The 72,089-nt window shown below is 42.7% G+C and overlaps 1 non-coding gene across 1 annotated transcript; it reads left to right on the plus strand.

Moving 5' to 3' along the window:
- The first annotated feature begins 29,139 nt into the window (after window positions 1–29,139).
- On the plus strand, window positions 29,140–29,248 carry LOC144711549 (small nucleolar RNA R71). The gene has a single exon (XR_013583601.1). It is a non-coding gene; the product is annotated as a small nucleolar RNA R71 (small nucleolar RNA).
- The last annotated feature ends 42,841 nt before the right edge of the window (window positions 29,249–72,089 follow it).

Below are 72,089 nucleotides of genomic sequence, written 5' to 3' on the forward strand. Positions count from 1 at the left end.
TTACAAACTAAAATGTTTTGGACAGATGACTCAACCGAATTCCAATCAGTCCCCTTTTATGCATCCAAAATTGTCATTTGTCATTCATCAAACAGCTGTAATCTTGGTCAAATCTTTCACCCCAAAGTTATCGCACACATAATAAGGGAAATAGACTCGGGGCCAATTTACTTCTCGATGGATCTCATCAACTAGACGGCTTTACGAATTGCGGTGAATCGTCAAGTCAATTGGACACGTATGCGCATTTACTACGGAGCATGATAGCTGCATCCTCTAGAAAATCTAGAGAACATTTTCATTTGCCATATCATATTGCCCAATACAGACACATTCTGTTAACAATTTGCAAAGAAACTTCATTTACGCGTCCTCTACTTAAGGTGGGAAACTTCATCTAGAGAACACTCATAAGTCGACATATACAGGACAAAAAACACAAACCACTATAGACATCAGCATCTTTCAATACTTGAGATACCCTAAAGTCAAAATATTCGAGTTTTTCAAGCAGCTGGAATCTGCATCAACCCCACCCATGTGCCTTAAATGTGAAATATCACTTCCACCCTTTAAGAGCACAGACTTTAAACTTGGAAGTGATCCACACATCAGTGTAAACAAGGCGACCTTCCCTCATTAAAACCTTTCTCCCTATATAAATTATTGTCCTTTCGTTTGCTTGAAGCCAACACAATGACGTTTGCTCAACTTTAATGGCCGTTAAGATTGGAGTCGTGGGCGTGTACTATTTTTTCTCTTCTTCTTCCCACCAAAAACATAACCTTTCTTCCTCTATAAGTTACCGGAAGGTATAAATGCAACTTGCACAGCTGTCATGCCCATGCAGAGGAGCACGTACAGATCTGTCATAAGCCGCACCGTGTAGCTCGAGCTGACCGGAAGAATCATAATTTTTGTTATCAGGTCTGATGTCGGGTTTTCCGCGGGCGGGTCCATTTCGCCTGTCCATTTGTTTTGCGTCGGTATCCATTTTTATTTCCTTTGCCTTTGTGGAGGCTCCCCTACATGTGCAAGGGCCTCCCCACCAATGGTGTTTAATGTTTGTGTTTTGATTTGTATTTTGGTTTATGCTTAGTGGGGGAGTTTCCTTTGGACACTCCACAAAGGTGGCCCATTCGGACACCTCCATTTATGCCCCTCCTTTTTCACTATGAAAAGAGAGGGGGGGGGGGGTGAACGTGGACAGTATTAATGAGACAAATATGAAGCTTGTTCAAGAGAAGATGCGAAGGTCCGACAACGACCAGTTGCATTTTGAAACAACCAAGAAACGATCAGTTGCTACAACGGAATCACAATATTCCGTTATGAAATGGTCTCATTTTGAGACTATAAATGACTCTATACTGCTCTTGTTTTAGTGAGGCCTTTTGTTACTCAAATATGTCTCCCAGGCGGCGGCTTCGTCCGTCGCCCTATCCATCCTCTTATCCCTGTCTATCTCTCTTGCTCTTTATTGTTTCAGCCTAAATGGCTTGGTGATGGAAGACTATGAGATGCCCCTTCTCTTCTTCTCTGGTTTATCTTATTGATTGCATATTGGCATGTCACATTTCACAACAGACAGATGTTGCTTTGTTGTTTTGAAAATTCTAGTTTGTGTTTTTTTTTCTTCAAGAAGTAGAGGACAATGTCAACATTGCATTAGGGTTGTCGTTCTTCTGTTTGGAAAAGGAAGACTGAAATATCTATGGGTTGTGAGTGGATTCTCATGAAAAAATACTGCTAGAGTACATGCTCGATCATCTGACATTCTTTGCCATGAGTCGGTTAATCCTGATTGCCTGCCACCGGAGAAGCAATTGAACGTACACACTTTTGCCGTGAGGGATCCACGTACGATGATCATTAGATGTCACATGGACGATGATTGCAACTAGTGAATTGACCTTCTCTCTAATCCAGGACTAATGACTCTAATTATGTCAAAAAATAATCAAGAATTTGCCAGTAATCAGAGCATCATTTGCATGCATTGATTCCATATGTACCATTATTTGCATGTATTATTTCCATATTTACTAACCCCACATGGTTCAGCGAATCATGTGGATTGGATCTCACCTTTTCATCTCAATGAGTTTAGATGTGGATAAAATACAATGAAGGCACTGGATTAATCAAGACTTGCAAAAGAAACTTACAAGAGAAGCCCTAAATAGACTCAAGAAGCTCAAGGGAGGAACCCATAAATAGTCCTTCAAAGAGCCATTTTGGGTTGTCCAGAATTGTTGTCTAAACAAGTTAGGGCTTGGAGAAGAGGAGTTCTACTGACCGTCCAAGGGCTGATGAGCATTGGAGCTGGGAGAGAAGCAAGCTGAGGCATAACCAGAGCAAGACGATCATAACCTTGCCGGAAGGGTTGTGACACCAGGTTGGTGTGATTGTTCTGGTTTCAGAAATTGTGTTCCTCTCCCTCCTAAGACACTCTAAGTTGGGTTGGAAAGCATCAATCAGTGCATTTCCAGTGCTTTCCACCTGAGATTGTTCTTCGTTTAAGGTTAATTTCAAGTTTGTTGTTCAAAAATCATTCTCTACCGTCTATTTCTTGTTTGATTTCACCGCCACCCAAGGATTCTTGCTCAACTGCAACTCCTATGCCAGCGTAGCCAAGGTTTGGCTCATCTAGGGCCGAGCACAACTAAGGCCACACCCAGCCAAGCTGAGCTCAGTCAAGGCTGAGCTTAGCCAAGGCCACGCCCAACCAAGGTCACGCCCAGCCAAGGCCGAGCGCTGCCAAGACCGCGCCCAGCCAGACCGGGCGCAGCCAAAGCTGCGCGCAGGCACTGCGGCGCGTAGCCCGCGCACAAGCAGGCCACGTGCAGGCATTGCTGCACGCAGCCCGCGCACAGGCAGGCCACGCGCTGGCATTGCTGCGCGCAGCCCGTGCACAGGCAGGCCGTGCGCAAGCAATCCGTGCGCAAGGAGAGCCGTGCGCAGCTCTTGCGCACGTCCCGCGCGTAGGGAAGGCCGCGCGCAGCTCCTGCGCACGTCTCGCTCGCAGATAGACACACGCAGCTAAAGGATTGCGCATGTCATTTGTCCCCTGCTCAAGATTTCAGGCAAAGAGCGTGCAATCGAACAGAGTATCGCTCCATAAGATAAGTTTTCTCAAGTAAGATTTTCCTAATCTAATCATCAGAAGAAAGGCAGTAATAAGAGTTAATTAAGATTTGCCTAAACTGAATTTTCTACTAAAGATCCTGCTAAATTGATTTTACTAAAGAACATTCTACAGAGTTTTATTGAAGATAATTTAATTGATTGTTAGAACAAGTTATAGAGATCTGATAACATAGATTGAATTGAAAAGACTCATTATTTCGTTACCTACTCCCTGTGGTTCGACGCCTTACTCGCTCTGTAGCTGTGAGGTTAATTTTTAATGTTGATTAGCTCTAACAATCACACGACTAACTAGTAAAATAATCAGTAAAAACCCCATAATTATAGCATATCCTCTCCAAGACTGCATCGCTTAGAAAAACAAGACAAAATGAAAGTTCACCGTAGATTGGTCGTTACTGATGTATCTCTTTGTGTGTGTGTGTTGTCAACTGTGGAGTTCTTTAGTGGGTTGCTCCATGTTGAAGCCCTAACACTGCCTTAGGAAAACTGCACTACCGGATGTGACTCTTTTGTAGATGGCAGATTTATACCTCTTAGTGACTTCATCGTCGCATTATCTCTTGAATTGCATCTATATTTTTTGTCTTCATTGCATGATATGACTGCCCCCCAATCCTTTGGCGTAACAAGAGCCGTTTGATCCCAGCGCCAGTCTTGCTACATCGCAACCATCAATTAAAAGCCTCTTTAGCACATCCCCCGCTTAGGATAGTACTCACGCGGGGCATAATGAATTCAATACTCAATATTTCTCAGATCAAATCAAGACACTAATATGCCCAATGTATCTTTCAAGATTCAATCCGCCATAAAGTGAAAGCGTGTATGGCTTAGGTTAGTCTAGAAGAACCTTCAAGAGTCCAGCCCATCCTCCTTAAATGTGAAGGTTCACTTCTACCAGCTCCCAAGATCCTAAAATAAGCAGACTTGGAATTTGGAAGTGATTCACGTGGCACTGTTATCACAATGACTCTCCCACAACACAACTCTCGTCCCTCAATAAGTTACATGCCCTTGAGATGGCAGAAGCAAAAGCAATGCTCTTTGCCTGGCTGTGAATACCTTAAAGCGCAGAGTCGTGGGCCTTGTACTTCTTTTGTCTCTTCTCCCTGACAACGCATTGTTGACACAAGTTTCAAGATTTTTCTCTCCCTTCTGACTTCCTGCCCTCCGTACTTTGCTGCCACCAGCATCAACCCGCCACCAGTGCGAGCTTCGTTGCCTCCATCTCCCCCACCCCCGCCATCTCTACCACTTTCATCTTTGATGCCGCCTGTGGTCAGTTAGAAAAGTAGGAGTCAGCATTAAGTAGTGAAGAAGCATTGCAGAGATTGGGTCAGTAGAACAAAGTCCGATAAACCCATTAACTGCCATGTCTCCATTATTGTACGGGGGATGCCGTGTCTCTAGTACCATATGGAGGAAAAAGAGAATCAGGGAGAATAATAATATTTATAATGGCAGGCCACTAGCTAGTACTTCATCATGACCGATGGTATGTGCCACACATACGACATTAAATGTTTCGGGGCGGTAGACAAAAGGGCATGGCTCTAGGTGAATTGGCGGTGGTTTACGTACACTATGGCGATGACCTGCATCAGGTTGTGGCTATAGATAAACTAGCTGAGGCTCATGTACAATATGGCAATGGCAGGCATCCGGACATGGCTCAAGGTGAGCTAGCGAATGCTCACGTATAGTATGGTGACGGCAGACATCAAGATGTGGCTCAAGATGAACTAGCAATGGTTCACATACAATATGCTGATGGCAGGCATCCGAACATGGCTCAAGGTGAACTACGGGTGGCTCAGGTACAGTATGGCCACAACAGGTATCTTTAGGTGGCTTGAGGTGAAATGGCAGTGGTTCACGTATAGTATGACAACAGCACGGATCGGGATGTGGCTTGAGGTAATAGTTAAATACTGTAAACTCCTGATGATTTTTTGATGATATTTGGGTTAGGCATGTTCAAATTTTTACGGGACAAACATAAGGATAAACTGCAATGGGTGTTAGTGAGCTTATAGTCACCCGTTTCTACTGCTTAAAGAAATTGTGCTACATATTTTAATTGAGAAAGTGCGATATATTCATGTGTGGAAATAATTTCAACTCCACTAAAGTATTTTGCAGTACCAAAGTATCGGATGGGAAAGACACTTTGGAGAATAAGAATTTTCCTTGTGATATCATAAGTGTTAAACCCAAGAACTAAAATATCATCAGCATAAACAAAAAGAAATAGTCCAGACTGCGATGTTTTCCTAAAGAAAAAGGAAGTATCATTTTTTGAACGCTGGAATCCTAATTTGGATTAAAAAACTGATAACTTTGGATGACGTATACGAGGTGCTCGTTTTAGACCATACATAGATTTTAAAGTAAACATACATGTTTTGGGACATGAGGATTCTCAAAACTGGGAGTTTGCCGTATATAAATAGTTGCATAGAGATCTCAATCAGAAAAGCATTGGAAGTATCTAACTATTTGATGTGCGAGTTATTTGAAATAGCCGCAAGTAGGAAAAGCTGATGGTTGTGATTTTAACAATGGGACCAAATGTATCTTGATAACCAACACTGGCTGATTGACTTATGCCTTGAGCAACAAGTCTTGCCTTACACCGTTCAAGAGAGCCATCCACATTGATTTTTTATTTAAATACCCATTTATAGCCCACAATATGGGCACTATGTGGTGAAATTGTCTGTAGTCAAGTTTTACTGTAATGAAGAGCAGAAACTTCGTCCTCCATGGCCTTTCTTGAGACTATGTTGTGTAAGGCCTATCAAAAATTGGTACGTTCAGAAGAAGATTCATTGTGTTGGTTACACACCTCAATATGGAGAGCATTGGTGGAATGAATAAGACCTGTTTGTTCACAGGTCACATTTGGCAAATTGAGCAAGTCATACATACAATGCATACACAATTGTGGAGTAGAGGACTTTGTATCTGTAGAAGCATATGGTTCTAGCGAATGTAACGTAGAAGTAGGTGAAACAGGAGTGGAAAGAAAACAAGGGCCATTGTCAGTAGAGGTGAATGGATTCGGTGACAAAGACATACAATTGGAAATGATTTCCTCATATATGTTGAAGTGATATGAAAAAGGAGATAATCAGGGGGAGCGGTACTTAGTAACCAATCAGAGGGGCGAGGCAAATGAAGGGAATGTGCTAACGGAAAAATAAATTCATCAAAAATTACATATGTAGAAATGTAGAGATGATAATTAGCTAGAGAAAGAGAGTGATGACCTTTGTGCAAGGTACTATATCCGAGAAATATTTGTACTATATGGCCAAAGATTAGGGAACTAGAGACAACCAAAAAGTCTAAGCAAATTATAATTTTGTATCTTGGAGCATAAAACCTCGAAAGGAAATATGTTAACAAGCACACGAGAAATGATACAGTGGATGAGATATGATGTAGTTCCAACAGCTTCATCTCAGAACATCATTGCCGTAGACGCTTGATGAAGCATTCTCAAAGTCGTTTCGACAATATGATGGTGTTTACGTTTGGCCATCCCATTTTGTTCCGGTGTATGTGGATATGAGACTTGATGGCTTATGCCACGTGTTTGAAGACGTTTGTGGAGAAATTTAAACTCACCTCCCAAATCATATTGGATTGTCTTAATCTTCGTGCAAATTAGTCATTCTACCAACTGCTGGATTTGAATAAAAGTAGGCAAAACATCACTTTTGGCCTTGAGTGTATATAGCCAGCTATACCTTCTAAACTCATCAATAAATCTAAAATAATAGGAAAACCAATATATGACTTAACAGGCGCTGGACCCCGTAAGTCAGAATGAACAGTTTGAAGTGATGTTACAGATGAACATCAGTAATAATTAAAAAAAAAATTGCATTTTAGCAAAAACCCTAGAATGAAAAAACAAAGGATTTTAGAGTTTGACAAAAGAGAAGACCAAAACGTGGCACTATTTGTTTTAGGGTGTGGAAGGCTGTATGTTCTAATCCAATATGCCACAAACTCTGAGTCTGTCATTCCTAAACAAAATATTTGCTTGTGCGGGTTCAATGAAGAATAGATTGTTGGGGGACACTATTGTGAGCAGTAGCTCCCCGTAGTGCGATCATTGACCATGCACACATTAATATGAACTTCTACAAACATGCTATTATCCCAAGTAGGTTTTAATATTGAAAGGAGATTCTAAGAAATTTTCAGAACATTTTCAACATTACGTAGACGAAGTATGTACCCTGGTTACGATATGAAATAGAGGAGGAACCAGAAGACGTAAAAAGCAAACCTAAAGAATCTCCTTCAAAGAGTTGCTCCGATTCTTTGTATGGGATAACTCCGTAAAGACTGTTGATGTAGAGGTAATGTGACGAGAGGCACCACTATCAAGGTATAATGTATCATTATAATAAGGATGAACAGGACTAATAGGTGAATGTCCTGGAGGCCGGATCAATAATCCTCCAAAAGTAGAAGCATAGGCCTGTAGAGGTGGACATCCTTGTATAGCAGCGAATGGGTTAAATGTAGGGGGCGAATTGTTGGTAGTAGACCTGCAGTCTAGGCCCTGATAGCCTCATTCGAGACAGAAATGACATCGTGGGATAAAACGTCCACCACGACCTTCCTTGCCTTGTCCATCTCCATTGTGTCCACTATAACGAGTGCTGCATTCTCACAGACAACTGGAGTGGTAAGCATTTTACTGAGCTTAATTTGGGAGAGAGGTTTAAACTTGATTCACCATTGAACCAGGCAATGTTTCCTTTGAAACATCACCACTTCCAAGGTTGTCAAGGGATACCTCAGACCGAAGCGCAGGTAATAAGTCAGCAAATGACAAATTTTTGTAGTAGGTTGTAGCACCCATACAAAATGAGCGGCACTTAGACCCAAGTCCATGAAGAGAGACGAATTCAAGCTCAGTAACATGTTCACCACCACTAAGAAGTTTAGTTAGAACCTGTCAAAACAAGCAGATATAGTCATGAAAGGATTGGTTCCCTGTCGTAAGGGAGTGAAACTCAGAGGTTAACTTCATTATGCCAGACTTAGAGGCAGAAAATAATTCCGTTGCAAAATTCTTCGAAGCCTCTCTCACTTACGCCATGGGAAGAAGCTCAGTAGTCTTGGAATAAATAATAGTAGATAATATATGTTGACCACTCAATTGTGTCATCTGTGTCACATCCTTTAGGCGGAGGTGGGTGAGTGAGAAGTTGACCCAAACTTTGTGCCTTAATAATAGAAACTATTTGAAGCTTCCAGATCAAATAGTTGCATTTGGTGAGCTTAAACATCATCATTAGAGGCATAGAAATAGTGGATGCTCATGTGGCTTCTTGGTTGCGGCCAGATGAGAGGTATACAGGTCTTGGCATACCATAAGTGGAGGGACTTCCCGCTCCATGTGGCTCTAATACCATGTTAGAAAAAGAGGAGTCAGCGGAGAGCAGTGAAGAAGGGTTAAAAGAGACTCGGTCAAGAGGGGGAAGTCCCATAAAGCCATTACCTAGCGTGTTTCCATCATTATGTAGTAGATAAAGAGAATCAGGGACAACCCTAATATTTATGATGGAGAATCATCCAGTCAACTACGTTCGGACTCGTCATCAGCCACGTCGCGGAGCTTGAGCCGATGAGAAGAATCTGGATTTTCACTACCAGGTTTGTGAAACTGCGTTTGGGTCATTTTATTTTGTGTTCATGTCTTCTTTTGGTATTATGGAGGCCCTTCCCCTCGTGCTGGCCCCCTCAGAGTGTTGTTTGGTTATGTCCTTTGACTGTAGGGAGCCCCCCTCTTGCACGGGTATGGGCCTCCCCCAGGTGTGCTTTTGTGCCGTTATGCATTTTTGTTTACACCCTTCTGGGGGGAAGCCATTGCTCGGCTTCTCCTCCTAAATGATCCTTTTGAGGGGAAGCCCATGCTTGGCTTCTCCCCCTAAAGGGACCTTTTGGGGTGAAGCCCATTAAGCTTCTCCCCCTAACGGAGCCCACTAGGGCACCCATAAGCCCCCCCCTTTTTTTTACTATAAAACAGAGGGGGAGGCTCGTGAAAGATAGTGGACTTTGTGTTTCTGAAAGAGTTGGTTTGCTGAAGAAAAAGGAACTACTTTGTTTTGTTCTCTCTAGGGTTTCCAGGTTTCCCTTCCTTTGGATGGGGGAAACGTTGTGTTCTCGTTTACCAAAGTCAGTTTTACACTCAGAATACTAAGACCTGCCGGCGCTTCCGCCCTTGCACCTCACGTCTACCTGTGATCGTTGACCTGCTGCGGCGGGTGTCGACCGTTACTCTGCAGAAACTCCAGCCTTGTTGATCGCGATTAGTGCGGCCGTTGGAGTCACCCCTCGGACCTCATATTGGTGGCGCCAGGTTGCCCTTCCCGAAACTGCATGACCAACAAGGCAAGTGCAATGTACTGGAATGCGCTCTGAGCCCTCCCGACACTCATCGAGTCCGGTTACACGACTGCGGCTTCCTTCGCTCGTGGCAGAAACCAGGTGCTGACACCTCCTTGGAAGCCTGCCAAGTCCTCTTTCATTTTTTTCTCAAGTGCCCTCAATATGTTGCTCGCGACAACGGGCAGCTTGCCCCACTCATGACCTCTGGTCATGGTCTCCGCCATCCATCACCTATCGTGGGCGTCAGTCCTTTCCTTCTACGGCCACTACCACTCAAAAACCAACGTTCGAAACATCGCCGGCGGCCAACGATCCGAGTACGTCAAATAAGTATATATCTAAAAGCTCTAGCCTTTATAGGCACGAGAGCTCCAAAAAAATGGCACTTGACTTAGACTTAAAATCACACAATAAACTCAAAAAGAACATAAATTGTCACTCTGCCGACTCACCTGCTGAAAGCGTGTTTTCTGGGTGGATTTGGGACTCTCGGCCCACACCAAGGTGCCAACTCGAGATGGTTTGCGGCACTTGCCGAGTCATGTGCCAAAGGCGCAACCTCTGGAGGACTCCAGTGCGTTCGATGTGCATCCGGCAAAGTCCACGTCACAAACAATTTTTCCGCCAGATCTTCTCTGACAAACACCTCGCCCAACGCTCTCCCACCTCCCATTGGTTCAAGCTCCCTCTTTCGCCCTACCGAAGGTGGTGGCGGCATTCCTCCGTACTTTGGTGGAGATGACGGCGGGGCTCTGCCACTTTCTGCTGGTGGTGGCACTCTGCGTCACGCTGCCTTGGATGGAGGAACACATCCTTCAATCTTATCCTTGTTACTCCCTCCATCCAACACTTCAGATACCCCTATCTTCTCACACACTTCTTGGAGTTTGATTCCTCCCTTCATAGCTGATTAGTTGTCCACTCTGGGCTTGCACCAAAAATTCATAAACTCCTCCATTCTAGCTATCCATAAGCGTTGACATGTCACTAAGGTAGGAGACACATGTTCAGCTTCACATGGAGATAGACCAAGTACCTTCTGCTTCGAAGAATAACCCATGATGGGTATTCCTCCAAGAAAAAGCATATCTCCTGAAATACTGTTCAATAGTCCTTTTTTAACACAAGCATTGTGTTTTACCACTTTGCTTACATAACACTTCTTTAGCTTGTTGACCCACCTTACACCAATGGTCAAACACATCTTAGGAGTCTTCACTAAACTCCAAGTATTGCATTTGACAATACTAGCACACTCGTTCTTCATTGCTTCACTCGATGCTTGAGATTTAGTGGCTTCCTCATCTGAAGAGGTATCTTCATTGCATAAAAGACATCCATCTCCCCCAATTCGATATATTGACTCCATCAATTTATGTTTCTTCACTTATTCTTCGAGATATTATCTTTGTTCACTTATTCCACGTGTATCAATTTCAGCATATTATTTACTTCAATACGCTCCTCCTCGATCAGGACATTCTTCTCTATCAAGGTTTTCACTCAAACCTGAAATAACAAGATTGTTAGTGGACACTCCATTGCTTGTTTAGAGTTCCTCAAACTCTAACGATAGCCCTTTTTCAAAGATCACACCACGGATCATGTAGTCTTTGTTAGTGCTAGGATCAAGACACCAATTGGCTCTAGTGCCTCCCCCACACCCTATAAAGATCATCTCCTTGCTTCTATCTTGAAGCTTGCTCACTTCCTCAGAGGTCTTCACATGCTCAACACATCCGACTTCTTTTCCAACTTCTTCTCCAAGAAGCCTTTTCTCCCTTATTCTTGTGGGTCTTGGCAAGCAATCTCCCTTCCTTTTCATAAATATTAAGAACCCCACTTTTCAAGTTGGTTTCACACCCACAACCATCATGTCTTCCAAGGCTTAAGATGTTAGTCTTCAACATTGTTATAAAAAGAACATCACACTCGCCATTCTTAAAATTTACAAGAAGGTCACCCTTCCCTTCCTTCCCTTCATACTTGATTGAGATCCATTTTCACACTTCACAAGCCCCTTCAAATCTTCATTTATCATCTGAAAGTAAGGTATCTTCCAACCCATGTGGCTGCTGTTACCGGTATCAATATACCATAAGTCCTCCTTAGTTGCTCCATTCACATCTTGCAGCAAAAAGTAAACACAATCATCGGCTTGCATTAATAACAATGAAGATTCTTCCTCTTCTTGTACCATATTGGCCTCCTCCCTATCTCTGGGCCTCCTTTTCTTTGAGAGCTTACACTTATCTGCAAAATGCCAACATTTTTGACAATTATAGGATTTCACCTTTGAAATATCAGAGGGCTTCCTTTCCTCCCTTTAATTGTCTTTTCCACTCTCATCTTGACTTTTCTTTGTCCTTTCGACATGAAGACGAATTATCTTGCCATTTCTTGGCTTTGAAACTTCGAGAAAGGAGAGCTAGCTCATCTCTTTTGTCTTGACGATCTTTGATCTTGTCCTCGTGGAGTTTGAGAGATCCCATTACTTCATTTAGTGACATGTTATCAATATCAGTAAATTGCTCTTTGTGCCTCTAGGAGCACTTGCATTCTCATTGCCCAATACGAGTAATTAGTTCGCGAAAGCATAGGAAAAATAGTAGCCAGTTTGACAAGGGATTCGACTGTAGTCACCACTCCACTTTTAAATGCTATGGTTCAAGCATCCTCTTGCACTTTAGAAGCTTTTCTCCTCCTTGGAATAATACTCTGGCCACTACTAGAACATTAGGCTCTTATACCACTTGTTTGGATAAGCACCCCCTCTTAGTAGAGAGAATGCTCAAGGAGTTACACAATAACACCACTACACACTCGCAAGGATCACACTATAAAGAGAAAGAAGATAAATACAAAATTTACTAATATCTCACTCAAAATGGGATACAAAACGCTCTAAAAGCTCTAGCCTTTATAGGCACGAGGGCTCCAAAAAAAGGGCACCTAACTAAGACTTAAAATCACACAATAAACTCAAAAAAAAACCTTAACCGTCACTCTGCTGACTCACCCGCCAAGAGCGTGCTTTGAGGGGGGATTTGAGGCCCTCGTCACACCCCTTGGTACCCACTCAGCATGGTCAACGGCACTTGGCAAATCATGTTCTGAAGGTGCAACCTCCGGAGGACTTCAGCGCACTTGTGCATGCATCCGGTGGAGTCGGCCTCACAGCCAATTTTTCCACCAGATCTTCTCCGGCCACCACCTCGCTGATAGAACCCTAATTTTGATCTTTATTTCATGTTATTAGCATGATTTATGCATTTAAAAGGCTTAAATTTGGGTTGTTATCATATATTTACACAAAAATAATGCTTCCAAGTAATTTCTGATTTTTCCCTAATTTTATATTAATTATATGAATTTTTATGGATTTATTGAAGCTCGAAATAATTATTTTTGGATGAAAATGGCACATTAAAAAGTTTATTTCGACATTTATCAACATGGGAATTAATCAGGGAATTTTCTAGAATTTTCTAGAATTTTCTAGAATTTTTTACGAATTTTTAGGAATTTTCTGGGATTTATTTCAAGAAGAAATGCATTTATTCTATGAAAAAAGGGCATATTTATAAGAGAAAAAAATGTATTTATGCAATTTCTAGACTTTTCGGGGCCTTTTTGCAACGTTTCGTTGCAAAAAGACCCTGGAAACAGCTCTCGGTCGCCACGGCAGGCGTAAAGATCCTATTTAAAATCATTCAGGGTTTTATTGCAATTTTTAATATATATTTTTAATGTTTTAGGAGAAATCGGAGGAGAGAGAGTGCGCCAGTATATACGCAATTACTTTTGGCGGCGACCAAAAGCAATTCCAGGCTTTTTAAGGACTTTTCTGCAAAAAGGAGGATTCAAAATGCGCCAGCCAATGAGAGAGCGACACGTCATTGCGTGTTTAAAAACGAAACTAATAAATAAATCAATTTTAAATCCAATGGATTAAATTGGTTTAAAATTGATTTATTAATAACTTTTGATCCTGAAGTCCGATTGAGATGATTTTTTTATGGATTTGTTCGTCTTGATCCCCTCTTTCTATCTGTATGGTTAGATCATTCAGATCTAGCCTAAATTTATAGATAAATATTAAGTACTAAACGGTGGTAAAATGGTGATTTTTACCCTATAACCTAAGTATAAAAGCTGAATTTCGAGAGGGGGAGCTCATTCTTGATGGTTCTCTATCACAGCTGCAAGACAGAGAGGAGTCCCACCCTGGATCAAGTTATCTGGTACTTTTTCCTTGATTGTATTTGAACTTTTATGCATTTTGAATGAATTAGGTTAAGTTGTTTGTTTCTTCATCTCTATTCTGATCTGAACTTCTAAATCGCTTGGCTTGAGCGGCATGTACAAGCCCTGATTAGGATTGAGAGGAGAAGTTGAGGGATTTACCTTGGCATTCAATTGCATTCCAAAAGAAAACTCTAAAAAATTAGTTTTAATTCTTAGGAGATTAAAATTTAGCAAATTCTCAAAACCAACCAATCTGACATCAAAACCCTCTTTCAACCTCTCTAAATGACTTCTTGGATCCTTTAATTAGGATCAAAGAAGGAAATTTAGAGCCCTTAATTCTTCTAGTCTTCTCATCTCTTCTATCCCCCTCTCTAAATTCTCACCTAATTAGGGTGACTTGATCCTCATTGAAGATCAAATTCACTCTAATTAGGATCTAAAACACCAAAAATTAAATCAAATTGAAATTCCTACTTGCCTCCCTTGGACGACACTCATACTTATCACTATACATATTAAGTAGAGTTTTATAAATTTTATTGCATAAGCCAAAAATTCACAACGACAAGGGCTAAAAAATTTGCGTAATTTTCACCCCTATTTTCGGCTTATCACTCGCCCAACACTCTTCCACCTGCCATTGGTTCAAGCTCCTTCCGGCACCCTGCTGAAGGTCGTGGCGGCATTCCTTCGTACTTCATCGGAGATGATGGCGGTGCTCCGCCACTTTCCGTTGGTGGTGGCAGTCCGCCTCGCGATGCCTTGGATGGAGGAGGAGCACATCCTTCATACCCATCACTCAGCGGTGCCTGCCATCACCACTATCAAACTGGCATAATGCCCACCGTGTCGCCGCATGCTTGAAGACATACCAGTCCCAGACTTGTCTGCTCTTACGCGATGGTCATAGCCCCTCGCGCCCTAAGGATCGGCCCCTAGTTCACATGTCCCCTCGTCTATCTTTACAGTATTATTATGCCTTTTAGTGTTAAACTGTTGACTGTTCCATCACCCGAGCGAATCTTATACATGTTATAAGACTAGCCATCATTTTCATGTCAGGACTTTTCTTTCATTAGTGTCGAATCAGAATCTTTTGCGGTGATGGACGCAGATGCTCACAAATGGTGTTCGTCCCGTTATCCGTCAGCCTTCAAACTGACCATGAGGGTCTTTGGGAGCCCGCCCCTGACACGACCCCTTGTGTCCTTTACCTGTCTAATCGACTCATATCAATCAGTTTTCCCTTGTATTCCCCGTTGAATTTAAATTCTGCATCATCTATTTGCGTTAGGGTCTTTAGGAGCCCGCCCGTGACACGACCCCTTGTGTCATTTACCTGTCTAATCAACTCATATCAATCAGTTTTCCCTTGTATTCCCCATTGAATTTAAATTCTGCATCATCTATTTGCGTTCACACTACATGCACTCACGCTGTTCCCATCTGGTGTGACACGAGCCGCTCGATTCCAGCATGCCATGTTACATCTGATACTTCATAATGAGCATTTATATGCTTCACATTTGTAACCTGATGTGTTGGACAATGGCAGATGTCAGGGCATGGCTCGAGGTAAACTGACGATGGCTCAAGTACAATATGTTGACGGAAAGCATTAGGACGTGGCTCGAGGTAAACTGGCAGCCGCTCAACATGGCAATGGTAGGCATTGGGACGTGGTTCAAGGTGAAGTGGCATCGGCTCACATAGTATGGCGAAGGCACCATTGAGGTGTGGCTCAAGGTGACTTAACGATTGCTCACGTATGGTATGGCGACGGAGGCATTGGGAGCTGGCTCGAGGTGAACTAGTGTTGCTTTAACACAATCTGCTCAATCTTCCCCTTCGGGCAGGATGTGTGCGGCCTAGTTCTGACCGGTCTCAAACGATGGCTATGACCGCCATTGAATGGGTGCTTTAACATGAATATAGGACTAACGGATCAGCAGACTAGGCCTGGCCTCAGTCTTGCAAACCAACGAGGCTTCCTTCGCCTACGCGTGACCGTGCCATGGAACCTAACTCTTCTTCTCACCTACTATCATAGAAGTGTGCCCTCCTAACGCGATTTACTGAGATGGGTTTCTTCACCACCGTTATTGTAGGTCCGCCATGTTCTCCGTCGTCACTATTTTTGCGTAATAACTGGGAACTATCCCCCCACGTATGGATATTGTTTGGTAAGTAAACACATCGATTTTTACCCAATGAATGACAATCATCATCTCACACCCAACGGACTTTGAAAGCATTGTTTGTAGAAAATGACTGGGCTTAGATAGGCCACTGTTCGTGTAAAATGTTTGAAGGTAAAATACCAGTAAAAAAAGTTAACGTCCCAAGTTCATGGACATATCTATGAGCATACTGACAGATATCTGTCCAGAATGTGTTCCGTAAAGTAAGACTACATGGGCTTGACAGAAACACATTGGTAAACTATGAGCCCAGATTTAGAATAGAGATAAAGATTGAGCAACACATAAATGTGACAAGGATACATTATTTATTTTTCTTATCAAACTTTATTTCACTAGTTTCATTCAATGTTCAAATCGTGGATAAAGGTCTGACAACAGGTTTCAAGGAGGCATTTAAACATTTTCGAATATACAAACAATCGCACGACTATAAATTTCACAAAACCTACCAAAGGTGGACTTATTATGTGACTGAAAAAACCTGCAACAATAGAGGAAGCAAAAAATATGAGTATTCCTCTTCTTTAAGCATTATCGAGTTCCATACACCTCGGAAGGTTATTTAGATATTCATCCTTAATCATTCTTTTTGGTGTTTATGACGAGTCACATCTCATCTATTTATTCCGCTTTTGGGAGTTTGTTTTAGCGCGGTCACTGTTATACCATTTTGAGTTATTATCCCTTTTTTGTTCAAGTTCCTCTTTCCATATATCTTCTGCTGCAACGATCATCTTCTTCTTGATAGATATATAACATCTGAATTGTTTTGTTGACAGTTCACTTATTTTCTTTAAAGACAAAGTCAGCCCTGTCACCCTTGTGAAAAAGAGGGCACACGTTAAATCTCATAATAAAATAATGCACAGTCCTTTAAAAATAATAATTAAGTCTGAACTGCTTTTAGTGTGTGTCATCATGGACTGAATAACTATATTGTGTCTTCAACAATGGACTGTCTCACCATGTACTAAACAACTATATTTCTATATGACCCCCTATGATCTGGACTCCAGGTTCATTTTGTGCCCCACTGGCCGTAAGATAGTGGGATGAGTACTAAATTGTTATTTTAAAAAAGGCCATGTCCACTTCATTATACAAATAGATATTAATAAGCTTCTAAAAGATATAATATGTATATTAACATAAAAGATTTAGTATCTTGGGCAATAGATAATAATATTTGTCTCAATTTATTATGTTAATTTTTTTTATATTCCTGCCCATTCATGTGAATGTTTTTATTTATGTAACATTTTATGCAGTTTGAATTTATGTTCACTACATATATATATAGAAAGTCATTGGAGTGGACCTACAATCAGGGAATGTGTCTCGCAGATGTCACAAAAATGATAGCTTAAAATCCTCAACAAAAATCTTGTGATTCACATTAATGAGAAATAAGAAGATTAAACATCAAGGTTCAAAACATGAGGCTTCCCAGTTATAGAATTAACCCGATGTAGTATTTCTATAGTCAAGAAATAAGATATATAAAAAAGAATCAGTTATCACACTTCTTATAAATGATCCAGCACCTATTAATTACTCGTTCCCAGTTTTTACAACAGTAAGATGTGGCAATAACTTTGATAATCATGTGTGGTGCCAACATGCAGCTTCTCTTGGTTTTATCACACATATTACTCAAAATTCTACACTAAATTGACTTTATTGGACTCTTATCGTGAATAAAATGTTGTTTTGTTAAGATGTAACAGGGCTTTGAAAAATGTGTACATTTATTTTATTTTATTATTCTTCAATTTCATCTTTGCTGTCATATATTCTGACGTTCAAAAGATAACTAAGATTTGGGTCTCGCTTGTGTCTTTCATCCACATTTCACGTGAGCCTAAACAGTCGTCAGAGTATTTACATCAGATTAGAACCACCATTGTGCTGAAAGCTAACCTATTTGATTATTTAATTACTATACTTTCAATCTAATTCAATTTTTCATTACCACACAATTAAACTTTAATTTTGGCACGTACCCTACCATGAGGATCGAACCTTCTTCAACTACACTTTACGTTGATTGGTTACAGGAAATTTAAAAATCTTATTTTATGAGACTAGAATCTCGTGACACATTGAATCCATATTTAGCTGTCCCATTTAACATTGTTTAAGAGTATAAATGTTAAATTGAGCAATAGTCTGACTTTAAGCATAATTATTTATATCACTAAGTCATATAACTTTAAGCATATTTGCCATGTTATTTTTATATTTATGAATAAAATGGACAAAAAATGTGGTTATGATTCTCACAATGTAGGCCTAAGCATATAAACTTAATTTCTTTCATGATAATCTATTAATTGCCTGGATTAGACTGTACCATGAAATAATACAATATCCTCTGATCTAATATCTTTCAAAATATTTTCACTTGTAAAAGAGCAAGTATATTAAAATTTACTATTGCCGTTTATGAATAACACGAATTGACTGCTCTGCTCTGATATTTATTAAATGAATTACTAATATATTATCAAAAAGTATTTGGATATTATTTAACATGTTACAAGAGTTATTATCACCGATTCCGTTAACTCAGATTTTATCATCTACATCCATTTTATATGTATTTATACATTGAATTCCATTGCCTCGTTTTTTTGTATTAATAAATGTAAATTTATGTCCAATTAATGATTTTTTATACGTTTTTACATAGTGGTGGATAAATTAAAAACATTAATGATTTATAACGTACTTATTTTTTCCGCAAAATATACCATTTATAACTCTATTCCTCTACTAGGTTATTCATGTGTCAAGTTATATTAATATAATTTAAAACATGTGACTTTATCTACCAATCAAAGGATTCCATTTTGATGTGTATGTCAATAAATACTTATTTGGTCAATGGTTATCTTTTAATTAGATCTTATGCATATAAAATTTCTGTGAAAAATATCATATTTTATCTCATAATGTGTCAAGAATAATGTATACAAGTGGCGTAAGATCCTTTGAATGAATAAAACTCATGAGGTGACTATATGCCTGTGCAAGTAAAAAAAATATTTAGGTGAGTATGGTATTGACATGTTAGTACGAGGAGGATTTTACTCAGAAAGATATTTTATTTAAAATTTTCCAATAAATTGTCATTCATTGTTAATTGTAAGTCAATTAAAAGTTCATGAGCTTTGGTTTCAAATGAAACTTATTTCCTTGTGGGTATGAAAATGCTTATTTGCTTTCACAAAAATATCATTTTTAATATCCACAATTAGAATATGAACATCAGGAATAGCTTCAGTAACTTTCTCCTTAAAAACTATTTATATAATGTTTCTTCGCAAAAATATTTACATAAAGCTGGTGTAGAGATGTGTTGTTTATAATAATCAGACATCATATTCATAGGTGAACCATCACCACCAATAAAAAAATATTTATTTTTCAAACAAACCCCATAAGTTTGACATTGCATGCCATTCCTTGAATATTATTATTGTCTATGATAATCAGACTCAGAACCTCTGTGAACATATTTCCCAAGATCATTAATATAATAATGCATAGAAAAACATAAAAATTTTCAATGAACTTTCTCTTCGTTATAATAATAACGTTATTGGCAAGAGTTCATTCTTCGTACTATATGATAAATGACGATTCCCTCTAAAAATGGATATAAAAAATTGCGTACCAGTAATTTAAAGCACTGCCACTTTTTAAAAATAGAGTATCTCAAAATAATTACATCCCTTGTACAAAATAGTCATAAAGCCTTGGGAAATATGATGGACAAGAGGGTTGAGACAACTTCATATACGTTAAGGGTCATTAATTAATGCTTACATAAATTACTCAACTGCATAAACTGAACTAAAAGGTATTGATTTTGCGGCGGGACCACAGCAGTGCGCACATGCTTGGCATCCAAGGGGTATAGCAGTTAGTGGGCACCATGGCCGTGGCATGTGTAGTGCGGCGACAGTGACACGAGAACACGTAGCATCCAGGTGGTAGAGTAGACACCGTGGGCAGCAAATGTGGCTCTGGGATCACAATGCGCCCTCAGGATGGCCACAGCGGCGCACAAATGCACAGTGTTCTGGCAGTAGGGTGGTTGGGAGTGGCAATTGTCATGGCATGCGTGCAGGGCGGTATCGGTGATAGTGGACGTGCGGTAGGCGTGCGGCATCTAAGCAGTCGTATACGGCACTTGCAGACTCAGATTGTGGTACTTGGCTGTGCTGCTCGTGGCACAAGGTGACTGGCTGGCAGTGCTCCTTTCCCTTCTCCTTCTTCTCCATTCTCTTCTTCTTCATCTTTGAGAGATCTACAGCTTGCGCGATAATTCAAAAAAAAAACAAACCAAATGTGTACCCTAATTTGGCGCCCATCATGCCCTTATGTAGGGATTATGATGGGCCCCTTACAAAGATTCCAATATCCCTTACAAAGTCCAATATGGGAGGAGCCCTTATCACATGGGGACTCCGTTTTCAAACAACACAAAATAAACATTACACCACTAAGGAAAGAAGACGATGTCACGAAATATGACAACACGCAAGCACGATATATGACAAACACACAAACATGATGAACACGGTAAACACGACAAACATAAAAAGAATGTGCCTAGAAAAATCAAAACACTTGAGTACGCGGGCATGCTTTACCCTGGGTATTTGAATCCAGGTATCTTTACTTTTGCCCTAGCATGCATGTCTGGTTGGACACGAACTGGTGGGTTTGTCAATGACAATGATGATGACTCTGAAGACGACTCTGATGGAGTGGGTCTGCTCGCTCCATCAATACTCATAGGGTTGGAAGAATTCTTCTCTGATGAGTTGGGGGTAGCAAACGTCTGTGACTCAAGCAGATCTGGCTGCATGCATTGTAAGTTGTAGCATGCGTCTGAGATCCACAAATTGCCTACACCTGTACGGTGATGCCAACAGTGCAAGAACTTCTGCGATACCTCATCCCCTGCATAGTTAACAACCTGTTGTAGTATATTCTGGACTTACTCATGCTAATCGGGTAAAAATGTCGGGGGGTGGTCACAAAAAACTCATTCATACTAAAAGGGTCTAAAAGGGACAGCTGAGAGGAGGGGAAAGGGCATAGTACAAAACCAGGTCCACCATGTTAAATGTGGATCTCATCCCCTACAAAGTAGGGATTTTGACAACGTAGGCATTATCCCCCACTCTTTAGAGGATCGAGAATGGTCCCGCGCTAGAATCATGTATGATGTAACACGACAATGGCCGGGATCGACGGCTCATATTACATCACAACTTTGCACGATACGTATTTAATAATGCCAATGGATGCGAGTTTAAGAATTCTCTATAGTGGCAAGGACGGTCCAACGGTGGAGTGACGGCGCAGCAAAATCCTAGTAAGGAGACAGATCAGGGTAGACTCCAAGTGACCCTTGAAACCTATACGATCAAGCACGACGGGAGGGGCATTTTACGACCCGGCGGAGTTCACCCCCAACGACAATAACTGGATCATCAATCGCAAAGGAATCCTATCTCTCGACGGTAGTGGCTAACCTAGCTAGACTTTATCGATGGGGAGCGGCAGAGGAATGCGATAGGGGATGACGATACTAAAGAGAGTAATAATATTGTAAATTGAAAAGGGGGGTGATCAGGAGTAGAACTGATAAGCTCAATTTTAGTGGTTTTTACTAGTTATTTATCAGTCTAATCATGTGAGGATTGAGCTTATGCAACACAATTTATAACCTCACTGCTTTAGGGCAAGTAAGGGTCGAACCTCAGAGAGCAAGGAAAACAGTGGCAGTTCTTTCCAGTTCAATCTGTATATTCAAATCTATATTTTCAAATATCAAACTCTCTTAGAAAATTCTTCAGTAAAAGCTACAGAGATTTCTTTACAGTATTGGTTCACTCAACTCTTCAGTTAGATTATCTTTAGTTAGGTTCCACAGAGTTATCTTGGTTAAAACTCAACTGCGCAGAACCGTCAGCAAAGAATTTCTTTGCTGACGGTTTGCTTATGCTCTATGAAGCAATAGAGCAAACACCCTGCGCGCGGACCGCTCCTTGCGCGCAGGGGTGCCACTCAATCGCCCTGGCAGCCTGGGCGGCCGATGGCCCTAGCTGCTAGCGGCGTGGGCTGCTAGCAGCGTGGGCTGTTGGCTGCCTTGGCTGCCAACAGCATGCGTTGCTGGCGGCTGAGCAGTTGGCAGTCGTGGCTGCCTGCAGCTCGCGCTGCTGGCAGCTCACGCTACTGGCATCCTTGGCTGCCCGCACCTCACGCTGCTGGCAGCTTTGGTTGCCGGCGGCTTGGGTCGCTAGCAGCTTCCGCTTCTGGCGGCCTTGGCTGCCTACAGCTTGGGCTGTTGGCAGTGCAAGCTGCTGGCTACCTCGACTACTGGCGACCCAGGCTGTTGCCCTGGTCGCTGGCTGTCTTGGCTGCTAACAGCCTAGGCCGCCCACCCCTTAGGTAGCTGCAACTGGCTTGCTGGCAACCTAGGCGGTTGCCTTGGTTGCTGGCTGCCTGGAAGCTGCCACCAGAGGTGGTTTCACCTGGACAATGGAGAACAACAGGGTTTCTTGGGAGAACAAAAGGGAGATGGATTTGAACAAACAGAAACTCGAAACCAAATCAAAAACGAAATAATCTCTTATGGAAATATTAGAAGATCACTGGTGTGAATCTTCCAACCCAACCTAGCTTGTCTGAAATGGAGAGAATTACACCGCTGAAACTGGAGAGATCGCTCCGACCTAGTGTCACGTCCTTGCGGCGAGGCGGAGGTCTTCAATCCCCAGCTAATCTTCAGTTCGTTCCTCCTCTCCAACTCCAAAGCTCATCAGCTCCTGGAGGGTCTGCAGAAATCCTTCCTCTCCAAGCCCTAGCTTCCTTGAGAGAAATTTTTGGGCCACCCAAAGTGAACTCTCAAGAGAGTATTTATAGGTTTCTCTTAACACATGCCCAGGGGCATTTTTGGAATTTTCTTCTTCTTTGAGATTTCGCCATCTCCTGTTGATCCTTGACGTCCTCCTTGGTTGTCTTAACCTATTTCTGAACTTACTAACCAAAAAATGTCAAATATAATCCACTTGATTCGAAGAATCAAGTGGGGTTAGTAATTTTATGAAATAATGCATATGCATGACAACTCACATGAATTAACTAGATATTCTTGATGCTTTAATGCTTAAAAGTCTAAATATTTGATGACTTATTGAGAGTTATCAAACACCCCCCAACTTAGATCATTACTAGTCCCTTAGTAATGAAATGCAAGTGAGAATAAATGATGATCTCTAGTTGACTTTCGACTTTTGATAACTTTGACTCATGCTCGTTTCAAGGAGTGTCTTCACCAATTGAACTTGACGAACTTAGGAGAAAACTTAGGATCTATTTCAGCCCTTCTACCTCAAGTAAGTGCACTTCTGATTTATGGAGTACATATAGTAAATACATAGTATATGGAGTAAGGTTGAGTCAACACCCCAAGTGCACTACTGAACGAGGCGTAGAGAGCGGTGCTAGTGCTAGCTCAATACTATGGCTATAGTAGCATCGGCCTAAACACATGGGAGACAGCTTTTCCACCTTTATTTTCACCAACATTTGCTGCTTGTTGGTCATGTTTGATGACAATCAACTTTGGTTGCTTACGATGCAAGCTTATGCTTGTTTTGCGCAGTGCAGCTTTCACTTTGCATTTCGGTGGCGCTTATCCACTACCCATGTGCCGTCCTTAGTAGACCGGCAGCTTATTCCCCCGAAGAAGTTTTGTATCCCTCTTGATTCAGGGATATTCACTCACGTCATAATAATATTGCCAATGAACCAACACTAACCCTACTCTCCACAAAGCTAAAAATTTTGTGCATGTAAGTGCTAACTCAACCTGAGGTGGATGGCCAGATGAGAAAAATATGGTGATAAGATATGCGAGTGTGAATAGTAGGATCATTGTGCACCTAGCTAGGCCTATTTCACCTAGGATTCCCTAATTGGCCAGTCTTTCACTTCTACACCTTTGAACAGAGCCTAATTATCATGCGTATCATTGTACAAGCATCTTCTAGGATCATCAAATATCCATGGTTTGGTGGATGCAAAACGAGAAAAAATTTCATGGATGATAGAGTAGGTATGCATGCGACTCTAATTCCCCCCCTCCCCCCATAAAAAAGACATGTTCCTACATGACAGGAAGTAAATAAGAGTAAGGGGAAATGGAGATCAAACCATGGATCGGAGAGCGGCTACCGGCATTCGAGTTGTCCATTTACGGTGTAGGTGAGCTTGGATAGGACTGGCTGCACATGAAGGCGCAAACAAAAATGAAGGAAACAAAAACAGAACCAAATAACAAACAGAGAGAGTAAGAAAGGAAACAAAAATATGAATCAGATCACGCTGCTATCATGCGGTGGTTTCTCTAAAGTGATATTCATGGGGCTTTGTAGATCTTCCCCTTCTAAATAAGGTTTGAGCCGTTGCCCATTAACAGTGAAATGCTTTTGAGATGTAGGATCTAAGATTGTGACCGCACCGTTCTCAAACACTTGTTGGACAATAAAGGGGCCATCCCATCTAGTTTTCAATTTCCCTGGGAAGAGTTTCAACCTAGAGTTGTAAAGCCATACTTTTTGGTTTTCTACAAAAACTCTTCTCCTTAATCTTTTATCATGAAACGTTTTCATTTTGCCCTTGTAAATTCTCAAATTTTCATAAGCCTCATTTCGTAATTCTTCTAATTCATTCAACTGAAAAAGTCTATGTTTGCCGGCTTTATCAAGTTCCAAATTGAGCTTTCTAATAGCCCAAAGGGCTTTGTGTTCTAGCTCAAGAGGTAGGTGGCATGCCTTCCCAAAAATAAGTCAAAATGGGGACATGCCTAGAGGGGTTTTGTAGGCTGTCCTATAGGCCCATAATGCCTCATCTAGCTTCCTAGACCAATCTTTACCCTCAGGACGCACTATTTTTCTCAAGATTTTCTTGACTTCTCTATTGCACAATTCGACTTGGCCATTGGTTTGAGGGTGATAGGGTGTAGTGACTTGATGATGGACACCAAACTTCTTAAGGAGGTTTCTAAAGTTGTAATTTGTAAAATAGGAACCTCCATCGCTAATGATGGCTCGTGGGCATCCATATCTATAGAAAATATTTTTCTCAATAAAATTGGTCACTACCTTACTGTCATTGGTTTTGGAGGGAATGGCTTCTACCCATTTGGAGACATAATCGACATCCATCAAGATATACTCATATCCATGAGAGTTAGGAAAAGGACCCATAAAATCAATTCTCCATAGATCGAAAATTTCTACTTCTAGGATGGGTTGTAAGGGCATTCTATCCTTCTTATTCATATTGATGGAGGCTTGGCATGCTAAACAGGTATTGTAAAATTTTTGGGCGTCTTGAAATAAGGTAGGCCAAAAGAAACCCGATTCAACAATTTTATGTGTTGTTACCTTCGCTGAGTAGTGTTCTCCTCCGGGCTTTGCATGACAGAATTCCAGAATGCTTCGTTGCTCGTTCTCTGGGATGCACCGCCTCGAGACTTGGTCTTGCCCTTGGTGAAACAGCTCTGGATCTTCCCAGAAATAAAATCTTGCATCTTTCAGCAGCTTCTTTCTCTCGTGGGATGTCCAACCTGTAGGAATTTTTCCTACAACAAGAAAATTGACAATATGCGCGTACCAAGGAACCAATGTTCCTTGTGCGGTTAGGACGTGTTCATCAGGAAATGCATCATTTATTAGTTCAGGTTGGGCGCCTATGATTTGGGAGAGGTGATCGGCTACTACATTCTCACACCCTCTCTTATCCTTGATTTCCAAATCAAACTCCTGTAATAAAAGCACCCATCTAATAAGCCTAGGTTTGGCCTCCTTCTTTGTTAACAAATATCTAATAGCTGCATGATCAGAAAAAACAGTAATCTTACTACCTAGTAAATAAGACCTAAACTTTTCTAATGCAAAAAATAATAGCTAACAGCTCCTTCTCGGTGGTGGTATAATTCAGTTGTGCGTCGACTAAGGTTCTGCTGGCGTAGTAGATGACCACGGGTTTCTTGTCAATTCGTTGATCTAACACTGCACCTACTGCAAAATCAGAAGCATCGCACATTAGTTCAAAAGGAAGGGTCCAATCGGGCCCTTGCAAGATAGGCGCATTTACTAAAGCTTCTTTCAATTTATCAAATGCATTTTTAGCTTCTAGTGTTAGTTCAAAATCATTGTTCTTAGACGATAAAAGATTTGTGAGAGGTTTAGAAATTTTAGCAAAGTCGAGAATAAAACGTCTATAGAAACCCGCATGGCCGAGGAAACCCCTAAGGGTTTTTAGGTTGGTTGGAGGTGGAAGGCCCTAGATGATTTCGATCTTGGCCATGTCCACTTCCAATCCACGGTTGCTTACCATGTGGCCCAGCACTACTCCCTCCTGCACCATGAAATGAGATTTTTCCCAACTTAGGACAAGGTTGGACTCAATGCACCTCTTTAATACTTTGGTGAGGCTTAGGAGGCAGTTTTCAAAGGTAGATCCAAATACAGAAAAATCGTCCATAAAGATTTCTAAAAACTCTCCCACCAAATCGAAGAAGAGTGCATTCATACATCGCTGAAATGTGGCGGGAGCATTACATAGCCCGAAGGGCATACGCCTAAAGGCGTATGTCCCTACAGGACTCGTGAAGGTCGTCTTCTCTTGGTCATCTGGATGAATATTCACTTGGTTGTATCCTGAATAACCATCTAGAAAACAGAAATATTGTTTCCCCGACAGTTTTTCTAGTATTTGATCCATGAAGGGTAGTGGATAATGATCTTTCTTGGTCGCTTTGTTTAATTTCCTATAGTGCACACCCTCCATCCCGTGGTTAATCTCTTCTGCACCTCCTCCCCTTTTTCATTCACTTCTACTGTCACTCCAGACTTCTTTGGAACCATGTGTACGGGACTCACCCACCTACTATCAGAGATAGCGTATATAATTCCTGCATTTAACCACTTTAAAATCTCTTTCTCAAGGACTTATCTCATGTAAGGGTTGAGCCTTCTTTCATGCTCTCTACAAGGTCTAGATTCCTCTTCCAAAAATATCCTATGTTCACATATTGAAGATGGAATTCCTCTAATATCATCAAACGTCCAACCTATGGCGTTCTTATGCTCTCTAAGTACCTTGAGCAAGTCTCCTTCCTGTTTAGGAGTTGGTGATGAAGAAATGATTACAGGTAGGGTTTTCTTCTCATCTAGATATGCATATTTGAGGGATGAGGGTAAAGGTTTTAGTTCTAGGCCTACCTCCACTGAAGGGGAGTCCATGATCTCTTCATCTAGCTCTCTACCCTCTACATGTGAGACATATTCCTTTATCACTTCCTCCTCTCCTTCATCTTCTGTACACAGTTTTAATTCTTCATTGCTTCCTAAGGGGCACTTCATCATTTTTGATATGTCAATTTGAACTCTCTCTTTCCCATTCTACAGTCCACTTCTCCCAATCCATAATTGTTTTCGCCGTGACTAAGAATGGTCTTCCTAAGATTATAGGAGCTAAGCTAATGTTCACCGATATCTTCACATCAGTCACTATAAAATCTACAGGTATTTCACAGTTCTCTACAGTGATCATGACATCAGTTAACCTTCCCTCAGGTTGCCTAACAGTTCTGTCAGCTAGGAGTAGGTCCATATGTATTTCCTCCAACTCTCCAAACCCACACTCCTCGTATAAGGCTGTTGGAATGATACTTATGCTTGCTCCCGTATATAATAAAACTTTAGAAAATGTGTTTCCTCCTATTTCACATGTAATGAAAGGGGCTCCGGGATCTCTCATTTTGATAGGGATGGCATTCAAAATGCTAGAGGCATTCTCAGAAATTTTAACTACTTCCCTAGGCTTCCTAGTGGTGCAAGCATCCTTAAGGTATTTCTTTAGGGAGGGTACACACCTAAGCATGTCTTCTACAGTAACAGTCATGGTGGCTCTTTTAAAATTCTCTAATAACCTATGTTCATAATCAAGGACAGGTCTTTTTCTATTCAAAGCTGAAGGGTAAGGAACATCTTGCCCACTTGTAGAAGGTAGAGGTTCTTCCGCGTAGGGAAGATCCTCTCCTTCTTCCTCTCTTGGCTCATTCCCCTTCCTAGAATTCTCTCAAGAATTCTAATAAGGGTCCTGAAGTTCCTTTCCATTTCTCAACTTTGAGATTGAAAGAACTTCAGGATCTTCTCCATTCATCTCATCATGAGTGGAGTGTTGCACATGATGTAAGTTGCATGGGTTAATTACAGGTTTCGTGGGAAATTTATAAGATGCGCAAGGGAGTTCTGTAATTATACCTTGGTGTTCAGAAGGTGCAGGCCTAAAGCTCTCCAACAGCTTCCTCATTTGTTCCTGGGATTCCAACATCTGCTTCATCTGAAATTCCATCATGACCTGCATCCGCATCTCCATCTCCACTCGCAACTTTTGGTTTTGCTTCTCTATCATATCTGAAATGACGGGGGTGAATGTAGAAAAATCAGGTTGGTTGTGAGAGGGAACCTGATACTACTGCTGGGGCCTGGACTGGAACTGCTGTCTTTGTTGGAGTGGAGGTTGAGCTGCCGGCTTACTCCCTTGGTGGAAGGTCTCTCCATTTTGAAAATTCGGCCTCTTTTCCCCTGCCCATGGTTGCTGCGGTTGGTTGAAGGCTTTCACCTCTTCTTCCATGGCTTGGCAGGCTCTGTCTTCATGTTCCCTGCTGAAATAGAGAGAGCAAATTTTGGCCTTAACGATGGGGGAGTTACCTAAGAAAAAATTCTTCAAGGTGGAGGTGAGCTCCTCCAATTTCTGGTTGGTTTCTCTTAAACCCGCTTGTAGCTCGCCCTCCTTAGCATTAACTTGCAGAACTCCTGCTCTCTTGGGCTGCAGGTTCCTCCCATTCTGACTTGCTCTAATCTCCTGCAGGTCAGTTTCTGCAACTCTCTCCAAAATATCAAACACTTCATCCTCATATGCGGTATAGAAAGTTCCCCCGGAGGCTAAGTTAACCTTATTTTTCATGAAATCTGATAAAGATTCATAGAAAATCTGGGCTAACTGACAATGTTCAATTCCATGATGAGGACATTTCCTCAGCAAGTCATTGAACCTCTCCCATGACTCACTAAAAGCCTCACCTTCATGGGGATGAAAGTTATGAATTTCTCTTCGGTAAAAATTAGTTTTGGAGAGAGGGTAAAATTTCTACAGAAATTTTCCTTGCATCTCTTCCCAAGAGTTGAACGTGATTACTAAATTGTGATACCATGAAAATGCTTTATCTTTTAAGGTAAGAGGAAAATACTTCATTTTCAAGATTTCCGTAGATAGTCCAGGAACGTTTTGAGAAGAACATCTAATATGAAAATCGTCGAGGAATTCTAAAGGATTCTGTGCAGGTAGTCCGTTAAATTCAGGCAAAGAGTTAATCAAAGCATTATCATATCTAAATAAAATAACTTCACCTGTGTTCAGGTTGACATCGGTTTGTCTCAGGCTACCCGACGGTGTCGACCTGTGCAGCATTGTCCTCCTTCTCTCACTCTGCTGATGTCTCTCTTCTGCCATTGTTTCCTGCTGAATTTCAGGTTCCGTCACTGTAGAATCTGGAGTTGCGTCGCGTGCAACGTTCTCTGTGGATCTTTCACCAGCTCTTGAACGTGTCACTACCTTAGAACTTCAGCAGAGAATTAGAAAGACAATAAGCTGAGGATTTCAAGCCTTGCAGCTTTAGGAGAAGGAGTTGAAGATAAGTGAAAACACAGAAAAGATAATTCTACTGTAATACCGTGCTCCCCGGCAACGGCGCCAGTTGATAAGCTCGATTTTAGTGGTTTTTACTAGTTATATATCAGTCTAATCGTGTGATAATTGAGCTTATGCAACACAATTTATAACCTCACTACTTTAGGGAAAGTAAGGGTCGAACCTCAGAGATTTCTTTAAAGTATTGGTTCACTCAAGTCTTTAGTTAGATTATCTTTAGTTAGGTTCCACAGAGTTATCTTGGTTAAAACTCAACTGAGCAGAACCGTCAGTAAAGAATTTCTTTGCTGACGGTTTGCATATGCTCTATGAAGCAATAGAGCAAACACCCTGCGCGCGGACCGCTCCTTGCGCGCAGGGGTGCCACTCAGTCGCCCTGGCAGCCTGGGTGGCCGATGGCCCTAGCTGCTAGCGACGTGGGCTGCGAGTAGCGTGGGCTGTTGGCTGCCTTGGCTGCCAACAGCATGCGTTGCTGGCGGCTGAGCAATTGGCAGCCGTGGCTACCTGCAGCTCGCGCTGCTGGCATCCTTGGCTGCCCGCAGCTCACGCTGCTGGCAGCTTTGGTTGCCGGCGGCTTGGGTCGCTAGCAGCTTCCACTTCTAGCGGCCTTGGCTGCCTACAGCTTGGGCTGCTGGCAGCGCAAGCTGCTGGCTACCTAGACTGCTGGCGACCCAGGCTGTTGCCCTGGTCGCTGGCTGTCTTGGCTGCTAACAGCCTAGGCCGCCCACCCCTTAGGTAGCTGCAACTGGGTTGCTGGCAACCTAGGCAGTTGCCTTGGTTGCTGGCTGCTTGGAAGCTGCCACCAGAGGTGGTTTCACCTGGACAATGGAGAACAACAGGGTTTCTTGGGAGAACGAAAGGGAGATGGATTTGAACACACAGAAACTCGAAACCAAATCAAAAACGAAACAATCTCTGCTGGAAATATTGGAAGATCACTGGTGTGAATCTTCCAACCCAACCTAGCTTGTCTGAAATGGAGAGAATTACACTGCTGAAACTGGAGAGATCGCTCCGACCTAGTGTCACGTCCTTGCGGCGAGGCGGAGGTCTTCAATCCCCAGCTAATCTTCAGCTCGTTCCTCCTCTCCAACTCCAAAGCTCATCAGCTCCTGGAGGGTCTGCAGAAATCCTTCCTCTCCAAGCCCTAGCTTCCTTGAGAGAAATTCTGGACCACCCAAAGGGAACTCTCAAGAGAGTATTTATAGGTTTCTCTTAACACATGCCCAGGGGCATTTTTGGAATTTTCTTCTTCTTTGAGATTTCGCCATCTCCTGTTGATCCTTGACGTCCTCCTTGGTTGTCTTAACCTGTTTCTGAACTTACTAACAAAAAAATGTCAAATATAATCCACTTGATTCGAAGAATCAAGTGGGGTTAGTAATTTTATGAAATAATGCATATGCATGACAACTCACATGAATTAACTAGATATTCTTGATCTTTTAATGCTTAAAAGTCTAAATATTTGATAACTTATTAAGTGTCATCAAGAACCTTGTTTACGGTCCGTCCACGGAACCAGCATCAGTAACTCCAAGATTCCCGCTTGGCATGAGGATGGTAATGCAAGCAATACAGATTGACGGCGCAGGCGGCAAGCGGTTGGCGCACAGTCGCACAACTGGTGAGCGACGTAGTCAGACCAAGACGCGCGGCGAGAGAACTCAAGCGTGCGCAGAACTCGACACACGTAAAAGTGGCTGTCGCACGGTATAGCGGCAGATCACGCGCAATAGCGCCCTCGGTGCACAGCGTTGATTACACGGGGTAGTGGCCTCGCGCGAAGAGTCCTCGTGCTGAGAGTCCTCGAGCAGAGAGAGCTCAGCAATGTTGACGTCCTCCCGAAGGGGACGCGTCTGCATGGCGTCGAGGTGAAGAGAACAGTCTGCTGAATCAGGCTAGATGGGCGGCGCCCACGTAGGAAATGGCGATTATCTCCCGGTAGCGCGCGATGTTGGGCGAGCCAGATGCGAGAGGGCCGTGAAGGGGGGGGGTCGTTCACGAGGCACTCAGCGAGTGCAAGACCCCAGCAATGGCGGGAAGTGATGCTCGCTGGTCGGGCCTGGCGAGACGGATGCTCAGGGTGGGTTCGTCAGGATTTCACACAACGTTGGCAGAGGCGACCCTCACCAACAGAAGACCAAAGCTCAGAACCAAGATCTCGCAAGTGGATGAGGGGGAGGGGGAAAGCTAAACGGCGATGGTTGTTCCCGGCAGAATCTTCCTCCAAATCTGAATAGACGATCGAAAGGGGAGCCAGAACCGCGCTGAGTGCAAACGGCTTCTCTAGAAGCTAACAAAGGAGGGCGATAGGTTTCTCTAGAAAAAAAAAAACAACAAAAACAAAACGAAGGGTTTCTTTGTCAAAGTTCTCTCTACCTGCCCTTGGGCATCCCTTCCCCTTATATAGGGGGGGGGGAAGGGTGCCAAGAGGCCAAGGACTAGAGAAGGGATCCGTCGCGTGACGTGGCCCTCCTCTTTACACAAAATTTCAACGAAAGAGAACAAAACGTAAAAGACAGAATCGGTCCAACACACGACCCGATCCGGTATTACAATTAAGCAAATGACAAAGAGAAAACTTACTTCGAGTACTTGAATTTGGGGTCGCGCACATCGGCACGAGTGGCTCAGAGAGGTCGAACGCGTCCCGTATCGGCGTTAGTGTCGTCGCGATTGTCCCCCATCAATGTAGCTTCGTAGCTGTTATGTGAGAATATCTCTCCAGTCAAAGTCTCACCATTACACAATTTCCAACAACAAACACTTAGGTCGGCAATGCAAGTCGGCTGCCTGATTGTACAATGCATTTTGACTTGTGATTCTATCATGAATAAGATGATGCAAAGAGGAAACGTGCTAGGCAAATTCAAGACCATCCTCTGAGACTCTAACATGATGGTCAATATGTGTTAAGTCAACAAGGAGCCTGGCCACATGCCATCTCAAAGGGATTCAATCTGCTGGTGTGGTTCACTAAAGAGCTATACGCGAACTCGCCACAGGAAATGAAGGGATCTCATGTCGTGATGTGCTCGCCTACCAGGACTTGTAGTAGGTTACCTGTGCTCTGATTGACTACCTCAGTCTGACTATCGCTCTTAGGGTGGTATGATGCCAAGAACTTAACCTTCGTTCCAAAGAGACTCCGTAATGTCTTCCAAAAGTAGTTAGTGAAACAGACATCTTGATCAAAAATGATCAAAGTCGGCAACCCGTGTAGGCGCACAATTTGTCGAAAGAAAAGTTCTGAGACATGGATGGCTTCAGATGTCTATGCACAAGGCATAAAGTGTGCCATCTCTGAAAACCCATCAACTAAAATATGATGGAGTCGTGTCATCACACAGTCTTGGATAACCCTCAGACAAAGTCCGTGCTAGAAGCGAGGTGTATAACCAATGCTCTTCTTGACTTGTTTGGCTAAGGCACATACGCGACATTAAACAACGTCACCAATCTCGCGCTTTAGATTTGGCTAGTAAAATTGATACTATGTGGAAGCTATAGTCTTGTCATGACCAAAATAGCTACTCATACGTACAGCGTGACATTCCCATGCGAGGACGTCACAGAGTGATAGGCATGGCTAAGGCACATACGCGGCATTAAACAACGTCACCAATCTCGCGCTTTAGATTTGGCTAGAAAAATTGATATTATGTGCCAGCTATGGTCTTGTCACGACCAAAATAGCTACTCATACCTACAGCGTGACATTCCCATGCGAGGACGTCACAGAGTGATAGGCATGGCACGCACATCTTGTTTTGGAAGAACAAGAAACCATTGGTGATGACGTAATCTCAAAACTTGTGAGCTGGTCGACGCTGGATCTCTACGCTTACTTACCCAAAATTGGGCTAGTTGGCATATCCCTTGCGAACCTGTTAAAACCCAAGAGACTTTGTTTTCTCCATATTTAGCATGCATGCTTGTTGGCTGAGTCTGTCGGTGATAATGTTATCCTTGACCTTCTATTGCTTGATGATGAAAGTGAAGTCTTGTAGGTACTCAATCTATCTCGCATGGCGATTGCTCAACTTCTGGTGGGAGTGTAAGTACTTGAGCACCTTGTGATGGAGGACCATCTCGAGGACGACGCCACGATGACGAAGAACCATCTCGAGGATGACGCGACTGGACGTTGTCAGCCACACCAAGCAGCTCGCGCCGACGCTCACCACCCGGGGTTTAAGTACCCCGCGTAAGAACTTTTATCTTTTTACTTATGCTCATTTTCATGTGTGTTTGTATTTTTGGATTCGTGGACTGGGCCAATGTTGTTGGGCCCCGTCCTCATCGTTTTTACTTTTTATGTTTGTATTTTGAATTTGTAAGGAGAGGCCGAACCACGTCTCGTGACGGTTCATCCTCTCCCACGTTCACTTGGCACCCATCCTCACTATATAAGGGGATGGCATGCCCAAGGAACACCTTGGAGTCGTTGTTGAAAAGTTTATTCACAATTTGTCTCCCCCCCTATTGTAGAGAGTAGTGTAGGGGGTTTGGCTAGCCCCACCCCACGCCGAGATCACTCTGAGGGAGACGTGTTAAAGTGCGCTGTCGAGATCACTCCGGTGCGAGGAAAGAGTTTCAAGAAGCCGCCGCCATCAAGAATCGAAAGAGGCCTTCGTCGAGATTACTCCGGGGGTCTTGGGAGATTCAAGAAGCATCGCCAACACGCCATCAACCGCGGAAATCTGTTCCGCTAAGGGAGCACACCCCATATCCGTCAAGAACACCTCTTTCTTGGAGGGTTCTTGGTTGTTACAGTTCAAGAAAGCCATTTCTTGGTACCTTTTTCCACCCTTCCACCATTCCTAATCCATACCCCCCCCTTCTCTTTGTTCTTGATCCACCCCACCACCGTTCTTGAACACCCTCCCACATTTCTTGAATTTCCCCTCTTTCCCCTCCCCCACGTTTTCTTGATTCCTTCCCCTCGCCCCGTTTCTTGATTCTACCACGCTGGACCCATTTTCTTGAACTTCTTGATCCATCCCTTCACGTTCTTGAACCCCCCCCATCTCATTCTTGATCCGCCCCTCCACGTTCTTCAACCCTCCCCATCTCGTTCTTGATCCTTCCCATCACGTTCTTGAACCTACCCATCGTTCTTGATCCGTCCCTTCACGTTCTTGAACCCCCCCCATCTCGTTCTTGCACCCCCCCCATCTGATTCTTGATCCGCCCCTCCACGTTCTTCAACCTTCCCCATCTCGTTCTTGATCCTTTCCATCACATTCTTGAACCTACCCATCTCGTTCTTGATCCGTCCCTTCACGTTCTTGAACCCCCCCCATCTCATTCTTGATCCGCCCCTCTCCGTTCTTCACCCCTCCCCATCTCGTTCTTGATCCTTCCCATCACGTTCTTGAACCTACCCATCTCGTTCTTGATCCGTCCCTTCACGTTCTTGAACCCCCCCAATCTCGTTCTTGATCCGCCCGTCCACGTTCTTGAACCCTCCCCATCTTGTTCTTGATCCTTACCATCACGTTCTTGAACCTACCTATCTCATTCTTGATATGTCCCTTCACGTTCTTGAACCCCCCCCATCTCGTTCTTGATCCTTCCCATCTCGTTCTTGACCCTTCCCATCTCGTTCTTTATCCTTCCATCTCGTTCTTGATCCATCCCATCTCGTTCTTGACCCTTCCCATCTCATTCTTGATCCTTCCATCTGGTTCTTGATCTGTCCCATCTCATTCTTGGTCCTTTCGACATCTCGTTCTTGACCCTTCCCCATTACCATTCTTGAACCCTCAATTCTCCCACACTTCTTTCCTCTCGATTCTTGGCCCCTCGCCCTCGCCTCCCACTCGATCACCCTTCCACCGTTCATCGCCCGGCGCCCGCGCGAGAGGGTACCCCTCCCGCGCGCCTCTCCGCCCACCGCTACAGGCGTCCGTGCGCCCTCGCCTGCGACCACCGCACGGTGCATCCGCTCGCCAGTGCGCGTGTCGTGCTCCTCGCACCCGCCCATGCTCGTGCGCACCAAACACCGCCGCGCATGCCCGTCTGCTGCCACATCCTTTGCCGTGGTCCCAAGGTCGGTTGACTTGATCACCTCCTGCGCTCATCAATCCGACGTCCGAGCGATCTCGGCAGAGTCGTCGACCGACACGTTACCATCTACACCACATCACCTGCGAGAAGGAGATTTGACGCCGTGGATTAGCGGGACTTAAGGTTAGTCTCGTCTCCCCTCCGTTTACAAGCATTATTATTTTTTCCAATCTCGTCTTCCGCTATCGCGTCCTCTGCCATCATTTTCATTACAATTCATGGATAGGATAGCCACCGTCATCGAGTGTAGGAATTCTTGAGGTTGACGGATATTCTTTGGCCTAGACGCCGAACACTCCAGGGCCGTCATACGCCCCTCATTGTCTAGACGTCTAGTTGATTTCGCGGGTCATTGGGAGTTTGATCTAGGGATCATTCTTCTCTCATTGACCGGCACGGCCGACACCGTTATCCGCCGATTCCCTCTACTGCTCATCCGCTATTTTCCCGTGCATTGAATTACATCTCACGTCCTCGCATCATAATTCCTGTGACGTAATACGAGCCGATCGATCCCGGCCGACGTCGTATTACATCACCTTGTGATCTGAAAAGAGGACTAACTCTTTCGAGATGATGTAGTGGCACCATTGCTTCAATGCCTGGACAATTGCATAGAACTACTTGTCGTAGGTTGAGTAGCAAAGCCACGTGTCATTCTGCTTTTTGCCGAAGAACTCTACGAGATGTCCTTCCTAGCTAAGCACACCCCCAACTCTAATGCGAGAAGTGTCGCAGGTAACCTCAAAAACCATCCCAATGTCAGGCAGGCAAAGGATGGGTAGGTGTGTCATAATGAGTTTTACTCACTGGAAAGCCCATTATGTTTCCTCTGTTCACAAAAATGGCTCCACCTTGAGGTAGTCAGCAATAAAAGCCGTGATAGAACTAAAGTTCTGTATGAAATACTAGTGGAACGTGGCGAGTCTGATGAAACTGCGCAGGTCATGGATGTTAGCCAGCGGAGGCCATAATGTGATGGCTAGGAGCTTCTCTAGGTCTATGGCCACACCTTAGGCTGAGATGATGAGCCCGAGGAATGCAACTTCTAGGTGAGAAAGTTGCACTTCTTTGGATGGGCGTATAGCTGCTCCCACTTGACAACCGTACAGACCTGTCGAAGGTACACGATATGCTCATCATGCGTGCGGCTATATATGAGAATGTCCGCAAAGTACACAATAATTAACTTCCCTATAAACGCACGAAGTACTTCATTCATTAGGCGCTGGAAGGTACATTGTGCCTTGGAGAGGCCGAAGGGCATGACTCTCCACTCTTACTACCATTCCCTAATTTTAAAGGGGGTCTTCCATTTGTCCCCTGATCATATCCAAGCCTGATTGTACCCACTACGCAAGCCTATCTATTCAAAAATAGTGGACCCTCCCATCGTGTCGAATATATCTATTATACAGGGAATGGGAAAATGGTACTTGACCATTATCTTGTTGATCGCATGGCTGTCACAACACATGTGCCACGTGCCATCCTTCTTTGGGGCTAATAGTATTGGGACAGCAAAGGGGCTAAAGCTCTCTTGCATGAGGCCTTTCACCAGCAACTCATAGACCTATCGAAGCAATTCCGCGTACTTATGTGGCTCCATACGATAGTGAGGCAGATCTGGCAATGTCATATCAGGCAAGAGGTCGATGGTGTGTTAGATGTTACACATCCATGGTAACTCGCCTAGCAACTCACCCTAGAACACGTCGCTCAACTCTGATACTAGGTGCTCAACCGCCGATGGTCAGGGAGCTACGGGGGTATCTGTAGGAGAATTGAGAGAGAACGAGGCAGAACGGAGCGTCGTCTCTCAAACGCCCCAAATCTCAGGTAAACAAGGGGCCACGAATGACTACTAACCCCATTGGGTTGGTCCAGAACTTCTTGTTCGTAGGCTTGATGGTATATGGGTTTGTCCTTAACAAACATGTGTTTGTCCTTCTGGCTAGAGTGACATCATGGCGACATATCCAGGGAAAGCCTAAGATGAAGCTTCCTACTTTCATAGGAAGTATGTCAAATATGACACTCTAATCCTAGGTACTCACCTTTAACGGGACATGACATTGACGCTTCACCGATCTCGATGAGGCATCAATCCACGACTCATCATAGGGACTTAAAGGGGGGGTATGGTTGTCAATCCTAGTTGGGCGACCATCGTATTGGAGATGACGTTCATGCAACTTGTGTTATCCATGATCAACTTGCACACTTTGTCATTGGTCTTGACATAGGTGTAGAATATTGAGGTACGGAGGGTCGTGTCGGCCATTGGGTTTATCCTCTACATGATAGGTGTTGGCCTTGTACACACTGTATTCATCATCGTGTGGGTGCTCCATCTCTCCCGTGTGGTCCTCATCAGCATCTCCAACATTGATCAGGAAAGCTGACGACTGGCACTAACTGGCTCAGTGCCCTTTCCCTTGGCACTTGAAGCACATAACAAGTTCTTGGTTCACTGTCGTGCTACGGGTTGTTGTATTGGTGGTGATGGCCCGAGTGGGTGGGGCAAATCCACACAAGTATGCAGGGCATTCTCTTGCCCTCTAGCACTCTCAAAGGTCCGTGCGAATGCAGATGGAGTAGCTCAGGCTTTGGTGGCTCCAAGTGCGGCGCTAATGTTTTTAGGCGCGAATGAGCAAAAGTGACGCGCAATGTGCAACTTGAGGAGCTTTGAACATTTTGGTATGTATGAAGTAGTGCTAACGGTCACTTGCCCACTTGGATGCTCTAGATGATCCGCTATGTGGTAGGTCTCATCAACCTCGACAAGGCTGCACTTAAGCACCTCGCTGTGCAAGGTTGGTGGAAGCCCTTGGGCAAAGTGAGACCAGTGAAGATTAGTGGGTCTTCCACAAACTGGCACCGTATCTGACACTCTTCAAAGGCCTTAGTGTACTCCGTCACAAACTATCGACCTTTCTTAAAGGTGACCCACGAGAGGAATAACGTCATATGGTATAATTAGGCATGTACTTGCTCTTCAGCTTCTCTGCCATCTCGGTCCATGTCGTAATGGGCCGTCCTTGCCGTTCCTTCGCAACTTGATCATTCTCCCATAGTATGCTGGACTGTTCACCAAGTCTCGTCTCCACATATTCATCGCACAGCTCGTCGTCCATGCGAGAGTAACGAAAGTGAGAGTTCATACTTGACTCCTAGTTGATGCTCCTCTTGTCGGTGCTCGTAGTCATCCAGGTGGTACTAGGGAATGGGGTATCCTCTATATCCTGGTCTAGTGTATCGTCGAGGTTGGGGTCAGGTAACGCTCATGGTCATCCCAGCATCAGGGTTGACCATCATATGGCACGTGGATGACTAGTACTATGCGTAGTGGGTATCGAGGAACCTCGTTAGGCTCCTCATATCAGCAGTTGTAGGGCCATATGTTGTCATTTTTGCCGTGATCTAGACATTCTGGCAACACCCTTGTTGTTGGGTGTTGTCCTGATCGTTACCCAACGCCACATACGGTTGTCGTCCCCAAGGAGGCTATGAAGTGCCACCTACGGGTGTTGGGAGATGGGGTTCCAAGACGCAAATGGGGCTGCCTCTCTCAAATGGCGACGAGCCTTCTGATCGGGGGGATATCGATCCCACTGATGCATCCTCTTGCTAGATCGTATCTCCACAACCATGGCTAATATTCTCTAGGGGGTACCTAAATGAGTTTTCTAAAATGGATGAATGCAGATGAGATGATGCTATGGTACAAAAGGCCAACTATGGGCAACCACAGCCTATGCTAATACGAATTCAATGTGGAACATCGTTGGGGACATCGTATGACATGTAATTCCCTATAGGTATGGACATACATGATGTAATGAACCTAGGTGGAAGTACATGTAGGCCCTGACTCGTGGAGTTTCGCCGAGTTCAAAGCTCTGGGTTGGGTCACCAATCACAATGACGGTGACCTCTGACCCTCATCCAAGTGATGGTGGCCACTACGGTGCCAAGCTGATTAGATTCGTTGGCACCCACACCTAACCTTGGGGCTAGGCTTGTACTTAGAAATTCACTCAAGACGTATCCTTCATGTAGTAATTTTCTCTCCCCTATCATGTCCCAAGCACAATGGACTACAGTAGAGTAGTATACTAAAGCCGATAAATGAAATGACGGGCAAGGGAAAGTGAGATACATCTTTGGTCATGTCATCCCGATGTGAATCTACTTCTCGATGAAATATTCAAAGCCGGTAGGTTTCCCAGATGCATGCCGAGATAGCTATGTCATCGCTCGCCTAGTGACAGGATGCAATGTAGGAGACGTTATGTGATGTGGGGGGTAGGGGGGGGATGCAGTGGCACAGGGTCTCGTAGCGGCACGACAAAGGACGCTTGGCGTGGCATGGTGCACACAATGCGTCAAAATGCGAGGGTGCGGCAGAATGCAGGTGTTGCAGCAATGTCGGAGGTGTGGCGCATGCGCTCAAGGTGCACGACTGTCTAGGAGGTGGCACTCGAGACTAAGAGGCACTACGACGTAGGTGCACGGGTGACTGGTGGCAATGGCACAGCAGGTGGCGCGATGCGCGGAGGGTAGCAGGCTGCATGACTAATGATGCTCGAGGTTGCACAAATTGCCTAGTAGCGAGATCGGATGCGCAATGTGGGTGGCACAACATGCAGCATGGCTCTACAATAATGGCGCAATGGTTGGGGAGCCATAAGCCGTAGCAAAAACAAAAATCATCCATCCATAGAATGCCCTTTGCGTCTCAAATCAATGGATCACTAAAAAAATATAACATGAATCAACCTAATTTATTTAAAAATATTACCCCATTCAGGGTTTAGCATGGATCAATTTTGGAATATTTTTCTCCATAGAGCACCCACCATCTGTTTGAAGTGTGCTCACACTAACAGCCATAGGATCAGCCAAGCTTATCATAAAACTATGAGCCCATAGTGTTGTCCTATTCGGATATTATGATGTCCACCTCGTCCATCCATAGAATAGGAATATTTAAAATACATGATTAAATCATAGTGATCATTTTATAATGACCTCATAATATTTCATGCACTCATACACTTATTCAAATTGGATAAATCATACTTGACCTGGTCGACCTAGTTGACCAGGCCAGAAAGGCTTTGGTCAATTAGACTGACCAAGTCAACCCAATCCATTGGCGCTAGCTCATTGTCACCAAAACCTGATCGGGTTTGACCTGATCATCAGCCACATAATAGGTGCCTAGTGCCAAGTTGCTAGTATTGAACATGCCACCACTACAATCCAAGAAATGATGATAAGAAAAAATAAGGAGAGAAAATTGTAATGAGCCTAAGAGTGAAGGAGGGAACTTCTTGTGTCATCAATGGCATGACACACAAGAAACCAAACCTTGTAAGGTACTTATGTCACCATTTCATCATTTTACCTTGTAAGGTAATCCACAACCTTACGGAGGGGCGACGATAGAGCACTTCATTACTGTCACCATTTCACCTCTCCAATGGAGCGAGCAATGTCTGGTATTAAACCATAGTCACATACTTTTTAATTTATTGGGTATCCTCATCCTTGTTAAATCGATACCCTTCCTCATTAGTATCACTCGTTGATGGAGGACCATCTCGAGGACGACGCCACGATGACGAAGAACCATCTCGAGGATGACGCGACGGGATGTCATCAGCCACGCCGAGCAGCTCGCGCCGACGCTCGCCACCCGGGGTTTAAGTACCCCGTGTAAGAACTTTTATCTTTTTACTTATGCTCATTTTCATGTGTGTTTGTATTTTTGGATTCGTGGACTGCGCCAATGTTGTTGGGCCCCGTCCTCGTCATTTTTAATTTTTATGTTTGTATTTTGAATTTGTAAGGGAGGCCGAACCACGTCTCGCGACGGTTCGTCCTCTCCCACGTTCACTTGGCACCCATCCTCACTATATAAGGGGATGGCATGCCCAAGGAACACCTTGGAGTCATTGTTGAAAAGTTTATTCACAATTCGTCTCCCCCCCTATCGTAGAGAGTAGTGTAGGGGGTTTGGCTAGCCCCACCCCACGTTGAGATCACTCCGTGGGTAGAGCCCACGTCTCCCCGTCGAGATCACTCCGAGGGAGATGTGTTAAAGCGCGCAGTCGAGATCACTCCGATGCGAGGAAAGAGTTTCAAGAAGCCGCCGCCATCAAGAATCGAAAGAGGCCTTCGTCGAGATTACTCCGGGGGTCTTGGGAGATTCAAGAAGCGTCGCCGACATGCCATCAACCGGGGAAATCTGCTCCGTCGAGGGAGCACACCCCAGATCCGTCAAGAACTCCTCTTTCTTGGAGGGTTCTTGGTTGTTACAGTTCAAGAAAGCCATTTCTTGGTACCTTTTTCCACCCTTCCACCATTTCTTGATCGCCCACCCCCCTTTCCCCATCGTTTCTTGATTCCCAACCGCCTCGTCTTGCCTTTTTTGATCGCCCACCCTCCTTTCCCCATCGTTTCTTGATTCCCAACCGCCTCGTCTTGCCTTTCTTGATCGCCCCCTCCTTTCCGCATCGTTTCTTGATTCCCAACCGCCTCGTCTTGCCTTTCTTGATCGCCCACCCTCCTTTCTCCATCATTTCTTGATTCCCAACCGCCTCGTCTTGCCTTTCTTGATTGCCCACCCCCCTTTCCCCATCGTTTCTTGATTCCCAACCGCCCCGTCTTGCCTTTCTTGATCGCCTCCCCTCCTTTCTCCCATCGTTTCTTGATTCCCAACCGCCTCGTCTTGCCTTTCTTGATCGCCCACCCTCCTTTCCCCATCGTTTCTTGATTCCCAACCGCCTCGTCTTGCCTTTCTTGATCGCCCACCCCCCTTTCCCCCCCGTCTCTTGATTCCCCCCCGCCTCGTCTTGCCTTTCTTGATCGCCTACCCTCCTTTCTCCCATCGTTTCTTGATTCCCAACCGCCTCGTCTTGCCTTTCTTGATCGCCCACCCTCCTTTCCCCATCGTTTCTTGATTCCCAACCACCTCGTCTTGCCTTTCTTGATCGCCCACCCCCCTTTCCCCATCGTTTCTTTATTCCCAACCGCCTCGTCTTGCCTTTCTTGATCGCCTACCCTCCTTTCTCCCATCGTTTCTTGATTCCCAACCGCCTCGTCTTGCCTTTCTTGATCGCCCACCCTCCTTTCCCCATCGTTTCTTGATCCCCAACCGCATCCTCTTGTCTTTCTTGATCGCCCACTTTCTTTCCCCTTGATTTCTTGATTTCTTGATTTCTTGAATTCTTGATTTCATGATTTCTTGATTTCTTGATCTCACCATATCTCCTTGATTCCCCTTCGTTCTCCCCTTCGCCCTCATCTTTCTTGATTTCTTGATTCCCACCCTCTACGCCATAACCGATTACTTGGTTTTCTGCCCCACCCCCACGACTATTCCCACGATACTTGGTTCGAGGAAAGAGTTTCAAGAAGCCGCCGCCATCAAGAATCGAAAGAGGCCTTCGTCGAGATTACTCCGGGGGTCTTGGGAGATTCAAGAAGCGTCGCCGACACGCCATCAACCGGGGAAATCTGCTCCGTCGAGGGAGCACACCCCAGATCCGTCAAGAACTCCTCTTTCTTGGAGGGTTCTTGGTTGTTACAGTTCAAGAAAGCCATTTCTTGGTACCTTTTTCCACCCTTCCACCATTTCTTGATCGCCCACCCCCCTTTCCCCATCGTTTCTTGATTCCCAACCGCCTCGTCTTGCCTTTTTTGATCGCCCACCCTCCTTTCCCCATCGTTTCTTGATTCCCAACCGCCTCGTCTTGCCTTTCTTGATCGCCCCCTCCTTTCCGCATCGTTTCTTGATTCCCAACCACCTCGTCTTGCCTTTCTTGATCGCCCACCCCCCTTTCCCCCCCGTTTCTTGTTTCCCACCCCCCCCGTCTTGCCTTTCTTGATCGCCCACCCCCCTTTCCCCATCGTTTCTTGATTCCCAACCGCCTCGTCTTGCCTTTCTTGATCGCCTACCCTCCTTTCTCCCATCGTTTCTTGATTCCCAACCGCCTCGTCTTGCCTTTCTTGATCGCCCACCCTCCTTTCCCCATAGTTTCTTGATTCCCAACCGCCTCGTCTTGCCTTTCTTGATCACCCACCCCCCTTTCCCCATCGTTTCTTGATTCCCAACCGCCTCGTCTTGCCTTTCTTGATCGCCTACCCTCCTTTCTCCCATCGTTTCTTTTTTCCCACCCCCCTCCTCTTGCCTTTCTTGATCGCCCACCCTCCTTTCCCCATCATTTCTTGATTCCCAACCGCCTCGTCTTGCCTTTCTTGATCGCCCACCCCCCTTTCCCCATCGTTTCTTGATTCCCAACCGCCTCGTCTTGCCTTTCTTGATCGCCTACCCTCCTTTCTCCCATCGTTTCTTGATTCCCAACTGCCTCGTCTTGCCTTTCTTGATCGCCCACCCTCCTTTCCCCATTGTTTCTTGATCCCCAACCGCATCCTCTTGTCTTTCTTGATCGCCCACTTTCTTTCCCCTTGATTTCTTGATTTCTTGATTTCTTGAATTCTTGATTTCATGATTTCTTGATTTCTTGATCTCACCATATCTCCTTGATTCCCCTTCGTTTCTCCCTTCGCCTCATCTTTCTTGATTTCTTGATTCCCACCCTCTACGCCATAACCGATTACTTGGTTTTCTGCCCCACCCCACGACTATTCCCACGATACTTGGTTCGCTGTCTTGCCGCCCACGACTACGCGTCGCCAGCCAAGCGCGCGCCTTGTGCGCCCTCAGCTCCGACTTTTGTTGCACGCCACCCGTGGACTCAGCTCTCTGCTGGTAGTTACGACCGCACCGTCCGCACCCGGTTTTGTCCTCGCCAACGACACTTGTCCGCACGACCCGACACTAAGCATCCGCTCGACGACTTGGACGCCTTGGACTAAGCGATACAAAGGTCAGTCTCGTCTCCCCTCTATAAACTCCAGTATTATTATCTTCGATAGTCTCGTCTTCCCCTATCGCGTCCGCTACCGTGATATTCTCGAACATCATCGGATAGGACTAGCCACCTTGTCGAGCATAGGGATTCTTGTGGTAGACGGACTGTCATCCGACTTGGACGCCGAACTCTCCAGGGCTGTTAGATGCCCCTCACTTAGTAGACGTCTAGTAGGTCCAGCGGGTCATTGGGAGTTTGATCTTAGGTTCACTCGTCTCTCATTGATCGGTACGGCCGACGTCGCTATCCGTCAAGTCCTTATCTGCTCATTCGTATTTTCTCATCATTCGGCTTACATCCCATACATTCGCATCATAACCCTGTGACGTGAAACGCGCCGATCGATCCCGGCCGTCGTCGTTTCACATCACTCGTCCAATCAGATTGCTGCTCAAGTGGGTCTCAATGTTCTCGCATGTTCCATCACCCGATCATCTTACAATAATACAAAAACTTTGACCATAAGTTTAAGGTATTTTAGTCTAACCATTTTTTCTTCACCAAGAAGATGCAACATTAAATATTAGTTTGCGATACTTTAAAATTTGTGTGTTATGCTTGGCCATAAGCCGAACACTTTATTATGAATAATTATTTGATTCAACAGACCGACACTTCCCAATCCAATCGATGTATACAATCATAGATATTTTTAAAAATATATATTTACATAACTGTGTTTTGGATTATTTTCATTTTAGTACATAAAACATTTAATGCGTCAGTATATTCATTGATATAATTCTAAAATTTTCTACAGCCATGTTTAAGTGATGTACAAAAAGAATATCTAGAATATTATATAACATGAAATTGTGTTTATTATATATTATAACTTCAAATGTTGGAATATATTTTGGGCAAAATAATACTTTTAATTAATGAATTTTTGTTAAAATTAAGTTCTGATTATTGTGCTTATTTTTTTTATAGTCCTTACTGCTTAAATAATATGTTTTCATGCATTGTTTGGTGATTTTAGAGTCAATATGAGGGGAAAACATCAATAATTCCTTTAATGAGGTTCTTATGAAGAATCTTCATCTCCATGTCCCCAGGTGATGGAAGATTTTATCTGAGACATTGAATTTAAACCACTACTCAGTCGGAGATAAACATAACAAAAAGTGACGATGATAATCAGGACATAAGTAAGGGATGGTATATTGACCCATATTGTTATGCTTTAAATACAAATATTTCATATGAAAAATACATTTAGTGGTTATCTTTTGTTGAATATCATATAAAATTTATCTACTTGATATTATATGTATACATGTGAACATTTAGTTAACAAGATGTTCAAACTCGAAGTGGGTCCTTTTAGACTTGTATCTACATCACCTTTAGCTGGATACACTCCAGCACCATCAAAGACAAGCCTAATGAGTCCACCCTATCACTGTCTTATTCTAGAATAAAATTTATTCAAACTAATCTTTCATGACTTATCAAATTAAACTAATAAAATTAAACTAATCATTTTTAACCACTTAACATGGTAAGGAATGCTAAAAGCTTGTGCAATAACACAATTGATGGTGTCAATGTAGTCGTGGGGGAATACATAATAATGGCTGAACTAATGTGCATCGACTAGTGTCCAAACTAGTAGGGTTTGTCATTCTTAGAGGCTTCATAGTGAAGTTTATCAGAATGCATTCAAATATTATTGCTCTTACTTAAGAATGATCATACATTATCCATTGATAACGGTGGACATCATTTTTAGAAAACCACGATTGAGCTAGGATGGTGTGGCCCGTTTTTATGAGAATTACAACACATAGGATCTTCTCTACACAAGACTACGCCTTAAGAGGGATCAAGTTTTGATTATTGATCAGAAAGGATGTGGTGTTGATACGCAATACCTCATAAGGTTTGAAGTTGTGAACCAGTGGTAGATCAAAGTGAAAATTTAAGGTGCTTTATACGGTGCTGATATTGCTCCATGGGTCAATAATGTTCATGCACATTGTATCCTCAATATTTACCTATATATAAAAGAAAGCAATTCTCTAGATGCTATAATCTTAATTAGATTTGGCCGAAGAGCAATATCACCATAAAACCTAAAAATGTGATCATAATTGATTCCTTAATACCAGATATATCATTATGTTTTAGAGCATTGATGATGCCCATGTCGTCTACCCCATGCTCATTCTCATCCTCAAATATTTTCTTTCCCATAGATAAATCAATATCACCATCATCATTCCAAACGTAAACTTGTGATTTGGATATCAGTTGGCTCGGTGATCATACTCTTCATACTTGAACGCACTAGGACGATTAGGTTGTAAATGGTTGCTATGATTGCTTATAGACAGTATTTTGGTTGTATGGCTCCAGTCGAGGACAGGTCAACCAATGATGATCTCAAGTATGCCAAGTCGAATGTTTTACCCAATTGATCGAGAAAACATGGACCAGAAAACACTCCGTAGTATCCGACATCTCCACGAGTGAAGCAAAATAATGTGGAAAGTGGAGTGAAGATGGAAAGTATCCTTATTGTTTTGGTGTGCTTGGTCAACAATAGGCATATTAAAATCCCCTCAATGATTCTACATGGAAAAGTAATGGTCCTATGAATGACATGTTATGAGATGGTGGTGACAAAGTTTTGGTTATGATACCAAAGTGATATGGAAAAGGGTTTTGTAAAACTCAGAGATATCACTACAGGGATAAGCCAGCAGTGCATATGCCTGACCTAGAAAATCAAGTGAAATAATAATTTAAAATGTTTTAATGAAGATGACCGCCCAATTGTCCTCTATGGATGGGAGCATTATCTTTTGGCATCGTGGGAATTTAATACTTAGTAGCTTGGCACCCAAAAACCCAGAATGGCACTATGGAATACAGTAACTTCAAGATCTTCCACTATTGACGATGAAACCTAGATATATGGTAGAAAGGCAAGAACACTTAATGAGAGAAGGCTGTTTAAAAAAAAGAGAGACAGGCAAGGATGAACCTTTTTATGGGAATTTTGGACCTCAATCAAAACTATCCAAAATCAACTGTGTCCGAATATAAAATTTCAGACAGATACGAAGATAAAAATCTAGAATGATTAATAATACTGCATTCGCACACATCAAATATGTGATTTCTTACTCATTCAAGTGAGCACCTTCCCTCATTCAAATTTCTAGTCTCTACAGACATCCATCAATGCTTTGTGGTGATGGATATTATTTATTCCCACAAAATAGGGTGGTAGATATTTGATTTCCACTTGATCAGGCTCCATGACAAGCATCCATCAGGGAAGATGAACATTTTATACAAGGGGGGCACAAAATTTGGCTCGCATGGGTAATGCATGTGCAGCCCCTATACATATAGTTTTGGGAAACGTTTCATAAAATAATTAGGTAAAGTTTTACAAAAGTTCCCTACTATCAAAGTACTTAGTAAAACCCCTGAAACCTAAAGTATATCTGTCCACGTCTAAAGAAATCTTATGCAGTTGACCCTCTAGCCCAAAGTATCCATCTCATTGATAACTTCAATGGGCCAAGAACCTTTATTTGGTGGACCTTATTAACCAACTACTTCCAATAAGGATTAATTAATTAAGGATAAATTTCACCCAATCGATTGGTTAATTCACTAACTATGGGGTGATAACCTACATCTTGTACCTGAGGGAGTGCAAATGAATAAAGAAAATTCTGACGGAAACTTTTAAATCTTTGGTTATTTTGTATGTCTCATCCTTCATTTGTACTATTCTAGAAAATGATTTGGGGTATAGTTACCTATCAAACCCTAATTTGTAATTTTCATTAGTACTGATGCATGGAGAAATTTTTCGAGAACACCTTTAATAAATCCAGTACTCTTCCATAGATTTAAGTGTGTCGTCTTCCTTGTTCCAATGTCCTCTAATACAGAGGTTGGGTGATCCCAGGTTGACAATACTACCATCTTCATAGACTTGTTGTTCCATCCAAGCTAAGACAGTTGGAGGTGTGCTGATTAGGTACTTGTAGGTCATTGTAAAAGCACAACACCCTATATGCAAGATATCTTTGGTACGTTAGGTCTGGGGACGAATTGAACAGCTGTGACAATGATCAGCTTGATCGCCGCCAGGTATAATGGCATTCAGGGATTCACAGTGTTCAATTCAATGAATCCTTTTCCCTAAGAGAACCCACTAATGCCCATTGGAGTGATCATAATCATCATAGAAATATTAGTTTGGAATACTTCAATGTCCTTCTCGAATATCATTCAGATATAATAAACTATATTATATTATAATAAACTAGTTATAATAAATCACATGTTTAATCATTAATTACCACCGTGGCCTGATCTCCTTATGATTCACATAGTCACTCTATTTATTCATGGACTTCTATTAATTTTATTGTGTTATATTATATTATAGTTATTTCATATAATTAAAATATTATATTAATCCATATTAGATGAGGCATGGAATGTGTTACTGGCTTGCAGGCCACATATTTTATTTTGACACATACGATTCGTGGGTTAGTGTATTAGAAAAAGAGATAGAATTTTATTTGAGTTTGCAAGCAATTGGAAGACGGGTCATATAGTACCAGACATAACCATGTAAGGGCATCCTTTAATTTAATAAATTATAAGGATGAAAAGGGAGTTTGTGATGTTTATACAGAACTAAAGAGTGAATGAACGGAAGAAGAAAACAAAAACTTTGTTTACGGGGACGTATCTGATAATAAACATAGAAGTGATACATCTGCACTAGGCATTTCTAGTGGCAGAGCCCTCTCGCCTCAACCAATGAGGCTGTATCCTGCTTTTCATCTGGGTACACACCTTCTTGTAAAAGTACACATCTAAAGGTATTATGCAATAAGAGGAGACTGGAATTTATAAGTCAAGATGTCGTTAGAGGATACCATTGTCTGCTTATATTCTTACCCTATTTGATAATAAATGGATACCAGTATATAATAAAGAATAAGAGATTGTGTCAATAAGGATTAGAAACACAAGATATGTGTGAGTATATTTAGAGAGAGGGGGCAAGAGGGAGAGCGGTGGAGACACCGTTGTTGAGTCAACAACCCCACAATGATGATCCCAGAGGATATTCCCACCGACTGCACCTACAACGGCCAATGAACTACCCCAATGTAATTGCCATGCCCCACATGATCCGATGTTCATATGCATGTAGGGACAACATTGGAGTTTCAACCTACGCCATCTTGTTCTCCCTTTCTACTCACTTTATTGTTATTCTCCTCTATAGATATATAAGACCAAAACTTGAGCTTGTATTTTTTATGGTGAAATTTGTTTTGAAAATGAAGCTGCTTTGTTTAAAGATTTCTCCCCCCCCTAATCTCTCAGCTAGCAACAATGCTACCACCGGCGCTGCTGAGGGGTACCACCCTGAATGTTGGACGTCGTCTAGGACATCGTCCTGCCAAGTACCGAAATAATGTTCTGATACCAAGATGATGTCGGATGTTGTCACTAACATAGTCCAACAGATAATTCCCTAAGGAACTGTAACTATGTGATGCCATGACTCCTAGGCGGATGTACGTGCAGGCCCCAACTCTTGGGGTTCACCGAGCTCTAAGGTCCGAGGTGGATGACCGATGACAATGATTGTGACTTCTTGACCCTTGTCAGAGAGATGACGGTAACTACGGTGTCGAGCATAATAATTCCGTTGACGCGCGCACGTAACAGACAGGCTTGACCTGTACCTAAGAATTCACTCGTTTCCTAATTTTCAATATATATACTTTCACCTAATCTAACTCGAAAGCGGTGGACACGAGTTGAAAATATACTAAAGATAGCAATGCAACTAAAGCGCAGAGGGGAATGGCGTACCTCGTTATCGGTGTCGCTCGTTGTTAGGGCCTTCGTGGGTACGCGAACCGGTACGGGCACGTGTGGTGGAGGAGTGCCAAAGATGGGCACGACTTCGCTCTACTGGTGGTACAGGTGCAATGCAGGAGCATGTATGTGAAGATAGTCGAGGTGGAGGAGGGATGGCAGCAATGCACCACGGTAAATGACCATCGCTTGGCAGGCACGACCGCATTGGTGGGTCGGTGTGGGCAGGTCGCATAGGTGTCACTCGTCGACGCAGAGCACGATCATTACATTAGCACAGAGCAGCGGTTGTGTCGTGCAGTCATAGCGATACGACACAGCGATACTGGCGTCCGCGCTAGGCAACAATTGGTAGGACGGATGCATAGCTAACGGCGAGTTGGCATCTCTAGTTCACCAGCAGTGCACGTCCGGCGATACAATCTCAGTGCGTTGATGGTTGCCCTGATAGAGGACCATCCAGTCAATCACGTCCCGATCCATTGCCAGCCACATCGTGAAGCGTGAGCCGACGTGAAGAATCTACAGTTCCACTACCGAGCTTTAGAGGCGACATCTTCTTATTGCTTCGAGTCATGTATCTTTATGTTCTTTCTTTCTTCCGTCGTCTTTGGATTATCGGGAGGTTCCTCCTGCATGAGTACCGGCCTCCCCTCGTACGTGTTTTATTTAAATTATGTTTAAGTGTCATCTTTAGGGGGAGGAAATTCATGTTGGGCTTCTTCTTCCCCTGAAGATCCTTTTAAGGGGAAAGCGCAATAGGCCTTCTCCTTAAAAGGGGGCCCAATATGGCCTCCATAACTGCCACATCCCTCTATAAAGAAGAGGGAGGAGTGGACGTGGAGGCCAAGGCTTGCATTTTGAAAATTTCAGATCTGTGTTGCTCTTTTGGAGCTACTATTTTTTTGTTTCATCGTGATTGTTTTCTGAAGAAGATGACACTATAGCTGAAAATTTTTCTTCGAGTTGCTCTTCTAGAACTTCATCACCACGGTTATCTCATCACCGATGATCGGATATCACAGTATTAGAGAAATGCTTTGACGGTCAGAAGTAGCTTGGTCTTCCCCTTCCTTTGTTACTCTGTCTTTTGTTCAAGTTGCTGTTCTTCGAAGAAAGAAGGGTGTTTATCGGTGTTGCTCATCATCGTTGAATTCAGATCGTCAAACAGTTCCCTCTTATTCAATGCTTCGAATACAGCTTATGGACCTTTCGGCGTGAATACAAGAAGATGCATTCTTCGTGACAGAAAATCTCTTCAATTTAGGGCCACCAGAGTCTCCTACGTACGGTGTCCAGAATTGTCCATCGGAGTCCTCCACGCTACCGAAGGATTGGAAGTTATGTTCCCATGAATCACTACAGACGTTGGTTCTTCCACCTTCAAAGCCGTCTCTTTGTGGCATCCTGCCTCGTTGTTAGCCTTGACTCACCGCAGTCGACAGTCCTGATTGCTATGCGAAGGCATACTTAACGGAATTGTTGACCATCGCTGATAATCTCTATGTGATATAGTACATCGGTCCCAGTTTGGCAGATCACGTCCAATACAAAGGCACGCTCTCGTTGAATCCACCTTTGACCTCTACTTCTGGGGTTAATACTCTAAGAGTGTTAGCTACTTCAGAGAGTCAAAGAGACTCCCACCACCGGAAGAAGATAGGTTTTGAATGAACAGTTCTGCTCAAGACCACCTGATGGCGTCATCCAAGCCACCCGCCGTCGCCATCAAGGACCGGGTGAAAGAAATGCTTGATTATCTCATTTGATTTTCGCTGTCTTCCTAGTCGTGACTCATGTTTTCTTTGCATTCGTCCCATTTTCTTAGCAAGGCAATGCGCCCCCTGTTTGTGTTTTCAGCGTCAAAGTGAAGGGATCCTTAATCTTTTGGATCCCTTGCTTTGCCCCTTGTCTTGTCCTTTCTCTTCTTGTTTTATTTAGTTTCAGTTTATTCCCTTTTATCTTGCAATGAGGGGGCCCATTAAATAAGGCCACCCTAAATGGACCCTTTTCTTCCTCCTTTTTGACCCAATTTGGGGGCCCATTGACCTCTCCCCTTTATAAGAGAAGAGAGGGGGCCCTAGACATTTCCGACCAGGAAGAGTTCAGTATTGTTTATTTTCTATCTTGGTCTCACCGCTTCGTTCAGCGAAGAACACGACGGAAGATTGAACGGGTAGAAGAGGAAGAAGGAAGGAAGGAGAAGAAGGCAGCAGAAGGATAATTGGGGAAGAACATGAGATAGAGGGAAGGAAGGCGAATTGAATTGACCTACCCCTCCCACGCTCATCCTGCCCGTCCCAGTTCTTGACGCCCAATTTGGCGGTGTATGCGCCACCTTCTCCTCTACCGCCGTGAATGGCGCCCTCTGGACCTGCAAGGAAGAATGGACAGATAGAGAGTAGGAGAGGGGTTAAAAAGAGAAGAGAAGAGGGTCAGGAACACTCCATCGACCGTTCCCTCTCAATTCGTTGTGCCCCCATTTCTCAGCGATCGCGAGCCAAGTCGCCGTTGTCGTTGGGAACTCCGCCGTGGAAGCCGTAGAAAGAACAGGAGACATTGACGGGAAGAAAGGTACGGGAAGAGGGGAATTCACTATTGGACTTCCTGTCTCTTCCCCTTCCCCCCCTTCTCTGATTCTCCCCCGTCCCCTCCCACGTGGGAGCTTGGTGCTCTGCCCGGCCTCTCCACTGTCGACCGATTCTCTCTTTGCACTGGTCCAGGCCACGCCTGATCATAGCCACTACCTGAACTGACCGACTTCTACCCAGCCAATTCACACCATCTGGCCTCAGTTAGGAGTCAAACCCGCCTTCGATCCGTGACACCCGCTCGCGTAGGCCGCACGCGTTGGCCCCTGCACCGAGTTACCAGTGCACCACAACTTGCACCACTTTGTTGCTGTGCTGTGCTCGCTTGCGCCCACGCTCATGTCACCTTTCCATTGTGCAGCAAGGAGTTGTGCCCAACAGCGCCACCTGCATTCGAGATGCACCGTCGCTGTCCGATTGCTGTCTGTGCTGCTCACCGTGCCGAAGGTATCTGCACCAGTGTCCGGTGTCCGTGCGCGATGGTGCCTGCCCACGATCACCCATCCGCGTCTCAGCCACGTCCCTCCGTCTCCAAGTACCGCCCATTGCTCCTGTGCTCTGCCGCCAGTCGAGACGCCCCTTATTCACCGGCTCTTCTCCATCCCACCCGGTCCAGCCGCACATCGACAAACAGCCTACACAATGAGCCGCCCGGCAACAAGGTACGCCCTCTCCCCACAACTCGTTATTTTACCTTATGCAGTATACTTTTGTCTCGATTCCACCGCTCGGGCTAGGTAGGTCAGAGAGGAAATAATAGAGTGAAAACTACAAAATATTCGAGTGTCTTACCGGTACAGACAAGTACGTCCATTACGTGCGAGCCCTTTGGATTGATTCTGTTCGAGCGTAGACAGCTTCGTCGCTCCGAGGAGGTTCAAGAGGCCACCGTCGCCGTCATCTAGCGACCCCCATCCAAGCTTGGTGCTCGGTGCCTCCCTCGAGTTGGAGCCTGCACGTATGACACGTAGGACATTCAAACTTGCATCGTAGTTACATCGACCCGTTAGGTTTACCCGTTCGACGATGACACCGTCGACGTTCAATACCACTATCCATTAGCGGCACAGAGCCATCATACTCGGTGTCGACCGGACGGTGTCCTAGACAACGTCCAACATCACCACCCAGCCCAAGCTTGATTGCCAATTTTCTCTAGTAATGTGTGGTGGTGTCTCACTTTTGTTCGCTCCTGCTGTGTGCTCCAGATCTTCATCAGGTCACATCTTCTCCTTCTATCATTTTCAGTGTTAATTATTTCTTTCACTGTCAATTTCTGATTGCTTATCGCCCCGAGAGAGGCTTAAATTTTTTTATACGACTTAGCCACCTTCATTGTGTTAGGATAATTCCCAGACCGTATCGGATCTGATCAATAACTTTGGAGTGCGGACGCTCCTGGACGAGATCGTTCCCAACTAGTAGTCTTTTGATCGGCTCACCCCGATCATTGGGAGCTTGCTCGTGATATAACCTGTCATGTGTCATCTAATTGATCTATGTTTCGTGTCGCCCGGCGATTGGCTTTACTTCTCGTTATTATTTTCTTAAATCATTTTAATATTCCACGACATTAACATTTCATATAGTGATTGATATCTGTGACATAACACAAATTGTCAATTCAAACCATCATGTTACATCATGTCGGGTATTTCAGAGTGGAAGTTCAACGATCGTTGGTTAGGCGGAGCTTCGACAAGCGTACGTAGCGACAAGAGGCCAATGTCGCGTGTAGCAACGACTCAGTCAACAGCTGTACACTTGTGGCAAACACCTGAAGGGCCAACCGAGGATGTCTAATGGCTTATGGGTGAGTCGTGCTCGCAGATTGCAAGCACTGTGCACTTGTCTGGAGGGTCCTCTAGAGGTTGCACCCACCGCACAAAATTTCTAGCATTGTAGGGGGTGCACTTGGAGCTCGCACACTCGTCCAGAGTGTGACTCATGTGTGAAGGAGTTCAACTTGCCATCGGCCAGTAGGATTTAACTTATGATTATACTAGTAAAATACAGACGCGTACCCTATACTCGCTAAGAGAATTAGTGGCTAGGATTCAATATTTGAAAATATAGTTGGTTAGGATTTCAAATAGTTAGGACACAAATAGACAGACATGATGAAATCTAGACAAGACACAGATAGACGGTTGAGATTTGGTTTAATAGAACTGATACAGGACTAAGCGGATCAGAACATTTGAACAAACTCAGCATCTATATTCAGCTATCACATACGTATTATAAATAGAAACAAACATGTATCATTTTAATATTGTGGAATAACAACGATCCTACTCTCTCATGTTCTTGTGCATCTTCGTCTTATTCTCTCTCTGTTGTCTATCCCAACACATTCTTCTCTTTCTTCAATCACACTCTTGTGCCAGGCTCAATGAATTTCAACATGGTATTAGAGCCACATATTGTCAATTTAGAAGACACATGTGTTTTAGTCACAACTTTTATAAACAAACCCCCTTTTGAGATTCTCTACAAAAAAGAACACGATTACTCAGTCTCAAAGGTTTATGGGCGTCTTTGTTATCCATGTCTAAGATCTTATTCACAAGACAACCTGCATCCAAGATCAGAAAGATGCATCTTCCTGGGATACAACTCAATGCATGTCAGCTACAGGTGTCTATCACTCCTACCTGATAAAATTTATATTTCAAGGCATGTTATTTTTGAGGAAGATAGTTTCCATTTTCATCAAATACTAAGTACAAAAGATAACTTGGATCACACTCACGTGTAGCATCTAGCATTCTGATTATAGAAAAAACACAAAAAATATTATTATCAGAACAAAATTATGCAACTGATAATAATACATCTGAGGGTTATACTAGTAGCATTCCTCAATCACCTAGTCTAGATGATCAAGTGTCAACCACATTATTAAATAAAAACACAGAATCATCTGATCTAGATGGTCTCGTCTTTCACGAAATTTCCATTACTCTCGATCATACTCCTCAACCAGGTGAAAATCTCAAAATGAAGAAACATAGTGATGTATACGATAAAGATAACAGTCATTTATCTTTATCAGCTATCAAACATCCTATTCCAGAATGTTTGTTTACGAGTCTAAAATACATTGAGGCATCTACTTACATTGAAGCATCCAAGGATAACAACTGAATGAAAGAGATGAAAGCTGAATAAGATGCTCTTATGCAAAACAGGACATGGGTTTTGATTCCTAGAAACAAAAATCTTCATGTCATCGGGTGTAAATGGGTATACAAACTCAAGTACAATCCTGATGGTAATATAGATAGATATAAGGATCGATTAGAAGCTAGAGGATTCAATCGGCAGGAAGGATTTGACTTCACATAAATGTTTAGTCCAGTAGTAAAACACAGTACAATATGTTTACTTATGTCATTAGCTATTAGCAAGGACTGGAAAATTCATAAACTTGATGTATCAAATGCATTTCTGCACGCGGAGCTGAAGGAAACTGTCTATATGGAGCAACCTCAAGGTTTTAAAAATACTTCTCATCCTAATTTCGTTTGCTTAGTCAATAAGTCTATATATTTAAAACAATCACCTCGACCATGGTTTTACAAATTAACTTCATCACTCCACTCTCTTGGTCTTGTTGGTTCTAAAACAGAAACATCACTGCTTTTGAAACATGATGGAGTTGAAATTTTTGTTTTAATATATGTTGACGATATTTGGATTCTCTCCAGAAACTAATGAAATTCAAAATGTCCTGATTAATTTGCATAAGCAATTTTCAATTCATGCTCTTGGACCAGCTTAGTACTTTCTTGGAATAGAACTTGTACCATATCATAAAGGATTTATGCTTACTCAATCAAGATATCTCTTATCTGTATTTAAAAGATCAAATATGGAAAATTCAAACCATAATCAACTCCCTTTCTCAAACTTCAACAGTCATGGCTGAAGACAGAACAATGAACTCTTTGAGTGTTACAGAGTATAGACATATAGTCGGAGCTCTATAATATTTAACTCTCACAATGCCTGCTATTGCATTTGCAGTGAATAAGACATGGTAAAAAATGCATTCACCTAACTCTAACAATTGGATTGCTCTCAAACACTTACTTTGTCATCTCAAAGGCAGTATTCTTCATGGATTATTCATTCATAAAATATCTGACTCTAACATTATTGCTTTCAGTGATTCTGACTAGACAGGTGATCGAGAAGACAGAAGATCAACTGGAGCCTACTGAATCTACACTGGAGGAAATATTGTATCATGGCGTTCAAGAAACAGTCTACGGTTGCCAGATCAAGCACTAAGGCAGAATATAAAGCAGTTGCAAACGCAACTGCTGAAATTCTTTGGATTCAGTCACTATTGAAGGAACTAAAAATGCAATCTGAATCCATACCAACATTGTGGTGTGACAATGTTTGTGCCACATATTTGATAGCTAATTCAGTGTTTTATGATAGAATGAAACACATAGAAATTAATTATCACTTCGTAAGTGAACAAGTTGCTACCAAAACACTTAAAGTTTAATACGTTAACAGTGATAATCAGCTAGCAGATTTACTGACTAAACCAATTGCGAAGATTCATTTTTCTTTTCTCAAGACCAAGCTCAACGTAGTCTCTGACTGCGATGATCTTGCAGGGGTGTGTAAAGGAGTTCAACTTGCCATTGGCCAATAGGATTTAATATACGATTAGACTAGTAAAATACGGACACGTACCCTATACTCGCATAAAGAATTAGTGACTAGGATTAAACATAAGAAAAAATAGATGGTTAGGATTTCACATAGTTCGGACACAGATAGACAGAAAGGATGAAATCTAGATAGGACACAGATAGACAGTTAGGATCTGGTTTAATAGAGCCAATACATGACTTAACGGATCAGACCATTTGAACAAACTCAACGTCTATATTTAGCTATCACATAAGTATTCTAAATAGAAACAAATGTGTATCATTTTCATATTGCGAAATAACAATGATCTTTCTCTCTCATCTTCTTGTGCATCTTGTTCTTCTTATCTCTCTCATCTTCTTGTGCATCTTCTTCTTCTTATCTCTCTCTGTTGTCTATCCCGAGACATTCTTTTATTTCTTCGTTCACGCTCTTGCGCCGAGTTCAATGAATTTCAACATCATGGAGTCGTGAGTCGCTGACACAACATCGGCTGTTTGGCGCGTGCAATGCGAGGCAGAGGTCGGTGTCAGCGTGACATCTGATCAATCGTGTGAGGTTTGTTGTGATGCTTCAGGTAGGTGCGGGGCTTTCACCACAACAGAATCACCTTTCCAAAGGGGAAGCGATGGGGCAGATGCCTCGTGCACGAACGTGCAGCTTGCCCTAAAAGTTGACCGCAACCCTGAGAGGGGCGGCGACGCTTAGGCAGTGTCGTTCCTGTTGTTGGAGAGAACTCCAGATGACAACATAAGAGCCCCTTCTCTCTCACACAGAAAAAGAAAGGAAAACACTTGTTGTTGTGATTTATCTTTGGTCCACACAGGTATTTATACAACTGATGGGGCTACCACCTTGGCAGGCCATGTAACTACTGGTTAGTTAGAATCACCTACCTGTGATTATCTGAACCGCCCACTCAGAAACAGAAAAAAAACTATCTTGAAACAAAAATAACAAGAAAGCAACTGCTCCAATAACTGTTTTCTCCTAGATTACCTTGATGTAATACGACAACGGCCGAGATCGACGGCTCGTATTACGTCACAGCTATGGGCGATGCGTGTTCAATTATGATAGTGAATGCGCTTTTAAAATTCTCAAGAGCGAGGAGGACGGTCCGATAGTGGCCGAGGATTCAGTAAATCCTAGAGAAGGAGAACAGGTCCGGGTCGACTCCAAGTGACCGACGGAACCCACACGATCTAGCACGACGAGAGGGGCGTTTGACGGCCCGGCGAAGTTCACCCCCGACAACAGAAATCGAACGTCAATCTCAAAGAAAACCCTATCGGTCGACAGTGGTGGCTAACCTATCCGTACTTTATCGAAGGGGAAAACGGAAGCGGAATAGATAGAGGATGACGGTACTAAAGAAAATAATAATACTGATAATCGTACGGGAGAACCGAGTAAGAACCTGGGTAAACGCTGCGAATCCTTGAGAGATATCGGCGCCGGGGAATCGACGACAGAGGCAATGCGTGACAAATGGTGGTTGCGGCCCACAGTGGAAGTGCGGTGTCCCACGAAGGAATCGTCAGTTGCGGGCACACGAGCTTCGAGTTGGGCACGACGGCGATCGCAGATGTGCCGACGCTTGGTCGAGGGCGCGAGTTGGCTGAGACACGGCGCGCGGCGGGCGGTGAACAACTGCGGCGCGCATGCGCGGACACGCGAGGGTGTGCGGGCGCTCGGCGCTAGACGGGCTGTGAGAGGCTACAGCGTTCGGCAACGCACGTGGGAGGCAGAGGAGCTCGCGGGTGGGGTGACGGTTGCGGCGGAGGGGAGGGGCCGTGGGGGGGTGCGCGCACGACAGCGGGATCGATGGCACGCGGTGTGCGTGCACACGGTGCTGGCGGACGGCATATGGTCGCGGCGTGCGCACGCGGCCGGCGCGTGCGGGCAAAGGGGAAAGGGGCCGAAGCGAGGGGGAGGGCTCCAGGCGACCGGCTACTGCTAGGTTGGGCCACTACCGCGCTGCTGCTGCGCTCGGAGTCGGCCGGCTGCTGTTGCACTGTCTAGTCGCGGGACCTGTGGGCAAGGCTCCAAATGACCGGGAGGAAGGAGTCCACCAGCGTGGCGAGTTCTGAGGGCGATGTCCTGCTTAGGCGTTGTCGTCGACGAGGAGAGAACAAGGTGCACGCCAGGCAGCCACCGAAAATGCTGGGAAGTCCAGAGGCGGCGATGGCAGCTGGGCTGGCGGAAGATCAAGCTATAGATCTAGTTCTCGCTGGAGGAAGATGAACAGTCTCCAGGTTGCTGGGCGAGAGGTAGAAGATGACTCCCTTCTATCTTTAACTCAAAGACTGAAAACTAAGTGAAACAATAAAAAATGTTCTGTTTTCAAAAGGCTCTGTCTTGCCCTTGGGCATGCCTTCCCCTTATATAGGGGAGGGGGGGGGGAAGGGTGCCAAGAGGCCAAGGACTAGAGGAGGGATCTGTCGCGTGACGTGGCCCTCCTCTTTACACGAAATCTCCAAGAAAGAGAATGAAACGTAAAAGACGGAATCGGTTCAACACACGTTCCGATCCGGTATTACAATTAAGGAAATGACAAAGAAAAAACTTACTTCGAGTACTTGAATTCGAGGTCGCGTACGTTGGCACGAGCGGCTCGGAGAGGTCGAACGCGTCCCATGTCGGTGTCGGCGTCATCGCGATGGTCCCCCATCATACCTCCATCACCTATTCTGCCCCCTTCCCCATCCCTTCTTCTCCTCCTCCCTCTTGTTTTTATTTGCTCTCCTTCCCCTTTCTTCTGGGTGATAGCTAGGTATTTTTTATAATGTACTTTCCAAAACACAAAATCACGTCTGAGTTGTAGGATATCCATCGTGTCCTTATAGGAGCACGATGGGCCCTTACTAAGGGTATGGTAGCCCTTACTAAGGGCACTATGCCCTCACAAAACCAACATAAACATGAAAATGAAACACGACAAACATGAGATCCGACGCTACGAACACAAAGATGACAAACACGAATAGAGACACGAAGAAAATGAAAACACAGACGCCATAAAACACGATAAAAATGAGCACGGACAGGCAAAAATCAAAACACTAGAACGTGTCAACGATCAACAGTCAGTCCATCTCCACAACTAGCCAATGGTCAAAGGTCAACTTGATCCACGGTCAACCAACTTCTCGTCCTGATTAACAATTTGGTCCACCCGGATAACTTTCTGATTCAGAGTACCAACCACGGTTGTTCGACCATCAGGTGCGGTCACTGTGGTAGCTTGTTTATTTACACAATCTAAGACGCCTTTGTGGACGGTAGCTTGTTTATGTCCACCTTCAGTCATCCTAGTCCGTATTCCGATATCTTCATAGCTGTCCTGCATTAGAGAGAGAATCTGAAATAATCACGAGAGACACATTATATGTGCACATAGGTAGAGACGGAGAGAGAATATGAGATGATGACTCGAGAGACAGCATATGTGTATATACCTAGACAGAATGAGAACGAAAGATAGACTACGGAGAATATGTATATATGGGTGTGAGAGAGAGATATAGAGAGAGAGTCAGAGAGAGATGCAGGCATGCAATCCAGACGGGACAGCCAAGCAGCAAAGCGCGTTTGGTTTCATCTTCCATTATGCCAGTGTCATGCCTTGATGGATAACGACGGGCTGAAATCTCTTCCATATATATCTCGGTCAAATCTTTTGCCGCAAAGTTATTGCCCTTATAATCTGGGAAATAGACCCGAGTCCGTTTGATTCGAGCTCATCTTCGCCAATGGCAATGACTCATCAAGTCGATTGGACGCGTATGGACCTTTACTGCGGAAACAAGAAAGTGGCATCTTTTAGATAACGTAATAAATATTACTATTTGCGTATTGTTTTCATCGACGCACACATTGGGGCCACCTGATATCGGCCAACAGTGACCGACTCTGACAATAATTCATAAAGAAACATCGATAACGCGTCTCCCGCTTAGAATGGAAATCATGACGGCAAAAAAGAACTCAATAGCCGACATTTACTCGTCAAAAAACACAAACCAACGTACACATCATCGTCTTTCAATACTCCAGATGCCAAAAAGTCAAAACCCTCAAGTTATTCTTGCAGCTGGAACCCGTAGCAATCCCACCCATGCGCCTTAAATGCGAAAGCTCACTTCCACCAGCTCCCAAACATCCCAAGAGCGTAGACTTAGAACTTGGAAGTGATCCGCACGGCAGTTTTCACACGGCGACTTTCCCACGACACAATCTTCCTCCTTTTATAAATTAAAAGGCCACTCGGAAGGCAGAGCCCAGAGCAACGCACTTTGCGTAGCTGCCATGGCCTTTAAGGGCGGAGTCGTGGGTCTTGTGCTCGTTTTGTCTCTTCTCCTCCCCTACACAGCGTGGGCACAGGGGTCAAGATTTTTCTTCCCCATCCCCCGCCCCTTCCGTCGTTCGCCGCCACCGCCATCTCCCCCGCCACCGCCGCGACCTCCGCCGCCGCCATCTCCCCCGCCACCGCCATCTCCGCCACCACCATCTCCACCGCCGCCTGCGCTCTGCCCGATCTTGCCCTTCAGGCTGGACGTGTGCGGGCAAGTTCTGACCCGTCTCAAACTCGGTCTACGGCCCCCGCTGAACGGCTGCTGCATCGTAATCGGAAGGCTCACGGACCGGCAGACTGGGCCCTGCCTCTGCCTGGAGAACCAGCGCGGGTTCCTCGGCCCGGGTGTGAACGTGCCCGGCGACCTGGCCCTTCTTCTCACCTATTGCCGTAGAATCGTCCCCCCCGGCGCTATCTGCTGAGGTGGGCTTCTCCGCCGGCGCGTCTTTGTTCTCGACGCACCTGTCTTTCTTTACCCTACATGTTTGGCCGCTGTGCCCTTCGTCGTCCTTGTTTCCGCCCAATAACTGGCCACAGTCCCTTATATGCTCAAAGTTGGCTGAACACGAGTGTCGTCTTGCACCGAATAAGTGGCAATTATCGTCTTGCACCCAACGGGGGTCGAACTCGACTTCCGCAGAAAATGACCGGGAGGAAGAGCGGGCAATGATTGCGTAAAATCTCAGATGTTAAATTACTAATGACAACCTCTAACGTCCCAAGGTCATGGCCATATCTATGTGCAGGGAATGAAAGATCTCACCACAATGCGGTCTGCAAGAAGATACGTGGAGTAAGAATGTATGGGCTTGATAAACTCTGAGCCCGTTGATAAACTCTGAGCCCGGTTTGAGAAGGAAGATAAAAATGGAGATATGCATAAATATGACGGGGAAACATTGTTTATTTTCCTGATCTAGCTTTGTCCGACCAGTCGCACTCAATGTTCGCTCAAACCATGAAATCATGGATAAAGATTCGATGGCAGGTTTCAATGAGGCATTTTAACATCTTTTGGTTTATAAGCAACTATTACGGATATAAAATTCGCAAAAACTTAGATGAGTTGGACTTTTCCTACGAGTGAAAGAAACCTGGAACAACAGAAACCCGCATCATGATGCAACGCTACTATAACATGAACCTGATTGAGCTTTTTGCATATTAAATATATAAATACATATAAATGATCCAGAAGTTAAAAGGTTTCCAATAAATGATGCAACTGTTAGGAAAAGGATTTTGATGATTTAATATAATAGATATTTAATGAAATTAATTAAGTAGTTGAATATAGTAGTAATATATAGACATTTATTAGATAAATATGTCATGGAGTATATTAGGGATAATAAGTTTATAATTAAGGTAGAAGCCCAATAAGACAAGGAAAATTGGGCCCAATAACAGTTGAAGGCTTTAAATATCCAATGTAGCCTCTTTCTAAGGTATTATTTTTGGTGCTCATTCTATCTTCTCTTGAAAAATCGTGATCTCTCTCTCTCTCTCTCAACTGAAAGTTCTTGAAAGTTCTGGCTGGTGGTGAGGAAATTCAAGACTGGTGGACGTCATCATCTGCATGTTTGTGATTACTGATTCTTCAAGAAAATCCTGGTTAGATTATTCCATATCTTGTTGAAGCTTCTTGATACCAATTTCTTGATTTCTGTTGAAATTAATTGACGTCGTCATCTGCATGTTTGTGATTACTGATTCTTCAAGAAAACCCTGGTTAGATTGTTCCACATCTTGTTGAAGGTTCTTGATACCAATTTCTTGATTTCTTGAAATCAAGATACCAATTTCTTGATTTTTGTTGAAATTAATTTGAGGGTTCTTGAAATCAAGATACCAATTTCTTGATTTTTGTTGAAATTAATTTGAGGGTTCTTGAAATTCATTGACTTTTGTAAGTTAGAAACTAAAATCAAAATTTGAACATTCATAATTTGAAAAACTGATTTTGATCTTGGATTTTTGAAATCTAAATAACAAGTTGTTTTTGGTTTCTTGATTATGTGAAATCAAATATAAAATCTAATTGAAATCTTGATTGATAAAGATTAAAGATTAAATCGCTTTTTACTACATAGTTAATTGATATAAAATTCAATTCGATTTTGATGTTTGCAATTATTTGAAATCATATAACCAACTTTCTTGGACTTCTTGATTATTGAATATATTGACAGCTTTAAATCTATTTGAATTCTTTGATTAATTCAAATTAGTTTTGAATTCGATTTCAAAATACTGGAATATTTTAGGCACCCTAATTCTAATTGATTTTAAGTAACGTTCTTGAAATTCAGTTTTCTTTAGATATAAGAAATTCAATTCGAAAACTATTCATTCATCTTTTAAAATTGAATTTGAATTTAGATTGGATGAAATTTAAATAACTATCTAAATCGATTTCTTGAATGCATTAACTCGCAAATTCAAATACCTTTGATATCTCCCATATATATATATATATTCGATCATAATTGATATACCTATTGGATTTGAATTGATATATCTTTGTTATAACTGATCAGATTTGATACAAGTGTTTGGTTTAAATTGATATCATCTAACTACATTGGATCAGAATTGATATAAGTGTTTGATTTAAATTGATATCATCTCTACACTGGATCAGAATTGATATAAGTGTTTGATTTAAATTGATATCATCTAACTACATTGGATCAGAATTGATATAACTATTTGATTTGAATTGATATTTTCTAAATCACATTCGATCAGGATTTACACAGTGAAATTGTTTGATTTATTTTGAGATTTCTAAATCACATTCGATCAGACTCACTATAATTACTTTATTTGAATTGATATTTGTTAAATCACATTTAACTTGAGTTAACAATTGATCTTTAATATTGATTGATCTGATTGTCTACTTTGAATATTTCTGATATTAGTAAACATCAATTGATCTCATTGGACTATCTTATTACAATTGAGAAGAATTATTACCAGTTGATATAAGTTTAGATTTTGACTGCATTTGATCATATCCATTGATAGTTGACATCAATTGACATTTGATACACGATTTGTGACTTGAAAGTTGAAAAACAGAATTTAGGAGAAAAGTTGACTTAAGGTCAACAAAGATATTGTCATTATATTGCTTTTCAGGGAAGTGCACTAACAGGAGAAAGATCACATCCACTTGAACACGGGATGGTGGCCTGAGACGTGAGGACTTCGTCAGCACAGAGTGGACTGAGGAGAGGCTCAGAACGTTGCTAGAAGCTGAGAAGGCACTCGATTGAGGTCGAGGAAGACGTCGGCACCGAGCAAGTGTTTTTAGTGTGTGATTACTTGAGATCAGTGCGAGCGATTGTACATCGCGAACAGTTTTTCTCACTTTGCATTTGTCAAAGTGATTAGTGGAGTCAGGGCGACTCCTCGGGCGAGGCGCGCTGTAGTAAGGGCACATTAGTGCCCCGAAGCAGGGTAAAAATTTATTGTCCCTTGAGTGAAGTAAGAGAGAGTTAAAGAAGGAATCTATATAAATAAAAGAAGTAGAACTAATTCACCCCCTCTTAGTTCAACAGCAACAACTCATAGATAGTTGTCCCCGGTTTTCGTACAAAGAATGCATAACAGTAATAATCAAGGGTATTGATAACATGCAGTTTGTCTTATTTAAATCACAAATATTACTTAAATTTAAACATTTAACTGACTACGTTCGAAGGTTATCATGAAAAAAATATAGTTATGTTAATTATACCAGAGCCTGTCATAACAAAACTCAAAATTTTCTTGCTAATGATTGGCTTTTTAGTGATGATTGGAAGCTATGTTGTTTCAACCGTGTGATTTGCAACTTAAGATTTCAATTAATGACTTGGCATCACACATTAAGAGCGCACACAGTTAACAAAGATCGATAAACTAATTCAAAATAAATATGATTTAAATACATACACCATAATGCGTTTAATATAAATGCATGTGGGCTACAACCTGAACATGCATCCATTTCTAATTCAACATTTATACAATATCTAAAAATAATGTATGTGTGATGCTTAGATTGAAGTCTATGACTCCATCAAAGGACAAACTGAATTATGGTAAGACCACAATCTAATTATGATTTGTCTTGAAAGAAGTATTCGAAATATGAAAACATTTAAAATATTCAATTAAAATACACAATATTCTATTAAAACATCTAAAATACACCCCAATGATTGGATATAATTCATACATATCATATTTTGGTCGATCATATAGCTAAGTGTTGAGGCACTAAAAACATGTGCTGAATGATATTCAAGGGAAAGATATAAACTGATCTGTATGAATCTTGTAATAGTGTTATAGCAGACTTCAATCAGGTTTCTTCACACCGTTGTTGATAAGTAGTCTTGGATGGTTATGCATAGTCTATGAACAACACGCGATTGTTATGGAATTATAGAGTGTCTTAGCTCAAGTGCAGAAAAACGTTTTTGAGGAATATTTAATGGGTAACTATAGATCGGCCACTATGGTTACAAAAAAAGAGATAGCTGAAGGAGGAAGATATGACAAATTCCTTAGCCAAGATAAGGGTATATCTGAGAATAATTGTCTATATTCATTTTATTTATTAGTTATATTCTTCTTTTGAAATGGCAAAAACACATCGCTAGGTACGATCACCTAAGTGTTGTGCTCATTGACCAAGCATGCCATGCCTTTGAAGTCACCAAATATGGGTTTTAATAATGTAATATTTAGTGTTTGTAAGAATTTATGGGCGTGGAGCGAGTATAAATATGCCAATTACACACCTACAATACTCTCCCACGCCCTTGGAAAGGTAAAATGATAGAATAGTGGTACCGCTGCAAGTACGAGATCTGAAGCACGAGATCCTCAATCTTGTTCATTAGAGTTGGAAATGCACGGAGTAGGTGTTATCTTTGCATCATCGTCAGGTATCATCGTGGAGTCCCGCAAAAGGTACAATAGATAGGTGGGACGTTGTGCACTGCTACCTCTAGCGCTGCAAGTCGTCGATGAGACCTCAAGCACAATATCCTCAATCTTGTTCATTAGAGTTGGAAATGCATGGAGTAGGTGTTATCTTTGCATCATCGTCAGGTATCATCGTGGAGTCCCGCAAAAGGTACAATAGATAGGTGGGATGTTGTGCACTGCTACCTCTAGTGCTCCACACAACACACCATTTGCAGGGGCTAGTGGGTGCAAGTGTCTAATGTGTGCGGAGAGGTGGGACGCACAGTCTCTCAACGTGATGGCTTCTATGGGCCTCACGAGGAAGCGCCTGACATGAAATATAGAAGGAAGGGATGCGAGACCATACTGCATAGTTAGCACGTGCATTCCCTGTGCGGTTCCTCTCTCTTAGTTGCCTGCTCTAGTACTAATCGTATGGCCATTTAGGGTTTTGGCAGCTGACAAAATGCTAAGTCATTCTTGGACTGTCATGTGGACAAGGATTATACATCCACGGTACTCGATGAATATGAAGATTTATAAGAGCGTTATTTGACTTTGTTACTTCAAGAGCACGAGGTGTGACTTAGCTCCTGAAGGGCTATAAACTCAGTCAATCGATTGTGTTATCTCTATGAAATAAATAAATATTTTTGTTGCCCAATAAAGGTTAGAAGACCCTTAAAGGGCTTACCTATACTTCTACGTGGGCCTGGATGGTCAAATACGATTCGTCTATTGGACATGATCAGAGTAGTTAAAGTTATGGGGTCCTATATAAAAAATATGTGAAGCCCTTTAAGGTCAAGAACAAACTTTATTCAAGGCCCGATTCTTCCGGTACCATTTTTCCTTCTCCACTTCTCCTTGAATCTCCCCTACTCAACATGTCATCCAAATGACATAATCACAATTGTGGGCGGAGAACATGGATTATGACAATTGAATATGATATTAATGTGATATAATAGCCTGGATGGGTCTAGAGGCTGCACACTTGAACAGGTCATACTATTTTGCTTAAGGAATCAGAAAACTAATGATTCCATATAGATAAAGGTGATTTGATTAAGGATTTGAAAATGTTTCTTATGATTCTGTTGTTCTTGATCCATTATGGGAATCATAAATGTTTCATCTCAGTTACAGACTATAATCCTACAACTTGATGGGATGGCTCAATAAAAATATAGTTTGATTTAAACTGTATCCCTCACAATACAACTTTGTTAAATCTCAGGCATGTGTTATGTGCTGGGAATAGAAGGGAAGATAGTTAGAATTAGTTGTCTAATTGGTATATTATGGGGTTATAATTCAGAAAGGAATGGTACATGACTTTGATACCAATTAAACAACAACATTGTTTAGCTAACTAGAGAACTGGAACTTAACTAGATGAAGATGGCTTGAAAAAGGGAGAATAACGATCCAATCATGACAATTCGCTACATTTCAAAATGAGATCTTGATAAACCCAAATGAGTAATGCAACTATACTTTTAAAAGCCATTTTGGCATTATTCTTGTAATGTTACTTTCATGTTTACAAAAACTTTCATATCCTGCATTAAATGGAGTATTTGGTAAGATAGTACATTTTAATTTTATTTTTTCCTAAGTCATAAATGCAATTATTATCATAGTAAAATGTGTTCAAAATATTATTAAATTGAATGAGTTTAATGCTTCCTCTAGTGTGTCAGTGTATATTTTACAATAATGAAGTCACAGTTGAAGGAAGTAATGAAAGGATGGATTTAAATGAATATATGTTTTCTGCGAAGCCCCAAGCAGCTTAACCCCCCACAACAGTAGTGCTCAGGTGCTCGGTAAGTGCGCAAGCACAAGGTACTCAATCTTGTTGGCAAATGGTGAGCACTAGCATGTGCGTGAGCCAACAAACAACCACACATGGATCATGGACACAGAAGGCCAGCCCACAAAGCCTCATCTGCACCGGCCGAACACATTGATAGCACCGCATGCAGGGGAAATAATCCTTTAATTCATTTAGTCATTTTGGACTGTATTTATATAGCAATATTTTATTTATCATTTTATGATATGGGTCATATCTAACTTTTTCTTTCTTCTTCGGGCTTAGCCATGACACACAGAAACCAAAGAGATTGTTCACAACAGGCTTGAATATTAAGAGAATAACAAATAAAAGATGATTGGGCTTCAAGCAAACCCAGCGTGAAGTATGTTCGAGATCAGGTGATTTTAAGTTAGGCAATATAATCTTGGTAGTATGATCTTCCTAAAGTAGATCAGACAGTGAGATCTTCTTAGCGTGATCTTTTTTTCTTTCATTCTTTTTTAGGCTTCTAATTAATTGCGCTCATTGACAAGGATGCCAGGACCCCTAGATGGATGACTAATGCAGGCATATGCTAATGGGGCAAGCTGGCAAGGATGCTAGCCTGGATAGTGGGTGCACCATAAATAGTACTTTAAAAAACATGTCCTGAATTTTTATCTGCTTTATCTTTCTATTTAGATTTCCATATTTTTTTTCTCTCCATACTTGGAACTTCATTGCTTCACAATTTGATAACATAATAACAATGCCAGTAATTTATGCACTTGTACGTCCTTAGGCATCTGAAGATTAAATTCTCATAACATAAACAAGAGTATTTTGTCATTTAAAAATATTCCATAAAAATCACTTTATAAAAAGTTTTTCAAGTTTTATTAACAATACATGAATTATATATCTAGTAGCTTATCGAAGTGATGAACATTTTCATACCCTAGCAGTGAAGAATTTGAAATGAATTAAATTAGATTACAAGCATTGGGCTTCTAAACTTCAGGTGATTTTTAGAGCTATTTATTTGGACCACAGGGCTTCAAGTCAGATTCACATAGTATAGGCCATTTGCTGGATTCCTCAAACATTCTCTGCAACTTATTCTTAAAACAAAGGAACAAAATTCAAATGCAGCTACTTGAAAAATTAAAATTGAACCAACTAGAAATGCATAATCTGAACATAATTAAACTAGATAATAATCATTGGGCTTCTACAGTTCATGTGCTTTTTAGAGTCAGCTCTTTGTACAATAGGGCTCCAGTCACTTACATTTGGATAAGCCACCATCTGGACTCATAAAATATTCCATGTAACTTATTTTTTCAACAAGAGAAAGAACTTAGAAAAATGTACATGGGAAGTTCAAATTTAACTAATGATAAATATAAAAGAACAACACGAATAAAACTTATAAAAACAATAGAAGATCAATCCAAGTATTAAAGCTATATTCCCCTCTGGTTGACTTATTGTTGATGTGATTTACATGTTGCAAGCCAGCACAACAATGCTCTAGACGACCCTGGTTGTGGAACAAGGTTCAAGTTAGTCTTTTGAAGCCTTCATTGTTGGCTCCTTCTTGCCATATAGAGAAATCCTTTTTATTCGGATAAAATATAAGGATGAAAATTTAGGAGAGCCTTGGGAGCTCAAGATATAGGCATCTATAATTTCAGAACCTTGGTCAAACATTTCATTATTATAACAATCATATTTCTTTATTCTGTCTTTATTCTCATCACTTTTTCTATCTATAATACGTCTCTTATCTATATGAACATAACATTATCTGATCACATGATAAATATACGGATATTCAGATACATTATAGATTATTTAAGTACTATTAATTTATAATTTATTCATGTTATTCTTTAAATTACTAAAATATTTATTTATAAAGTTTAACTTGTTTTTTTTCACATCATGGTTATTTTTTACTAAACTTCTTGACATCTCTGAAGTCAATCAGTTTGATTACTGATGAGTATTTTATAGTTCCAATGGTGCAGACATTTGGAGGAATTAAAAAATACAATTCTTAGTGAATTGGAGAATTTTGGGGAGCCTAATGATTCTACAAAGGGGCTTGAATGGATCAAGTGGAGTTGTGGACCTTAAAAATAAAAATCTGGGGAAGATGGGCCACTCCCTGACCTGCCCATTGGGCTCTCAAAAGTTTTACAAGAGTGAAGCTGAAGATCATAAGGGAAACTCTCAACCCATGGAGAAAAAGAGGCAAAATGGAAACAAAATATAATATGTTTAAATACTCCTGTTCTCCCTCATTTCCCATCCTTCTGGACGTGATATAGCAAGTGGCGTGCCAGTAGGACAAGTCATTTTAGAGAATATAGATTGTTCAGCCTGCTTAATGTAAGTTTTTTGAAGTTTTCATTTAATCTGGTCTCTAGTTTACATTAAAAAAAAAGCCTGGTCATTGCACAATACAAGGATCCAGACTTGTGAGTAAGCATTGATGGTCACCAGACTTGCATTGAGGTTTTTGAAACCTAGATCTACATTTTCCCATCATTATCCACCCATTTCCATTTTAAAATAATCACTTTCGTACTCTAAATAATCAGTTTCCCCACTTTCTCAATTTAGGATCATCTCTTTCTCTTTCTGGACCTTCATCCATATCCCTAATTCATATCCTTCATTTGCACCTTCAAGTTCCATCTAAAACTCCGTCTATACGATCTCATCAATTACTCTGTCTATCTCTTCATTTTAGTCATGTTCTCTTTCCAAACCCATTTCTTTCTATCTGTAAAATCTCTGTCTGTCCTTCACTAGAACTTACATCATCTCTCCCATTCGTTCTTCTTGAAATACCAAAGAAAAATCATTTTTTCATCATTTTCAAGCTCTAATTTCCCAATGTCACCGTTAGTGTGCACGTGTGTTGCAAGACAGGATCGGAGCCCA

The sequence above is a fragment of the Wolffia australiana genome, chromosome 13 (genome assembly GCF_029677425.1).
Source record: "Wolffia australiana isolate 7733 chromosome 13, ASM2967742v1".
Lineage (NCBI taxonomy): Eukaryota > Viridiplantae > Streptophyta > Magnoliopsida > Alismatales > Araceae > Wolffia > Wolffia australiana.